Here is a 72,089-nt window from a genome sequence, read left to right as displayed (position 1 = left end):
ATATCTCAAGTTTGATTTCTCTCTCAATTCAATTCTTTTTATTTTATTTTCAATTTAACTCTTGCTTTGTGATTTCTCAATTATTTCTCAATTATGTTTTTCTCAATTTAGAACATGTGTAGATGGGAGGATGATAGGCTCTATTATGTTTTTGTTTACATATGGTGTGCTCTTAGCATTTGCTTTTGGACTAGATGATGGTGTACATATCTCATGAGGTAAGGTTAGCAGGTAAATACAGATTTTTACCGAATGTTGCAAATTATTCTGGTGCTTAATTTAAAATTGTTGAGGTAAGGGATATTCCTCAAGGTTTCATGGAAGGAAATGGGATGTCTCGTCTCTGATTAAATTGAAGGTTTTTTAGGTGTTTATTATGCTTTGTTCCTGCTTGCATTATCTCTTGAGGAGGTAAGGTTGGCAGGGCATGTGCGTATTTTTTGAGGTGAGGTTGGCAAGGCACGTGCGTATGATTGAGGTGTATTTATGTCTTATGTGATAAAACAAAACACTATTTAAATAATTATCTTTTCCTTTTCTTATAACTTTCTTCCCTCCATTTCTTTTTAGGAGCACTTGTGTGTTTTTGAAGCTTATATGTGTTTATGAGTTTTATAACCTAATGCTCTGAATTTGAGGTTCCTATAAGAAAAAAGTTACTAACTTATGACTTCCCATGCTTTGATTAGTATTGGTGTTGATCTTGAGTTGCATGTTGACTTGTTCTCATCATGAAACTCAAAACAAAAAAATCCATTAATCCAACACCCACCTTGCCTACTATACCTAAAACCAATTTACCTCATGATTCTCATGATGTGGATGTGTTAGTAATATGTGCAGTTTGGTGTTGTCATTAGTGTCACCTCAGTATGTGTTCTCATTGATGTCAACTTGAGGTCATTGGTGAAGTTGAAGATGCTAACAAATGACATGTGTGATGACACATTTAAGAGATATGGTTTGATTCATGTTTTGACTGATCACCATGATTGAAGATAGTTTGAAAGATCACCAATTGTATCCATGGTAGCATATTAGTTTGGAAGTATGGTAAGTATATGGTAATACATTGTTAAATATATTTTATGAATTAGTTATGGGATGCAGATGTACTTGTTGATGGCTACATGTTCAAGGAGTCAATGGATTAATATTTGAGATAGATTCATACTTGCTTGCTTAAGGAAATTTGTCTAAGGCATTAACAATGCACCTTTTCTATGTCTAAGAGTTGGTATTTTGGTCCATATCTTGGCACATTCCATATTTTGGTTATGTGGTTATGGACTAGAGAAATCATCTTCAATTTGCCCCACTTCACCATTCTTAATTATAGAAATATATTCCAAACCTTGATTTGGTTTTCTAGGTTTAACCATGTATTACGAGCCTATTAATGAGATATTTTATCAATTTATGGTTCATATAAAATATGAATGGTTTTGATAAAAGGGTTGTCTAAACAAGTATACAAGGTGAACACCACTGCTAAGGCTTCTCTATTTTTCATAGTTTTTCTTAAGTAGCATAATTTTCTTATTGGAAAAATCAACTAGATGATACTTGTTGGCTCTATATTGTGATATTATCAATCCTATTGTAGTGATAAAGAAGAGACATGAACATGGAATGAATATCTAGTCTAGGAATATTCTAGTATTAGTTTTTTCTATTCTATTTTTAATTATATAAAATAAATTCACTAACAATCCATCAATTCAAATTTATTGTTATTATTTTTCTTTAAAAGGTCTTTAATGTAACCAACGATAATTACATGATTTTCATCAATTAATGGTTGTACAACCTTTGTAACCCAAGAATGTTTTAATTTGTTGTTTTCTTTGGAGGTGACCTATTTAAAATGATATTTATCTTTAGAGGATCTATCTTCATTACTCCTTGCAAATAATGTGTCCTAATAAGGTGTCAAAGATGGTTACAAATATATATTTTGAAGATTAATGTAATTATAAGATTGCAACACCTTTCAAACATTAGTATTAATTCTTGAACATGATATATTAGCGTCACATACATTTTCCAACAATATCATGTATGAAATCCTTAAATGCATTCACAATGATTTTTCTAAATATTGAGGGTGCATTATTTACACCAATTGATATTATGTATTATCCATACTTTTGTTAGAAATTTAGTTTTTGTTTGATATTATTTTAATGCATACTAGTACATGTGTAAAATCATTTGTGGATGTGTAGAATTCTCTATTGGAAACACTTTTGAAGAGTAAACCATTCCATCTTTGCCTTTTTGTTAGCACTTCCTCCAGCCTTTTTAAAAATTGCATTAAAACTACACTATTTAAAATAGTGAAATACAATATGAATTTGTTTCATGAACACTGACTTAGGTTCTTGGGCGTTTTAGAATAGACATATTTGATTGCAACAACTCAATGGGTGCAATGCATCTCTTGTTCAACAGGCTGATGAAGTTATGCATTTGTATAAGTATTAAAATATCCAATTATCTAAAGCTCATCAGAGCAGAATACAGATAAGAAGGCTTCTCAGACAACTGACAAACTTGGTACCATTATTTATTGAAAATCTGAACATTGTGACAGAACTTTAACAAATAAAAGATATTGATCTACCATAGAATCTGCAGAATTTCATGTCTTCCTATCGAGAGGAGGAGTGAGTGAAGGTGATTTGCCATAGAATCTGCTGAAACTCCTGTAGATCGCATGGACTAGCCAAAACTCCAGTTTGGTGGAACCCATATTCTTCTCTCGATTTTTCAAGAAGATTGCTGGCCCAAATGCAGATCTCTTTTCCACATCCTCAGAGTGTCCAATTCAGGCTAACAAGTCTGTACTGAGATTTATTAGAGCGGTGTGCAATGCTTTCCCTCACCTTTTTGAATGTCTGGGTCATAGATTTGGTATAGTTTTTGACCTTCATGGCTCAAGTTCTTGTATACAACAAAATCTAGAGAGTTGTTAGGGCTGTTTTTAGTATCAAGAGTGATATTCCTGGGATACTTATAAACACACGTCTTCTTCTATTTTGCGATTTTTTTATTATTGGTAGCTACACGTTCATATTCTTAGACAAAATTTGATTTGTTTATAATAAGCTATTATGTGTTCTTTTGCATGTCTAAAACTTCTTTATTGATTTTCTTTTAATATTGCACATGTAAAATTTGTTTGTTTTTATAATTCTTAATTTATACTTTTATATTTTTAGTTCCGAGTTTTTAATATTGTATTCTTGAATAATATAGAATTTGGAATGTGTATTAAGTGTTAAATTGTATTGTAACAACAAGAGCATGAAGTTCCATCGAGGTGAGAGGTATCCATTTCGCACCTCTTTGACTAAGAGTAAGGATTGAGAGGTATTCATTTCGTCAAATTCACCTAGAGCACGATCTTAACCTCATCTCTTATGATGTCAGAGTCTTTGCACTTAGCAAGACTTGATTCCTTGTGGATTCATTTGGAGCCTTTCAATTTCACCAATAGACCAAAGACCCATTGATAAGAATATATATATATATAAAGAGACATTGTAAATGTGATTTTAATTATCATGCATAATATTGATTAAAGAGTGTGCAATTTTAAAAGGGGCTAACAAAAATCTAATATAATATAAATTGTTTGTTTATATTTAGTTTATTATTGAGAATAGAATTAATAATAATTTTATTTTAGATTTATAAATACAAGATGAAGTAAAGATAGACAAGAGGATGAAGTTGTCACTCAACTTCTCTAGTTCCACTTGTCATTCTTAAGGAATTCTTCTTTATTTAACCTTATAGTAATTATTGTTCTTAGGTTAGGCACTACAAGTTAGAAGTAGCATTATGTCCAGTCCATTGAATAATTGAAATTGGCAATATTTTATTAATTACTGATAGATTTTGGGAGATGTCCATAGTAATATAGGTATCTTTCTATCCTTATTCTCATTTAAAACCTTGGTTTTGTTTTTTTCCAATATCATTATAAAGGACTCACTCAACCAATTTTCTTAGGGTGACATGGTACGCTCTTGCTATGATTTATCATAAATATTTCTAAGAATCGTTAAGTAGTTTGATCAATAATTTTTTTTCCTCAATCATCAATAATGTTTAATGAATATTTAAATCTTGTGATAATATTTTCATTCATAAACTTAGCTGCTATCTTAAAATTATAATCCTTTGTTGGTTCTACTTCTCTGTCTAGTTCAATATTCAATACCAATTATAATGAAGTGTGCCTTAGTTTTTTTTTTCAATGAGATAAATGGATCTTATTAATTTAATTTCCTATTTTTTGAATGGTGTCATGACTAATGTTTGTTGTATCAAAATTCATCTCTTGTAACTAGCCTTCCAATTCTTTGACAAAAATTAGTTTGTTTATAAGTTACTAAGAGAAGGGTACTAAGAGAAGGGTACTAAGAGAAGGGTACCACTAGCAGCCCACCTTAACTTTGTGCACCCTAAACTTAAATTTATTATTTTAAAAATAAATTAATTTTATTTTACTTCATAAGATAAATCTACTTGCAAAATATGATAACTGGTAAGGGTGTTAGGCTCCCTTCGAGAGTCTCAAAACAAAAGCTTCTTTCAAAAAATCCATGACATTAATTTTGTACTAGTATATCAACACAATTTTTTGATCAATGAACATCATTTTTAATAGGTCTTAGTAAGTTAGCAGAGCCACAACTACCTCATGGCACAATGCAATGCACATGTAGGAAGGATGTTGGTTTGCATTGTAAAGCCTTTTCAACAAACACATTTTGGACATGTTTCTCAAACGTCTATTCTTTCAATTCAAATGCCTTGTCTATGCTTTCATTTTGCATGCATTTTTACAATATACGTTGATACAAAGAAAGAGGGAGAGTGGAGGGTCATGAGAACACATTTCGTTGAGGCATTTATTCAAACATTTGACATGCCTTGTCTTTGCTTCCACATTTTGCATACATGTCTACCATATAGCCAATAGAGAGGGAGAGGGGATGCATGAGACAACATTTATTTTAGGCATTTTGTCAAACAATTCATGCACATTTTATATGCTTCCACACAAAGGCCTATAATTTGATGGTCTATATTAGCATAAAAAATTATTTGAACATATAAATTGACATGCTATATTTTCATAAAGTTATTAATAAATAATAAATAATTATTATAAGTAACACACTATAATATTCTAATTTATAATATTAATATATATTATTTTATAATATTTATTATATACAAACTAATTTAGAATGTTTTAAAAAGATAAAATATAACAGTTTCTGATTTTTAAAATATTTTAATATGAATTTTAAGAATAGTTTTTATTTTTTATATGAATTTAGAAAATTAGTAAATTTAATTTTACAAATATTTTTTATTTTGAAACTTTTTATAATAGATAAAATTATAATTTTGACATTTATTATTAATAATTATTAATTGATTATCACTTAATTTTAATATATAATATATATGATTCTATATTGTTTATTATAAGTATAATTGTGCTCAAGGCGTATTACACTCACATAATGGATACACAAATATGTGTTAATAAAAACTAGAAGCATTAAATTTGACATGTTTGTTACACTTAAATGCATGAAAAGTAAAAAAATAAATTATTTATTTTCTCTTCTCAACTACTACTCACTCTGAGTTTAACTATTAATCAATTCTACCTATCTCCATCATACTAATAGTTAACTTCTAATTATATCAATCTAATATTATAATAATAATATAAAGATGTAGATTTTGTAAGCATTGGTGAAGAGTTTAATAGAAATATAAAAAAATAAAATAGTAATATCTTAATAATAATTTAATATTGATTACCATATCATAATATAATAATATTTTAATTTTTTTGTAAGTGGAATAATGAACATATATGATATCTTTTGACGTACTTTACCTATATTTCTCTAAAGATAGGTATACTAGTTTAATTACGTCGAGAGAGAAGTATTACACAATATGAAAATCTTCATAAATAAAAACAAAAGACATTTAAAAGGAAAAAAAAATATTTTTCTTTATTATTATTAGATTTTATAATTTTGTTCAAAGAAAAAAGCGTTTAAAATCTTATGAAATTATTGCATTCATTCAATTCTATTTTCCAATTAGTTCAACCAATCAACATTTGGAATTAAATTTTTTGAACAAAAAATCTATACTTCATATTTATTTTATATTTTATGAACTTATAAAAATATCATTTTTCTTAAAAAAAATGGAGCGGAGGAGGAAGCTAGGGTTTACAGGAGGCGGCGGTTTTCGCTCATGAGAATGGGAGAATGGTTCCAGGCGTCTCGAAAATAGGCGGCCTTGGCTACCACCATGTGCTAACCATTGGCAGTGGCACGATGTGGATCGCAGGAGGAGGGACGAAGGTAGTTTTGGTGAAGTCAGATTCTCTTTCGAGCAAGATAAAAATAAATGGGGTCATTCTCGGCTTCTGAACTTTTCGAAGTGGAGCAAAAAATAGACGAAGGAAAGGTTGGGGAAGAAGACTCCAACACCAACGAAGAACCCTATCTATGTTGAGGTACCGGTGACGTCTGTAAAAAGAACTATCAGCATCTGCATAGACTCAACGGCTTGGAAGGAATCGGTTCAAGTTTTGCGCGCTAGAGCATTTTTCATGAAGTGGGGAGGGGATTGGCCTGCCTTTTCCAAGGTTAGGAGATGGGTTGATGAGGAGTGGGGGAGCCACTTTGAGATTAAAACCCTAACAAATGGGTTTTTCTTAATCATCGCTGGGTCAGAAGAGGAAAAAAATAAGTTAATGAACAATGGGCCTTTCATGATGATGGGAATAGGGTTTTATATCAAAGATTGGATCCCCAATTTTGATCCCAAACAAGCCACCATTGAGGAGATCCCTGTTTGGATTAGACTTTACAACCTCCCGCATGAATATTGGAAGGAGGAAGTCTTCAAGGTGATTGGTGATAAGTTAGGGAGATTTATTAAATATGATGAAGCTATTGACAAACTGGACTCATGTATGTATGACCGTATTTGTATCATGTGGAAACCGCACTGGGGGCTCCCCAAGGCCGTTGAGATCCACTCTCCAAAGGGCCTATGGAGGCAAGAGATTGAAGTCGAGGAGATCATGGTGAAGTGCAAGTCCTGCAAAGAATGGGGGCATGAGGAGCCCGATTGCAAGGCAGGCCAGAAGGGCAAGGGCAGGGCAGATAGAGCGTTGGAGAACTAGTTGTTAGCAGCGACAGAGGGAGAAAAGGAGGTGGCAGATACCTTACCCGCAGAGTCGGTCCTTGTATTTGACCCGATAGAAAGACTGGATGGGATGCTTCGACATAGTGGTGAAGATAGGGGTGGGGTTGAAGCGTCCTTAGATTCTAAAAATATAGAGGAGGATAAGCGGGCTAAACAAGTCAAGGCCTCTATTCCTACTGTTGGTGAGGTTGTTGTGAATGGGTATGGCTCGTTGGGGGAGACCTCCTTGGATCATTTTCCACTTCTGGCTGGTAGTGTGGATGGGTCTCTTGTGATTTCAGCATCTCGAGAAGAGCTTTGGGGAGATCACAGTCCTATGGATGGCTCGATCTCCGAGGTAGGCCTTGTGATTATTCCTCGTGTTGGTGCAGTTGTAGGGGGGACTCCCTCCCGACAAATGTTGTTCTCCACTTATGGGCCTGGGTTTGAGGGACCGGTTGGTGGAATGAAGGGAATAACATCAGTGAACCTAAGTTTTGATGCTGGTGCAGGGGCTATAGAGGAAAAGGTAAACAGTTTCAAAGACATCCACATGTCGCCGGTTAAGGAGGATTTTGGGAACTCAGTGGAGTTGGAGTCCGATGATGAAGATGGGCTGAGTGATGATTCTTTGGGTTTGTCTACAGAGGTAGGGGAGGCAGATTTAAGGACCATTAAACAGTCTAAAGAAAATCCTGATAAGGTATCCATAGGGAATAAGAGAGGTAGGAAAAACAGACAAAAGTTGTTGCAGGAAGCAGGCAACATGAAGGGGCAGACCATACTTCTTAGATCCAGGAGAGACCTGTTCTCTCCTGGGTAGCAATGAAGTTCCTTACCTAGAATGTCAGGGGTTGCAATGCCCCTAACAAGAGACGTTTGATCAAAAGAGGTTTTGATCAGGCAAAGCCATAAGTTATTTGCATTCAGGAAACAAAGTTAGGTAGCGAAGAAGCGGTTAGAGTTCTTGGTGGTAGACAGAGGTGGTCTGGTTTTTTTGTGGATTCGGAAGGGGCTTCGGGTGGGTTAGGAATCTTATGGAATCCCCAGTTAGTGAAAGTAGATGATGTTTCAAGTTCTAGACATTGACAGATGGTTAAGGTGAATTCAAGGATTTTGAAATTTTCATTTTTCTTAATCAATGTTTATGGTCCCACTAAAACTGCGGAGAAGTGTCATCTTTGGGATGAAATTTCCAAGCTTTTAGAGAATGTAAGGTTGGCCTTAACAATTTTTGTTGGGGATTTCAATGCCACGCTCTCCTACTCAGATAAACGTGGAGGGGCGAGAAGGATGTGAAAGATTCAAACCGATTTCCAGACCTTTATGGATTCCAACGCCTTGTATGAAGTGGTTGCTAAAGGAGGGAATTTTACTTGGACCAATAGGCGAATGGGCTTCTCCAACATTGCTGAGAAATTTGATAGGTTCTTTTTGGCAGGGGATTGGAACTGGGCGCCCCTTGTCTTTGAGGCAGAAATTTTAGCTATTTCAGGTTCGGATCACTTCTCGGTTTCTCTGGTTGTGCAGAAGGATGGAGTTTCGATTAGATGTCCCTTCAATGTGGAAAATATGTGGCTAAGGGAGTCAGGATTTAGAGAATAGGTGATTTGTTGGTGGAAGGAGGCCCCTAAAGTGGAAGGCTTCTTGGCCTATCAATTCTTTAAAAAACTTAGTTATGTGAAACAGAAACTGAAAATTTAGAACAAGGTTGTTTTTGGTAATATCTTTGATGAAAAACGTAAGATTGAAGGAGAGTTGGGGGCTTTGAACTCGAAAGTCATGGCATAAGTTATGGATGAAGTGGATTATCTCATGGAGAAAGACCTGCTAAGTAGATATGGGGAAGTTCTGCAGAGGGGAGAGATTTTCTGGAAGCAAAAATCGAGAGAGAATTGGCTTAAAGCTGGAGATAGAAACACAAAAAAATTTCATAGTTCAGTGAAGGTTAAGAGATGTCTCAACTGAATTTTATCTCTAAGACTCATGGATGGGACCCTTACAGAGGATTCTGTTCGGAGTAACAAGGAGGCGGTAGCTTTTTTGGGGAATTTATGGAGGAAGAGCGGGTTAGGTCAGGGCAGTATGCAAGTAGAGTTTTTGGAGGTAATCCCTCCCTTAGTCTCTAGGGAGGATAATAGAATTCTTGAGGTACGTGTCTCTTTGAAGGAATTAAAAGCTGTTGTTTTTGGCTTGGGTGGGGAGAAAGCACCAGGTCCAGATGGTTTCCAGGCTTTCTTCTTCCAGTTCTTTTGGGATTTGCTTGGTGATGATCTGTTGAAAGTGGTTGCAAAGTCAATGTCTAGGGGTTTTATTCTGAAAGAATTCAATTGTACTCTGGTGGCGCTTATCCCTAAGAAAGATAAGATGGAGGGCTTTGAGGAGTTTCATCTGATCTCGTTGTGTAACACTATATACAAAATCATCTCAAAAGTTGCTGCGAATAGGCTTAAACAACTTTTAGACAAACTCATTTCTTGTGAACAGAGTTGTTTCACTCCGGGGAGGAATATATTGGATGGGGCTATTGTGGCTCATGAGGCAATCCACACGGCCATGAAGAACAGATAGAGAAGAACTATTCTAAAGTTAGATATCCGGAAAGCCTATGATAGAGTTGACAGGTCTTTTCTTTTGGTTGTGCTTGCCAAATTTGGGTTTAGTAAGTCTTGGATTAAGTGGATTTCCAGTATGGTTATGTAGCTTTCTGCTTCGGTTTTAGTTAACAGCAGCCCTCAAGGTTTCTTCCCTACCTCGTGGGGTATTCGGCAGGGGGATCCCATATCCCCCTTCCTTTTCATTTTATTGGCAGAAGTTCTTGGTCGTTTGATTGCTCGAAAGCATTCTCAGGGGTTGTGGAAAGGTATCGAGATAGCTCGTGGGGTGGATTCTACAACCCATTCATAGTTTGCATACGATACTTAGTCTTTTTGGAGAGGCCTCCATGCAAGAAGCATCGGTGATGAAAAGAGTGTTGGATAGATTTAGTTGGGCTACTGGTCAGGAGATAAATTGGCAAAAATCGGAGATATTTTTCTTCCACACTGAAGCTGGGTCTCAGAGGTCTATAGCCAAAATTTTTTGGGATTAGAATTGGTTAGCTACCTAGGAAATTCCTTGGTACGTTGCTCTTTGCTAGAGCAGGTAAGGCGGAGATTTGGAAAGGGCTTCTTGATGGTTGCAAAGCAAAAATGGAGGGCTGGAAAAGTAAGTGGCTCATGCTGGCTGGTCGCCTTTTGATGTTGAAGACAGTTATTTCGACAATGTCGATTTTCTCCATGGCTTGTTTTAAACTCCCAGGTATGATCATTAAGAATATTCAATAGATAATGAGGAAATTTCTGTGGAACGGTAATCAGGAACATGACAAAATCCCTTTGATGGCCTGGGACAGAGTGTGTAAACCCAAAGGGGGAGGAGGTGCGGGGCTTCGCAACTGGAAGCTAATTAATGAAGCTATGGGGGCAAAGTTAGTGTGGCAGATGTACAACAAGCCGAAGCAGAGATGGGATCGCATTCTTCAAGCTAAGTATTTGGATAGTGGTGACAGGGAGAGGATTCTCACGGTTGAAAATCCCTCGAGAGGATCAGCCCTGTGGAACTTTTTGGTGAATTGTAGGAGTTTGATTACTAATCACCTTACCTGGCAGATCAGAGATGGTCGTAAGGCGAGTTTTTGGTAGGATTCTTGGGACGGTTGCCCATCTCTGGATACCAGAGCCCCCCAACGGATTATTCTAAATACTACTGAACATTGGGGTACCAAGGTGCGTGATTTCTTGCTCAAGAATCATCTAAGTTGGGTCAGCAGATGAATTGGAAGGATCCCCGTGGTCTGGACCTGGAGGAGGAGGATGAAAGGTTGTTGAGGAAAATCCTAGACAATAGGGAGGTGACATGCTCTAGGGAGAAAGATGAAATTATATGGTGTGGTGCAAAGAGTGGCAGTTATTCAGTCAAGATGGGGTATACTTTGTTGGAGACAGAAGGCAGGAAGGTGGATTGGGAAGCTAAGGTTTGTTGGAATAAAGAGTGTTTACTGAAAGCGGGTGCCTTCTCTTGGCTGTCAGGTAACAAGCGGATACTGATTGGAGATAGACTTAAGAGAATGGGGTTTGCAGGCCCGTTCCAGTGTGTGCTCTATAAGAAGGAGGAGGAAGAGGTGGATCACCTTCTGCTAAATTGTGATTTTTCCCAGGAAGCTTGGTGTTTCGGGTTGCAGAGGCTGAGTTGGAAAGGACCGATGGCAGGGGATTTGCGAGATTGGTTAGAATCGTGGCCAGCTTTGAGTAAGTCTTCTATCTTTGCTGCTATCTGGAAGATTCTACCTTCTACTATATTGTGGGAAGTGTAGAAAGAACGAAACTGAAGACTGTTTGAGGATAAAGCGAAAACTCTAGAACGCTTTTTGATCAGACTAGAGAGGGCCATTTCGTAATGAGTCACTAATGTTGCTTCTCAGGTTAACTTGGCTAAGACTCCCTTCACTCGGTTTGATGCTGGTATTTTGGTGAGTTTTCCCTTGATTAAATTTAGGCATGTTAATGGGCTTTTGGGGGTTAATCCCCACAGGAAGGGTGACAAAAGTCAGGAATGGGTGCCGCCAAATAAGGGTTGGATCAAGGTCAACTTTGATGGGGCTTCTAGGGGGAATCCCAGGATCTCCGGGGTTGGGGTCATAGCTCGTGATGAGTATGGTAGTATTCTAGCCTTTGGAGCTAAGAGGTTGGCGGATGGTACGAACAATGAAGTCGAGTGTCAAGCGGCTTTAGAGGCTATTATTTTGGCAAAGAAATTGGACGTGAAGAAACTCCATCTCGAGGGGGATTCCCAGATTGTGTTGAATGAGATTGCTAAGGGTCAGATGGAGGCCTGGCATCTCGACAAACATATCAGAAGGATGAATCTCCTTCCGAGTGGGTTTGATGATTTTAAGATTTCGCATGTTCTCAGGGAAGTTGACATTGAGGCAGACAAGCTCTCGAATGTTGGAGCTAATGGTTCTTTGGAAAGCAACTTCAATTTATTTGAGGACCTACGGAATGTGTGTTCTGTTGAGTTTGGTTAATTGTGCTTTAGAAGTGAAAAGCGAACCCGAGTTGTGTTTTTGAGTTTGGTTTGATTTGTTATTGACACTGGACTTGAGGGAAGAGATGTGTCACGTGGTTTGGGACCTTCGATCTGGTTGCAAGTTGCAACGACGGCGTATGAATGATGATGGTAGTAATGGGCGGGCTGATCAGATGATGATGCATGGTTTGAGGTGTTACATGTGGAGTAATTATTTCTTGATGTAGCGCTAGCTATTTTAGGGCCTAGTCTCTTGGTTTTCTGGCACTCCGCAGTGGTTGGTTTTGGTTTTGCTTGTGAGTGCAGGTTTCAAACGAGAGAGTGGGGAAGGATGGAAGCCAATTTCTCTCTTTCTACAGATGGGAAAATGCCTGCATTGCATGGTTCAATTTCATGTAATTGACTATCAAATGTTTTCAGGGTTGATGGGGAAGTGTTTTGGAGGGCTGTGTGTTTGATGGTCAGGGAAGAATTTCTGGTTTTCGACTGTCGACTGTGTATTAATCTGGACATCTCATCCTTGTTTGTGGCATTGGCCCTGACGGTGGGTGGTTCGATAGAGGAGGTGATGCGGGTGACATCCTTGGTGCTGAGACCTAAATGGTCAGGAGGGCTAGAGGAGGTGGTGGCTTGTGCAAAGATTGGCAAAGGTCTGAGAGTGGTGCAAGGACCGTGGCGGCAGATTGGTGTGGAAACGGGAGATGTTCAGCCGTTGGTGGTTTGGTCGGCGTCCCAAACTGTGGATGCCCAGATGAAAGATGCAAGAAAGGGGTGGAGGGAAGTTGTGAATTTTGTGCGGGAGATGGGACTGACGGAAAGAGAAAATTGTGTCGCAAACAGACCCCAATTAAGTCGGAGGCTCCTTTGGATGAAGAGGGGCGGCCACTGATTTGTCATCAAGTCCCTCAGAAGCAAGCGAAGGTGGTGGAGCGCAGTTCGTTTCGAGATGGTAGGCTGGGCACCATGCCAGGTGGCGGGCGGGAGACACATGTGGTAGGTCCTAGTCAGGGCATTCCGAATTTTTCAAGGGAAGAGGACCTTGGTTGGTTTCGTTAGGCTGGCCCCATGGGGGTTGTCGGGTTTTGGGTGGGGAAGTTTTTTTGTATGGTTTGTTTTTGTGGTGGAAGACCTTGTAGATTCGATGTTTATCTCGAGTTCTGTTGGTTTTGTAGGGGCAAGACCCCATGTTGTGGTATGTTGATGATCAACTTTAAGAATGTAATCTTTCCTTTTTAAGCAATATAAATATATCCTAGTTATCGATCAAAAAAAATATATCATTTTTCTTTATTTCTATTGGTTAGAATTTTTTTGAAATAGAATGTAATTGTAAACAAGATTATTTTGAATATTTTTTTAAAATTTAATTTTTTTGTATAAATGATTAACTTACCATTATATGTATATGCATATGCATACATACATACATACATACATACATACATACATATATATGTATGCATATGTATGTATGTATGTATGTATATGTATGTATTTATGTATATATATACATACACATGTATATACATATGTATATATATGTGTGTGTGTGTGTGTGTGTGTGTGTGTGTGTGTGTGTGTGTGTGTGTGTATTGTCATGCCCAAAATTTAGGGCAAGAACGGAATAAATTTTTTTTTTAAATAATATCATAATAACATTATATTGACAAATATAAAAATGCTATAACATATTTTGTCTTAACTATGTTTAGATTAACTTAATCTACTAGCTCAACTAATCAAAAATAATTAAAATTAAATGCGGAATTCTAATTGAATAGTTAAAAATTAAAAATAGAATATTAAGTATTTAGTTTTATCGTCTCATCAAATTAAATCCATAAACTAACTTGGTCGATTAATTAACGCAGATAAAAATAAATCAACTAAGACCATTAATTGATTTAGTACTAATTAAAATAGTTCCAGCATATAACTAAGAGTGTCTATATTTTAATTGACATTAATTAAAAATATAGTTAAAAATAAAACAACTAAAGTAAGCGAAAGTTAAATTTAATTAAATGCGGAATAATGATTCTTCAAAGAAATTATTATTGTCTGAATGATTTTAATCACTAAATTGTCCTAATTATAGTTCTCACAAATAATTAACAATTCAATTTGTCCTAGCACTTTTACTTTTAATGACTAAAATTATATTCCAATCAATAATTGAAATGTGTTTAAAACTAAACCAACAAAGGGACAATTAAGTTTCATTGTGTCATAATTAGCACAAGATTTAAAGTCCTAATTTTTTTAATTCAATTTAGAACCTCTCAATCCATTTAGTTTACAATAAATATTAACTTCATAAATATTTTATTTGAAGCATCACAATCTAATTAATTTGAATCAAATACTAACTTCATAAAATATTTAACACATCTCCAATAAAGAATTAAACTTCCTAGTATTTAAAATTAAACAATTTAATTCTCTTCTTTAATAAATCCATACATTTATATATATATATATAAAAACATATAACTACCTTGTAATTCAAGATAAAATATTTAATCAAAAAAAACTTTTTCTTTCTACTCGTGTTTTCAAACTCTTATACATATTTATATATGTGTATATATATAAATTTATACATATAAATATTTAAATTCATACATATAAATTTATATATTTATTTAATATAATAACCCTCACATCTTTATTAAAAGAAAACACATGCAAACCCTAACTATGGGTGTTTATCATATAATACCCTATATTATATTAGAATCTCTTTGTTATTTCATTCTACCCTAGCCCTACCCGGGCTAGGGTTTTTATTTCTCTTTCTTTTTTTTTAATATTCTGCAGGGGTCGAATGGCATCAATGGCGGAGAAGGTTGAGGAGGCGGCGACGCACATGAATGGAAAAGGCGGAGGTTTCGGGAGGGCGGCGGCTGTGAGCCCCGGGCGCTGCTCACTGTGGACTTCCACAGTGGCGGCGACCACTGTGGTCGGCCTTAGGGTCGTCCACTGTGGGAGGCCACAGTGGCGCCGACCACTGTGGTCGCCCATAGTGGTGGCTGCTGGCTGCACCGTCCCACTGTGTTTAACACAGTGGGTTCGGCCATAACCTACACCCCCCCCCCCCCCCCCCCGTGATTTAAAAAAATAAAGTTTTTTTTTTTTTTTTTAAATGTAATTTTATTTTGTTTTAGTTACTTTCTCAATTTATATATATAGGTATGTTTTTGTATATATATATATATTTTGCAATGTATTTTAAATATAAGTATTTATTTATATTCATTTGATGCATAAAGAGAAATAACATTACTGTGCATTTAATCTCTGTATTTTTTTTGATCTTTTAAAACAGACTAGTTATATTCTACAGGATTAAATCGATGTGTTTATTTTCTTTTATTAAGATTCTAGTTGCAAAAAGATAATAGGTAGATTAGTTACTATAGATTTATTTTCTGCAAAATAAAGTGATAAGCAGGATTAAACAAACTTAACACAACAACTATCTAAAATAAAGAGATTTAAAATAATTCTTAAGAGGTGATTGCAATAAACTTTAGAGTTATTTTATTTTCTGCAAGTTAATAAAATGACAAAATTAAATAAATTCCAACAGCAACTTAATTTATCTAGAATCCTTAAATTTAAACCATGCAATTAGGATTTAAACCAATCCATTTACTTTCAAGCAACATGCATGCAATCCTTACATCATTTCTTTATTTCCTTGATTTATTTCACATGCGTTTAAGGAATAAAATAAATTTATTGCTTTTTCCAAAATATTATCTATTCAACAAATATTAAAGTTCAGAAAAACTTTATGACTAAATCCAGATTTATTCATTTCATTTTCTTGCAATATGGCAATAACATATTTCATTTCTTTAAATTACATTTCAAGACACTATCGTTATTTTACAAATGGGACTCTCATTATTAAAAATGGGGACTTTTAATACAAAATAATAAAATATTCCAAATCAGATTTCTGCAACACATAACTCCATCGAGTTTTCCACTTGTCCTAATCCTTTCCTTCCAACAACCTGCAAATAAAATCAAGAATATGACCATGGAGTGCTCACCTCCCAGCCAAGGCTAACTGGTAGCCACCCCCGAGCTCAGAGAACCAAACCCTAGACAGGTAACAAACATGCAAACACAGAAGACAGAATACACACAAACTCAAAACACACTCCCAAACCCGGGCTACACTGCACCACACATTGGTGATGTCTTTTCAAGGGTGGTAGTGGACCAAGTACCTTGAGGAGACTGCAAGTATGGTAAAACAAATAGCCACCTCATGGCAAACCAAAACATATAGCCACCTCATGGAAAACCAAATACATCAAGTATAACATAATCAACCCCTTATTCCTTATGCCCCCCAAGGCATTCATGCTTTATTTCCCTCCTTATGACCCCCAATGCATAAACAAGCCATGTAGCAAGGGTCACATAAATTCCCTTGTGATCGCTCTCATAACGAGAGTCTCTCACTCGAGGGTTGTCACTTCTACCACCCACAAGATCCTCCTCTCTCTCAATAGTAGAAGGTCTTGATTACTCCCAAAACATATACAATGTATAAACATAAAATACCAAATAAGGTTCCAAGAGAACATGCATGGAAACTAGTCTTTTACACAAACATTACTTTCAAAACACATGCAGTAAGAAAATCATTATAAAAATAATACAACCAACCTTAAACTGCCCAAAGGTATGCTAGTTTTGTTGAGGATGAGCAACCCAATTCCACGGTTCTTCTCTTTCAACCCTTAGCCAAAATTCTCAAACCAAATTCTATCTTTTTCTTTTCAAAATTCCTTTGTCTCCAAAAATGGAGAGTGGGTGATTACCCACTAATTTTCTAATTCTTGCTTAAGAAGCCCTTTGTGAGAGTTCTCACAAGTTTCCAAAAACTGAAAAGGAAGGAAAGGTAAAATGGGAAAGTGAATTCTCATTCGAAAGGGAAGGTTTACAACTCAGTTCGAGCCTTCTAATTTCCATTTTCGCACAACTTAGAAAAGTCACTTTTTAGGGTGTCTAAAAGGTCACATGGGAGTAGAAACTTGCCTAAAATTACCCCTAACCCTTAGGTATACCTTATGGGCTTTAGGAAACCCTATTAGACTACCCCTAGGTGTCCATTTAACCCTTTTTTAACCCCTCTGAAGTTTATTTTCGGGTCAAACCTATGTTGACCATCCCAAAGATTCTTTACCCAAGGTATTTATGGAATCTCATTACATTAAATGAAAAAGCTATAGTTAAACAATTCCCAACAAGAGACAAATTTAAAAATCCAAACATAAATCCACACATGTGTCAAGTGACACAAAGAAAATACTTTTATGAATTTATACATGAAATCGTCTCTTGTGGATTTTACATAAATCAATTAAATAACACCTAACACACATGCATCATTTACTGTTACGAATAAAATACAACACAAACGGGGTGTTGTCTCTCCAAATAGATAAACCCTGGCTTTACGAACATACATAGGTCTAGGTTTGGTTCTCCGTAATATTTCCATGGTCACATGAATATCTTTTCCTGCGCCACTCAAATACACATTAGTAATTTCCAATAACCTCGTATAATATTAAACACATGAATTAGAATACACACCAAACACTTCGCATACAATTTACATTTGAACAATTCAATATATCTCATATGCAATTAAATCCACATAAGCAATTATCATAATTCTCATAATTTGGTCCACACATAAAACATACATCTTAACTCTATCATCATAATTAAAGTCCCGCAAATCCAATAATGACATACCTCATCTCCAATTTATCCTATTCTAGAATCATATAGAGTTCTTTATCGTAAAGCATATAAATGAAGCATCAACATTCATCCATGTTATCCAATCACGAAATCATATAAGTTCAGCTGACATACATTAAATCAAGATTATCAAATCAATGGATCTTTTAGGATTTCAAATTCATAACACATCAAAATGTACACCACAAGGTGCGATAACTCTATAACTTGGTTCAATTACTTTTCTCTCTCTCTCTCTCTCTCACACACACACACACACACACACACACACATACATACATACATACATACATATACATATATATAACATACATACATACATACATACACACACATATGCATACACACACACACACACACACAATGTGTGTGTGAGATTTTTGGCTCCAATACTTTCCTCTAACATGGTGCCCAATCTTGCAAGGTAAACATTACATTGAGTGTAATAAATGATGAAATATCAAGAGACACGTGTTGCCTCTTCCACTTGTGCCCATTTGGAGAAGCCCAAAGGTCACTCATTTGTCCTCTTTCTATGTCATTAATTATCCCATTCTAGGTTTCCACATGTGGAATAACACAATATTAAATAATTGTGTTTGCGACCCACCTTTACCATTTCTAGTGGAACCCATCACCCCATATGAATTTATTACAAACAATAGTGAAAATTAATATTACAAAATATTTTCCCAATACACCCTAACCACCCTAGGATACTATCCAAGGATGTTGGAATTGTGCATAATATAAGAGAGGATTTACAATGTAGATGACACTTCAATCCTAACAAAAAAATTCCACTAAGAAGAGAGGCCAAGCATGCATTATCTTCAATAACAAGATTACAATACATCTACTTCTATCTTTCTTCAATATTTTTAATATAATAGCACTTCATTACTCCTTCGACCTGCAAAAAGTAGTTATATTCTACTAATCCAAGGCGCCAATTTGTAGAAGATCTAGTGTGAGATGACCATTGCAGTTTCCAAAAGCAAGAGGTGAATACCCCCTTTAAAACCCTACACCCCTTTGGACAACCTATAGAATTACTAGAAAAAAATAATAATCACATAGCTCCTTGACATGGGTGCCTAACCCATAGCTAGTCCTATCTAGTCAAACCTAAGTGCTCTATAACTCACCAACAGTTTCGATGGCTCTACAAATAGATCATGCAATAAAATGAACATTTGGGTGCCCCATTAAGGAATCCATGCAAACAACAATAGTCAACATGCATTGACATGCAATAAAAGATGCTCCCAATTCACAAAGTGGATGCCTAAGTAGAATATTTCTCCATTGTGCTTTGTAACTTCCATTGACACATGTTAACCTATTTGGAATGCTTTAAAAATTTTCTTTAGGAAAAAATATTAAATATTTTGATTCTCATGTCCCTTAAAACACTTCCTAAGGAACACAGAGACACATAAGAATAATATAGGAATGCAAGGCTAATGCCACCTGTCCTAACAATCTCTACCCTAGAAATCCCACATGTTGAGGTAATTCAAAATCTTGTTAAGGACAAAATTACAATAGAGTTTCCTCAAAAAGTATTGTCGGACCTCGTTATTATTGCATGAAGGATGGCAAAAAACCATCCACCACTTATCCCAATAATTATTCCTTATCCATTGTATGGATACATTAGTTTGTGGGCCAATGAAAAATGCACATAAGTTATATTTCAATATTTGTTTTGTTTTGTTTGGTCATGAGATAATTTGTCTACATAAAATTGTTTTTTTTTTCCCATCTTGTTTGACCAAGTGTTGGTTTGGCCATTCACATATACTATGTGAGAGACCATCAATTCTAGTGAATTGGCAAGGGTGGACCTATGAGGGTTTGTTTCTATGGGATCTCTCAACCTTCCATTTATTGCCTCAAGTTGTTTCTTGTTGTTGTTTGTTTGACCTAATGTATTTTCTTGCATTCTTAGAGGATGTCAAAGCATTTTTGGAGGGCTTTGTTGTTGTTGTTGTTCTTCTTCTTCTTCAACAAGGTTTGACTAATTGGTGAATGATGGTTTTGATCAACTTGTGCATTCACAACTCCTAGATATTAAATAAAATCAACTTAAAAATAAACCAAATCTATCTATTTAATCAAAATTTTACACTAAAAAGCTAAAAATACTTACCTCTTTGACCTCGATGATGTCATGGTGGCATTTAGGTGGACAAAAAGTAATGAAGGGGGCATTTGACAATGTGAACATGCTCTAAGAGAGTTGTAGATCGTGAGTTTCTTTAATAGACTACGTTATCAAAGTGTTTTTTGCTTTTAAGGTCGCCCATCTTTTTACACTTACCCCCTTATAATTTGATAAAAAAATGTAGTATATTGTTCCCACACTCCAAATTTAAAATTTGTGTCAATTGTGGCCAAATGAGCTATTAAGTATAACACATCCAAATTTTATCAAGAGGATTACAATTGTTCAATTATAGATATTGCAAAGTACTACACTAGGTCAACATCTCATCTTATAAGCGTGTGAAGGTTATTATTAGTAGATGACATGAATTGATACAAATAAGTCTTTGTAAATTGAGTTGCATGAAGAGTGACTCAATTTTCAAAGAAAGAGATGTAACTATTTATTGCCATTGTGCTTTATTGAACAACATATAAAAGTTTATATGTAAAATTTCTCAAACTTGTAATACAATAAATAAAAAATTGTGTATTATACATAAAATATTCGACAAGTGATCAATTAGTGTTGAATGTTATACATAACCATTCTATTGATCTATTGAGTTGTGTATCATAATCTCATAGTTGATCTATTATGTTGTGTAAAGTCACAATCCTCTAATTTTATATGATCCACTGGGTTGTGTTCAACCAAATCTTCTAATTTCAGTTGAACTACTATATAAATCGCTAAACTCATATTAGCATTAATCGAGGTGATAAAAGGGATGCAAGAAAACTAGTGTAGCATTGTAAAATGTTGTTGCTCATAATTTTCATGCTTGGTTTAACACCCATTTTGGCATATACAATTAATCATAAGAGAATGTATCTATTAACCAACTTTTGATTATTAAACTTGGTCATATCTTGTTGTGCCTAACCATTTAAACAACTAAATTTAGGGTAAGACACTAGTGCCCAACGGTAGTGTCTTGCCAATTTGGCTTTAAATTTGAAAGTTTGAATTTTGACTTTGAGCCCTTGACAATCATGACATTGTTGTCAGCCTAAACTCAATAGGTTATTTGGAAAGGTGAACTAGCTGCATATGAATGTGACTCCCATCTCTATTAAAAATCCCAACTAGCTAGAAGAACATTATCATGATCATTCATCATATCAAGCTATTAAGAGCCATTGTCAAGCATACTATGATGTGAAATCTGGTTTCAACTAAGCTATTATTTTTTATCTATTATTGTTATCATGTTATGTCCTAACATTTGCAGGACTTCATAATCATCTTGTTTGGATCCAAGCAAGGGCTTCACATCTAAGGTATCATTGTCGTTTCAAAATTTGTGTTATTTGTTTTGCCTTTGCTCCCCTGAGAGAACACAATTGCTATCTTCATCATAATTATTATTGTGGAGGTGGGAACACCAAGACATGGTTTGACTAAGGCATGCCCCTATAAAACACAAAATTTTCCCCTCTTTCATGTGTGTAGGTACAAATTTGAACAATTTAGACTATGACAATGACACATACAAATAGAGAAAACTATAACGATCATATCTAGACTTCAAACAACACAAAACGTTATGACATGCGCAACCAACATTTCTGTCCTCCTACTTTTTCTCTAGTTTTTGAGGATAACTACTGAGGTCCCTGCTCAAACTTTTCCCAACCTTGGCTCTCATCTACACAACTTCAAGACACTAGCACTCAACATTGGAGTCCTACCCAGTCAACCCTAATAAGTACACAATTAACCCTAATGTCATCTTTTATTTAAATAGGATATAAAAGTAAAGAATGAGAAGCTTGTTAACCCTATTAGACTCACAACCCTTTTAGCGCACCACAATCCTAAATTAGCTTTATAGATTTACACAATTAACCCTAATGCCATCTTTTATTTCAATAGGATATAAAAGTAAAGAATGAGAAGCTTGTTAACCCCATTAGACTCACAACCCTTTTAGCGCACCACAATCCTAAATTAGCTTTATAGATTTACAAAATTATCTACATACAATACCGAAAAGAAACCCTACCAAAAAACCTTCAAACCACATTAAAGCTTGGTTACAAACTAGAAAGAAACCCTCAAACCATATTATAACTCGGTTTCAAACCATAAAAACCCTCAAATCACATTAAATATTAGTTACAAACCCCCCAAAAACCCTAAAACCACAAAAAAATGCAAAACATTAATAACAAACATTTTCTCTACAAATTGTAAACTAGCGTCGAGAAATGGTTCATAGCCCTTTTAAGGTCAGAAAAGACCTTACCCACTTTGTAAGTTTAAAAGCCCATCAATTTTGTTGTGTCAACAAACACATTTGTAGATCCTTCATTGGAAGCCATCAAAAAGATAATTTGTAGAGAACTTGGGAAGAGGAGTTGCACCCTACAAAACCAACATAGTGTGAGAACAATGAAAAAAAAAATAATACAATAAAAAAATGAAATACATATAAGTTTTACTTGGTCGACAAACCCCCTTCCATGGTAGCAAATTTTGTGTCTCTCATGTTGGTGGACATGACATCGTTGTACCAATACCTTGGAGGGACAAAGGATGGATTGATAATAGTGTATCAAAAACTATGAGATAGACAAATTATGAGTTGAAATGTTGACAAGTGTTAGGAGTAAATAGATTAGGATTAAGCTTATAAATTTGTAGTCATAAGTAATTTTTTAATAATTTATAGATTTAATTTATGTAATAATAAGATATTTTGTATTATGCTTTACGATATTTACAAAATAAAAGTAGTATATGTTTAATTATTGTTCATAATAAGCTATATAATTTATTAACATTATGTTCAAGTATTGATGTTAAGTGCACTCAAAGATCAAATGTAGTAATTGACTACGATAGATAAAAAGTTAGAAAAGTGATATTTTAAACATTTTTAAAACTACACATAATAAACGAATCAAATTTGATGATGCTATTTTGAAACTTTACATTTAACAATCAATTAGGGGAAAGGACCCAGTAGTTGAGCATGTTCCAATTGTTGTGAGGGTTGTTGATACCTTTTGTTCCAAAAATTGAACAAATAAAACCTATTGTTTGAAACAAAAAATATCAATTTTTGTTAGGAAATGTACCAACAGTTGTTAGGAAATGTACCAATAGTTGTTAAGAAATGTACTAATATTGTAAAAAGTAACCAATCAGGTGATGCCACATCGGCTGCACAACTATTGGGGTCTCTTTTGCACGCCTATTGGTCTCACTTTTTTTTGGGGCTGTTTTGGACACCTTGGCAAAAAGCATGCTGATGTGGCATCATATTTGATGATGTGGCCCTGAAACCTTAGTTATAAGCAGGGGACTTGCCAAGTAAGCTGCTGTAAAAAAATCGGAGTGATTCGAAATTTTCAAGTAGGATTTTGAGAAGCGTGAAGTTAGGGTGCACCACTACTGGGTCCTTTCCCCTAACTGATAAAATGTTCTAAATTTTTAGAACGATTTAAAATTGAAAGCGCAAATTAAATACACCACTATGACCCTCTTCCCTACACCACTCGTAAATCTAACGACCTTCACTAAAGCACCAGTAATGGGCAACGGTCTTTTTGTTAACCTCATTTGCTGTGTCGTGACTTCTGTATTTGGGAGTAAATTTGAAATTTTGAACTGAATTTTTGGGGCCTTTTGGGAGGGAAACTGACTGATTTTGTATTATCTGTACTTCATGTCTTTTGTTTCATGTTTGACAGTTTGTTAATATTTTCTTTAATGAACTCCAGTATAACCATTTAGGCATTTCTTTGCTAAAACGCTTAATCCCATTACCTGTAGCAGCTTTGCTTGAATAATGCTCCAGTTTTCGTATGGTATTTTAGGAAGAGATACTGCTCTGGAAAACCCTAGCATGGGTTTATTGATTGATGGTTTAATTTTTTTTTCTGCAATCCCTTTAAATTATGGCCAATATTGCATTTTACTCCAGAATCCTAGTGGGCTCTCTCCTCCTAAGCAAATGTGGATCCGGTTTGTTTTGGCAATTGGGACCTTCTGGCTCCCTAACCACAGTCAAGATCACAGATGAGCACAATGCCAGATTATTTTTTGCCACCAAACATTCATCATCCTTGCCTGTTCAAGTTCCCGTGGGAGTATCCGACTTTCCTTCTAGGATAGTCTAGCTTGGTTGCGTTTGCCTTGTACATCTATATGCTGTACATAATTGGGTTCTGTATTGGTATTTCAGTGGTCAAAGATGTTGCAGTGGATTCTTTTGCCCTGATCGTTGCTACAGGTATGATAGTACTGGTTTTGATGCATGGTCTCCAATTTTGATTTTCATCAAGTTGCTTCATTGGGGTTACCTTAAATGGCTATTTATACTTGTACTTAGATCTTATGGTTTGGAAATGAACATTTTTGGTTCCCCGTCACTTGTTTGTCCTTCTTTCTCTAGCTTTTGTATTTAGTTAGTGTTTACTCACTTTAGAATTCTTTTACCCCAGTACTCTTCTTTTTGTAGTTAAATGTGCAATCAAGTTCCATTGATTCCATGGATATGAATATACTTTCTTTCTTCCTTCTATTTTTCATCTGGTATGAGTTTCAGCATTGTTCAATTCATTATGCATATATACAAAACTACAAACAATTGGGGTATAAAACAACAATGTTCGTCATTTCATGTATCAGTTTATAGACACTTTTTATAGGTCCCAATGTAGTCCAATCTAATTTGCAAGAAAATTTCCATCATTAGATTATTGATTGGGTTTCTGTCTGCAATTTGTGTTGGGAAAAAATTGAAATTTCATCATTCCATGTATTAGCTTATATACAATTTTTATAGGTCCTACTTTAGACCAATGTAAGTTTCAAGTGTATTTTGATCATCAGACTGTTTATTGGGTTTATGTATGTAATTTGTATTTATTTTAGAAAGATATAGACAGAAAAAATTCTGAAAAATAGGTCATTACAGAAAATAGGTCTCATCAAATATAGTTCAAGCAATAGGACATCAAACAAAAGGAGCAGGATATTCAATCAACAAACAGTTCTTTAAAAGACATCAGAATTTCAGAGTTCATAATATTATATATGAGTGTTTGAGAATTTGATTTGTGTAAGAATTTTTGTCATCAATGTCTTAAATCACACTCTTTCATTTTTTCTTCTTGCTCTCAACATCCTAACGGTGGATTACAAGATGTAATCTGAAATATTGATAAAAAAATTCCAACATATTTAAATCCAAAAACATTCATATACAATCAACATTATGCTATAATATAAATTTGCTCTGCGCTATCAATATAGTAAATTGTAAATTTCTTCAGGGAATCTGTAAACAAAATGGTGATTATTGAATGGTTCAAGCAAGCAGCTGCAAGTTCGATCTTTTATCCTTGGCCATGATATAAATTTTTTATTTAAAAACAAATTATATCCCATAAAAATCAAGTGAAGAATTTTTTTTGAGAAGTGGAGATAATAGTTACGTCCTCTCTGCTTTGCAGTAATAATTTTTCTTTGGATATTCATAATGTTAAAGTTAGAACAAATTATTACATCGAAATTAATTGGCTTCTCAGCTTGTCATAATTTTTTATATATTATATATTTGTTCACTGACATGGAAATGGGTGACTGGTCCATAATATATTTAGACCACCATATAGGTAGAGCACTTCAATTATGAAGTTGAACATAATTTGACATCAAGGTGAGTATGGTTCATAAGTTTGAAGGTTCTTTCATGCCTTCATTATTATTGTTGCTATTTCAAGATACAACGACGAATTCACCATGCATGTAACTTATTAGCTAGTTAACTACTTGATTTCTCAGAATGAAAGGGTTTTTACTCTGTTTCATCACCTCTCGTCAAAGATTATTCAATTTTGTAGTGGATGAACAATTATCTGAGCTCCATATTGAGGCTGCAGAGTGGCGACGGTGGCAGGTGCATGAACATAAGATGGGGACACAGAAAATGAGAACTGCTGCAAAATTATTGCCAGAACTACCTTAGCTTCAATCATAGCAAAATTCTGGCCTACACAAGCTCTAGGTCCGAGTCCAAATGGCATAAATGCCAACGGATGTTTAGAAGCCTTAGCAGCACCCTCAGCAAATCGTTGAGGCTTGAACTCGTCTGCATCGTTTCCCCATAGCTCTGGGTCATGGTGGATTGCAATAATTGGAACTGAAAGTTCTATGCCAGCTGGAATATTGAAGTCTCCCAGCTTCATTTCCTTGTAAGTGTGTCGACTCGTCTGTGTCGCGGGGGCATACAATCTCAGAGCTTCATTCAGAATCATTGTCACCTACATAATCAATGAAAAGGATTCATTTCTATGGTACACGAACCAAAAAAATATTTCAAAAGGTGGGAACCATTTAGAAACCATAATGATGTCGCAAGCATCTATGAATTTCACAGTTCCAATCAAAGAGAGACCTTTCTTTCAAAGTTGGCTTTCCCAATATCCATTATTTAAGTTGAATTCCCACAATTATTTTGAAAACTTTCAAAGAAAGGTATATCTCCGAATTAGAATATTGAAAACCATAGCTACTTGCAGAGTTGGGCAATTTCATTTCAGATTAGAAATGGAAAGGTGCAGTAATCTTACAATTTTCAACCGGTTGATGGTGTCAGTGTGGGGAACATCTTTTCCACAGACTTCCAAGACTTCTTTTCTAGCTGCTTCTTGCCACTCTTGATGCATCCCGAGCAAAACCATGGTCCATGTCAAAAGTGCAGATGATGTTTCATGACCAGCGAAGAAGAAAAATTTGCACTCCTCAATGATCTCTTCAACTGTCATGCACGCATTTTGGGGGCTTCCTGGCTCTTTCTTAATTTTAGCTACCATAAGACCCAGCAGATCATTTCTATATCTTTCAGAGTCATCCATGCTCAATGTTCGCTGACGCCCTTCAATCAACACTTTCGACGACCTGTTAATTTCTCTTCCTAGTTTCCAAAGTCGCCTGTTTTTCTTTGTGGGCAACAATCTGAATCAATGTACGACCAACTGCCACTTAGATAAATGCATGCACATGTAGTTTAAAGCTTAATTGAAGAACAAAATTAAAAATACACTCACTAGGAACCGCTGGGTGAAAGAAAAACATAAGGATCCACAACAGGAGATTATAGCGGTTGGCAATGGTTTGGCTGCTACTATAAGCAAGGTGGAATTTTGATTTTTCTATTTTTCAAATGCAACAGGCTTCATAACATAGCCTTTTTTTAAGGTAGTAAATAACTCAAGTGGAAAACCCTGTGGTAAAATGCAATATTTTCTACTAATAAAATATTCAACTAATTTCAGCTGGCACAAACTTATATTGGGGGCACAGTTGTAGGAAACAGGAGAGGTCATGGCCATTGTGCATTGACTATTTTTGCTAAAGCATAAATCATAGGTTGTATCATGATATGTGATGGCCAGGCTGGGCATACATGATCCTTGGCTTAGTCATTTGTTAGTTTTTAAAATTAATACGTGTAATGTTAGTCGGCTTCATTAGGATTAGGGAGCCATTATTGCCAAATGATTCTATATATAGAAATTAGTGAGTAGTTGCTGATGATCAATTTATAAATTTTGTTTTTAAGATTTCTGAAGGTTATCCTTTGAATTGGCTTCGTCTAGTAATCTAAGGTTTCCATTCCACTTATTGTGTTGATTTGCTATACTAATGTTTAAGCATTTATTCTGCAATTCTGCTATTGCTATCTGTAGATCTTTTATGATCATTGATGCTATTTAGCTCTTGCTCTAATTAATTTCGTTACAAGAGATGAGAGTAACAATTCTCCTCTTATGCTAGTTAATTGTAGTGGAGTAATTGATTTATTCGGTTAGCCAAGCTTAGATAGGTACTGTTGCAAATTACATACAAGTTCTTCTGGCATTGAGCCTGTGAGCAGAGAATTTTTCAAAATGGGCATAAGATTGACTTATTTCTAGAAGGTCCCATGGATACCATTTAACATGATGCAAGGTTATTTGATCTCTACAGTAAATGATGTTATGTTAGAGCCCGCAGGTCAAAGGAGAAACAGCTAGCAAGAAACAAATTTTCTTTACTTTAACACCAACTCAATTGACACCCTAATAATTGAAGATTAAAAGACCAAAGGATAATGCTTTAACTGTGACTACATATACAGTAAATGGCATAAATGTGCAAAAAAAGTTATTCTACATTGAAGGAGCACTGTATACAGAGGACGACCAGGAATTAGAACATGAAGCTTAGAAAGAGGAGACATCCATCGAGCAACCATCTCTTGTCATGCTTTATTGATTAAGCAACTCTCAAGGTAAGAGAATTTGTGTTGATTGATTCAAGTAACATCGATGATTGAATGGGCAACAAATTGGCATCTGGTCTTAAGTGCTTCATTTATGTATCTCCTAAGTTTTAAGTTTTGATAGTAGACAATGACACAGTTGTTCAAGGAAGTGTCATAAAATCAAGGTAAATATAGTTCAGAAAGCACCATGTTCGCCATTATGACAGGGAGGAGTAAATGTGGTTTAGAAGTACAATGGTCACCGCTCTTGGGGCTACATAGAGATGAGTTCAAAGGGCCTTTCATCAAGTTTCGGTCAGAAGGTTGAAAAGTAGAGCTAAGTAGATTGCAAGCAAGATCACCATAAATGATTAGTTCCCATCAGATGACAATTTTTTTGAAAAAGGGGTCATCAAGATTTGTGGCCTAATTGTCTTCATGGGAAGGAAAACAACAACAAACAGAGATTATGATCAAGTTATCTAGCTCAATCTAACGAGACCACCACCAAACATTTTGTAAACAAATAATGAGATTGATTATATGGTTCAAGAAATCAAGACAGAAAATTGATCTCGGAATCTACATTACCAACAATAGTGACAATGATAATGAGATTCTTCACCAATCGAAGCAAATATTTCCATGACTTTGAAACCAAACAAGAAGGATCCATATTAACTGGATTTATGCAACAAAACAAAGATGACATGATTATAACCTCAAAAACCTTAATAACCGTCTTGAATTAACGTTTGACAGAGACCACGAACCCTCTAACAAAACTTAGGACAACACCAACAATCACTTAGACCAAAACCAGGAATAGAAACTGTACAATATCCAAAGTACTTGCCAATGAAAAGGAAACTGAAAGGGAGATTAAGGTGCTAGCTTACCCGAAACCAGGAATATAAATTGTACGAATAGATTCAATAATCAGATTAAGTTGTTCCACCTGCATGTCAAATATATGCTTTCCTTCAACATAGCTGCTTCCAAAGGCTGTTCGGGAAATAATATCTGCTGTTAAATCGCGAAACTCTTTTGACACTTCTATCTCTCTCTGTGAATCATGACCGATTCTTTCCTTCCACCGTTTTATCATATCGGAAGCGCTGTCCGCTACTGTGGGAACCATCCCCTGCAACCACCACCACCACCACGTCTTTAATTTTTTACTCTAAAGAAAAGCATTCGTGGTTATATTGTAAATTTAAGGCTGAATCACCTTTAACTGTTCTATGTAGAAAGCTGGGTTGATTATTCTTCTGTGCTTTGCCCATTCCTCGCCGTCCAAAGAACCGAGCCCACCTCCGAGCAGCTGCCTCGTTATACGGTTTTGAGGCGGCTTTTCATAGTGTCCGAACTTGGTGGAAAGAATTTCTTTAAGGAGCTCCACGTCTGGTATATTCACCTTCGCTTTCGTACCAAACCAGTATACGAAGAACCGCCCTGTGTTCAAAATTGACCAACTTCAACACAGGGCTTAAATTTTTTAGCTTTGCATACTTTTTAAAATAGAAAATCTTAAGCAGCCATTTTATCAAATGCTGACTACATTTTAACATTAGAAAAATGATCAGTAGTTGATCGAACAGACAGTCTTAATTTATAAAATTACAAATATGCCTGATTGTTAAGTATGACTAACTTCAACTAATTATTCCATGAACTGAAAATGAAGAAGAGACAGTCACACCATATTTGTTAATACTGGCGTAATAATGGGGCAGAACTCGGGGTACTATTCGATGAGAAAATTCCATTGGCTTCGATTTGGCTTCATCTATCATCTTCATCATCTCTGGTAGATTGCCACTCAGTAGTTTGTATGAAGGGCCCCTTATACCCTGAGCTTCAAAACACCTTGTATGTTGTCGAGGCCTCCACCATATGGCTCTCGCTATTTTCACCATCACATGTGCCAAGCTTAACACTACACCCCATATCAAAAGGCCTCTCCATCCACCCATTTCCATTGCCATAATTCAGAATGCACCTTCTGCCTCCTTGTTCCGAATGTAACTTCTGTTTCCTTGTTCTGTGTGGATGGACTGAGGAAATTTGTTGTGAGCTTTCTTTCCACATCAACAAATGTGCAGATATCCATCTATATATTGGAGGGAGAGGAGCGATCCTCACGCTACCATGGTTATAGTGAGTGGAGTGGAGTGGAGTGGAGTGTTCCCCACTCTAACTCAGCACTGTAATGACGTCCAATGCGATGTACAAGTTTTGACCTCAACATCGCACGTATTCAACTTGGAATTACATACCATAGGTAATTGGATAAGATTTTTGGACTATTCATATTTCAATATGCTGGAGAGATTGTGACACATTTATTTTTAGTTCCTCCCGACACAGGGCACCATAGCAACGTTTGGGTTCAATTTTTAAAAAAAGTCGACTTAAAAGTTTTCTAGTTTATAATCAATTTTCTTATTTAATAATTAGATATTTGATATTAATATTTTAAAAGATTCCAAGAAACATTTTCCAATTTTTTAATATTGCATCCTCAATATAATATTTTTTTTTTACATATTATCTATTTTGTTTGACAATGAAATTTGATTATTTGATTGTTGTGGAATTAATTTAATAATATTTTTTTAACATTTTATCTATTTTATTTGACAACAAAATCTGATTATTTTATTGTTGTGGAATTATTTTATTTAGTTGCAAGGTATGATGGTGTTTTAGTGCTGAAATTGCTATTAAAGTTTTTGTTGTTACTATAGTTGATATTTTCAGATCCACTTTTGGTTTATTGTGAGTAAAATGAAACAACAGTAATACGGAAATAAGGTTTCAGTTGCATTATTTTAGAAAAAATGTTTTTTTTTTTTTTTTTTGATAAAAGTGGATGAACCATTGAAATTATATTAAATTTTTGTATTTTTTACATGGTGTCTGGTTCAATGAGCACTGAAGGGAAAGAACCAGTAAGAAAACCCTTCAGTATAGCTCAAAAGAATAGAAGCCAATCTACCCATTACAATAGCCCATAGGCAATCCGCAAAAAAACCCTAGGTTACATCACCAATGGCATTAGATATAAAGGAAGCTTGAGAGAAGCTTATAGGAACCAGTGAAGAAGATAACATCCCAAACAAGAAGCCACCTTATCCTGGACAAAATCAGTGCCAACACCCCCAAAAACCAATCTGTCTATGCCCCACATGTATCCAAGGCCCTGCAGAGAACAAAACACAAAGCCAAAAGGGAACCAAGTAAAAGCAATCCTGTCAGCATAAGAATGGTTAGCAAACAAATGCCCATCCATATAAGGAGCAGAGAAGGATGAAGAAAACCCTCAGGAATCACAATGAGGCCGATCCACAAAATAGTCCATAGTAAAAGCCATAATAGCAGCAACAGGATAAGGAGCCATCTACACCACCATATTAATTGTACTTTCCAGTTCCTCAGAAGAAGCCAACAACCACCAATTTTGCCAAGAACTCTCCAAATAAAGCAGAGCATTATGTATTTAGAAATAAAAAACACAAAACAAGACATCTTTCTATTTTTATCCCTTTGATCTAGGTAATGATAAATTTGTTTAGAAATGCGAGAGCACGAGGTATTTTTGAACTAAATACAGAATTAGATAAAATAGGTATTGGATTGGAGACCTTGGTAGATATGTCAATATGAAAAGGGTGGGATTTTTTTGTCATTTTGTGGATATATATATATATTTTTTTGCTAGGATTGTTATTGAAACAAGGATTTGTGTTTTAACCCTTTCATCTGGATAGTCCAAATTTTGATTGAAATGCAAGCGCAGGAGGTATTTCTGAAGTGGTTTCTAAATTTTAGGGCTTGATAGATACCTTGATGTTCATAAATGAGTTTTTAAACATACGGGTTTTAGTTTCGTGTTCTAGATTGATACTGGTACTAAATACCCAGCTGATAATTAAGAAAACAATGAGCTTACTTTACTCCATTAGGGTGAAGATTGAATTGCATGAAGATGCAGATATATCAAGTCCCTTCATTATTTGTATGGCTTTGGGGGTGTTCTAACTACTTTTAGGGAGCCAGAGAGTAGACATTGTATGGTTGGTGTTGATTGTATGAAAAATTGGAAAAATTGCCAATAGAAGGGAGTCAAATTTTAGGCAAAATGGAAAGATTTCATGGTCTAGATACAGATTACATCATGTTTAAGAGCATGTGTGTAAGATTAATGACAGGAGCAAGCGCAGTAGATATTGAAAAGTAATATATAGTTTTTAATTTCTGTGGTTGTCTACACTCTACACAATTAAAGATGGATAATGTTCAATATTTGCAGATGATTGGACTCAAATTATTTTATCTCTGTTCCATTGCTTTTATGAGTTGTAAGTCTATTTCATGGATTTTTATAAAAAATCTACGAGCTCTGCTCCGTATTTGTCTAATCTGGTAAAGTTGAGTTGATTAGGGCAGAGCGGTTAGATACTACTAGTAGGTAAAATTTCAATTTTTTAAAATCTGACTTTAGCAAATAATTGTAGATTGATAATTGTTTTAGGGAGATCAACGTCATTGCGGATTTTTTAGCAAATAAGGCTGTTGTGGAGGATGTCGATTTCCTGGAGGTCTCTCCCTCAGAGATTCCTGCATCTTGCATGAAGATGCTTTCTTTATAGGTGGTCCTCCTATTGATTGGGGATATTATGCTATTCGCTGGCTTTATCATTGTGTGATCATCCTCATATTAGTAGGTTTCTTTCATGATGTGATAATTATGACATGGTGATCCCGTTCTCAATTATATCGATTGTTGGTGGGCACTTATGGCTATCATTCGATCTTTGTCTTGCTTTTCACTCTAACAGCATGTTCTGTTTTCTATGGAGAATTCTTGCCAAATTCGGCGGATGGTGGCTTTTTCTGAGGAATTGGAAAGAGTAGTTAATATGGTATTGTAGAGGATTTCTTATTTTGATACTATTCCTTTGGTTACTACTTTGGATTATTCTTTGGTTTGGTCTCATCCTCCTCCCTGAGGGTCTTCAATATCTTTCCCTGCTTCTTATTTGGATCTGTCTATGTTTGCTCACCATATTTGTGATGGCAAGATCTCTTATTCTTGGTTCTCTCATGGCTCTGAGTTTTGTTTTCTTCAGATCTTTGGATTCTTTTGGTGTTTAGACAGGCTGGATTTTGGGGTGATGGCTCTAATTTTTGGTGGACATTCTTGACTCCATCTTTAGATGCTCCCTGTTAGACTGATTCTTACAGCTTCCTTTATATCTAATGCGGATGGCAATGCATTGCAATGTATCTGGGGGGTTTTGGTATGCCTATGGGCTTTTTGTAATGGGTAGATAGGCTTATGTTTTTTTGAGCAAAACTGAAGGGTTTTCTTACTGGTTCTTTCCCTTCAGTGCTCTTTGAACTAGACACATGTAAAAATATATATAATCAATATAATTTTAGTGTTCTCATCCACTTTTATAAAAAAAAAATAAAAAATTGTAGATTGATAACATAATGAAACCAATTTCTTATGTCTTTGATGATTTTTTCATAGAATTGAAAAATCTACCGAGTATTGCTGGCCTTATTCATTCTGCTTCATATATTATTCCGATTGTGAATTAATTTTCGTTGGCTTCGAAGTAAAGAGGTTTGAGAGTCTACCTGGTCTGCTGGAGGTTTATGCATTCTACATTAATAGAGCATGAGCTATGCATTCCTGTCATTTCATGTAATTTGCTTACTGGGTATATGTGATGACTATTTTTCTTTTGGTTTTAGAGTGATCAATACTCACTATGGTATGCATGATGCCTTTTCCTATCGTCAAGTACAAGAAGAAAAGTTTAAACACCTTTTATTGAAATGCTGTAGTGTATTAGTGTATGATGATGCCCTTTTGAAAGTTTTTTTTTTAAAGCTTGCCTTGGGAAAAACTATATTACTTCTTCAATCTGTATTATGGCAGCTATGCATTTGCAAGCTAGTTGATCCTTTTAGCTATTGTCTTACCATGTGTATCCTTTTCAATATGAGTAGAAAATCTAAGGAGTTTTATGGAGTGAAGGATAATCCTGTGCAGCCGATTTCTTCTCAGGACTAACATTTCTCACTTTCCATTACCGAGATATAAATAGAATGATTGCTACGAGCTTAAAAGTTGGTGTGGAAAATATTACTCCTCAGTTGCATTTGCAAAAATGCGAAACAAAATGGTAGTGAAAAATGCCAAAAAAAAAGAAGGTACATGCATTGAGTTCTCAGTTAGGAAGGGTAGGATTTGCTTCATTAATTTTACCTAGGCCGATTTGCTTTCATAAGGTAAAGTAACTCGCAAAATATGATAATTGATAAGGGTGTTAGGCTTGCTTCGACTGTCTCCAAACAAAAGCTTCTTTCGAGAAAGCCTTGACTTTAAGTTTGTATCAGTACTTCAACACAATATTTATCAATTAACATCAATCTGAATAGCAGAGCCTCAGCTACCTCATGACAAGATACAGTAGATAGATACTACAGAGAACTTCAAATCTCATATATAAGCTATACAGAAAATTAGTCAGAATTTGAAATCATTCAAGAGAATTTGTGCGCGGTCTTCTTTATTGAATTTTGTTTATAAGTTTTTGTGAGGCTGTGGTGATTGGGAGTGGCACTTATTATTACAACATCTGAAAAAAAATCCATTTTCAATGGGTGTCCATACCCTGTTCCGAAGCTCCAAATTGAGCACAGGTATGTGGGATGCTGGTTTGCGTTCTAAAAGCCTTGTCTATATTCATATTTAGATTTACAAATAGACCTGTTTTCAGATTTTCTATTTATTATTAAATTATATTAAAAAAAATGTCTCCAAACACCCGTCTCTTATCATGAAAAATAGCCGTACCAGTGTCCCGAATCTGCAAATACCCCTGTCTCGACGCAACCTTGCGTCTCTCAAACAGCTATTCTTTCAGTTTAAATGCCTTGTCTATGCTTCCATTTTTTATACATTTCTACAATATATGTGGATACAGAAAGAGGGAGAGTGGGGGATCGGGGGATCATGAGATAACATTTGGTTGAGGCATTTATTCAATCATTTCACATGCCTTGTCTCTGCCTCCACATTTTGCATACATGTCTACCATATAGCAGATAGAGAGGGGGAGAGGGATGCATCAGACCACATTTATGTGAGGCATTTTGTCAAACAGTTCATGTACATCGTCTATGCTTCCATATTTTACACACGTCTACCCTATATGTGTGAAACCCTCTGTCTTTATACACGCATATATTTATATGCGTATATGAATATATGCGTATATGCATGCATGAATGCATATTCACACACCTGTATTGTATATATGTATGCATATATGTGTACATATCTACCATATAGGTGTGACTGTACAGATAGAGCAAGAGGAGTGGTGGTGTATGGAAATGGATCTAAGAAACCTACATAAAGCTGGAAAAAATGAATGCCTTATCCAGCTGAGGAAATTCCTTAACACTAGTGGCAAATAGTTATCTGTATCGCATTCAAAATTGAAACAAAATAAAAATTATTGAGATAAAACTAAATCTATATTCAGCTGACAAAATGAATGCCTTATGAAAAACAAGACCAGAATTGAAACAAGAATTATACATTCATTCAATTAAAGCTCTTGGGAAAAAAATTCCCAAAATTGAAATAAAACAAATATTAATGAGAAAAAAATAAATAAAAATGTCTCGGACACAAGTATTATACTTAAAATCATATAGAGCGGCCTTATTCGAAAATACTCTGGAAAGCAACATCAACATGAGATGAATAAAAATTTCAACATTGCTGGTAAAAGCAATTGATTGTTAACAAGCATTGCCATCCTGAAACAACACATAACAAATAAAAATAAAAATGAGTAATAGAAAAGGGTGTTATCTAAACTATGCCTCACAATGAAGATTTAGTATCTGCGGATGCAATATTTGTCACAATGATTTCTTGAAATCTCTACAAACCAAATATAATTGCATTAACTTCTTGAGCCAAGACATCTGATTTGGCTTTCAGCCACCCATTTCTTGCTTGAAAGGAAAAAAAAAGCATAGTTACATAGGCTATGGGCCATTAGAGGGCGATGTGTTGGTGGTTACACATGCCAACGATCCAAGTGTAAAGTCCAAGCTCCAAACCAACTAATTACATAGGCTATGAGAGTCCCTGTACAATCTAAATTTAAAACTGAACGTTACGTTGCTTTCTTTGCGTCAAACGTCTCACAAGTTTAAAAAACAAAAAAACAGGGCAAAAAGTCTCACCAGTGAAAAAACAAAACCAGCTTTTATTTTGTTTTAAAGCGTGTCATTTGGCTTTTTTTCTGGGTATATATTCATGTCCTCTGTTTTACATTATCATTATTTATTTTCACATCTGGGAAGAATTGTTTGGACAATCAGCAGCGGCAGGAATTTAACATATTAACAGAGGTGTTTAGAATCAGCATTATATGTTAAATTGGTTCTCTGGAGGGCTAAAATCAATATTTGTAAATTGAATTTGAAGCGTCCACAGTAGATGGCAACAGGAAAGTGGTCTTCTGGCCTGTGCGCCTGCTACAAAGACCCTTCCAACTGTATACCCATCTCTTTATTATTCTCCTTCATCTTCCCATCTCTCTTACATGATGATCATATTGGATTATAATAATAATGGAAATGTTGTGTGACTGCACTTGCAGGTTGCCTCACATGCTGCTGCCCCTGCGTCACTTTTGGGCAAATAGCAGAGATAGTGGATGAGGGTTCTGAAGGTAAGATTCGCATAAATAAATTCTAAGCAAGCAATTTATATTTATTGGATGGAAAGGCTGAATGGTTGAACTTGCCGCAGAATGCATATTGAGCGGAGGGATTTATGGTGCTCTGTGCTTTTATACGGGGTGTTGTGCGTGGTGCTTTTCATGGTTGTACCGAAACAAGATGCGGGAAATGTATAACTTGTCGGAGAGCCCCTGTAACGATTGTCTGGTTCATTGTTGTTGCGAATCATGCGCGCTGTGCCGGGAATACAGAGAACTTAAACACAGAGGATATGATCCTGCTCTCGGTAATATGCATTTCTCTTGCTGCCTCTTTACTTTTACAATCCTTCAATTGGTTTTGGCGTTGATTTGGGTTTTTCTTTGGTTTTGGCCTTGTTGCAGGTTGGACAGGTAATCTGGATAAGCAACTGGACGAGATGAGTACCTCCACGACAGCTCCTGGGCATCCAAACATGGCAAAATAATTCCCGGCTCATGACATTTCTGTTTCATCAGGGATTTGGGAATTCCGATGGCTGTTCTGAATATTTATCTCTGGATTGGCTATTGTAGTGGTTGTTAATACTATTGATGAGTTGTGAAATTTTAGTTCTACTTTTTTTAATTCAAAATGAATGACAATATCTGGATAATGATGTTTCTTTAATTTTTTTTTTAATAGATTATTATTGAGATATATATTTTGATTTATAATAATTTTTTGGGTTATTATTCACCTGTCTTTTAACAAAACTTATTTGTTTTTATAATTGTTAATTTATAATTGAATTTTTCCTACCCACTTTCAATCAATTTTTTTTAAATTCGCAATGATACATGTTTGAAATGGTATTAAAGGTATTCTACTAATTGTAACATGTTTTTTTTAATAAAATATTAATAACTTTTGATTTTTTTTTAATAATTATGTATCACATTTTTTAAATAGAACAATAATTTATGAAGGGTCAATAAAATCTAGTATAATATCAATGGTTTCTTTATGTTTATTTTATTTTTGGATAAATCATTAATAATACATTTATTTTGGATTTATGTATATAAGATGAGGTAAATGCATATGATATTAAATGAATAAATTATAAGAGATAAATTGGTTTATTTCAATGTGAGAATCTTTGATTTTAGTTATTATGTATCACATTATTAAAGACAATTGTAATTTGAAAAGTATGAACACGAATCTAATAAAGTATAATTAGTTTCTTTATTTTCATTTTTAATGTTAGGTATATAATAAACAATTAAATTTACATTAGCTTTATACATGTAAGAGTAGGTAAAGGTATTTGAAAGGGGGAAGAATGAATAATTGGAGAGTTTATATCTCATATCACCTATTGATGAGGATTGAGCACTATTGAAAGTTGTGTGAGTTAGACATATCGTTAATTTTACAACATTAACTTCTATGAATCACGAATGCTTATTGTCCTTGTAGGGCATTAGGATTCAAATAATAACACATTTCATCTTCCTACTAGTGAGATTAGCATCTCACTTGAAGACATGACATATTACAGGGCTCCCTATAAGAAATATATAAATAGAAACACATCATACCACATTATAACAAGACCATTATTTATATTGGTGTATTCATGTAGGTAACGGGAGAGGTGGTGTTCTATGCATGCATTACCCTTATAGAGGCAATATTATGGATGTAAGTGGTTTCTTGTCATTATTGATATGTTGGTCTTTCTAGATGACAAGTGATCTAACATTTTTTATGGATTTTCTTAGTTTTTTGTGATAGGTTCAAGCAACAATGATTATTTGGTCTCAATTGGTGTATGTTGGCCCATCTTTAGGATGATTTACGAATTAATGTAGTCTAGGTAAGGGGTCCAATGAAAAACTACAAATAAGGGTCGTTTAAATGGCCAGGTCATTCTTTGGTCCTACTAATAGAAATGATTGTGAGGATGTCCATGGTGACTACTATAGTAACTTGGGAAGTCAAGTTCAAGTGGTAGGGTTTCCTAGGTAAAAAGGGTGACCCAAAGCCTACCCAAGTAGACCAAAATAAGCTCAATAGAAAAAATTAATGGTAAAAAAAAGTAAGAAAATAAAAAAACCTAAAATCTAGCTATTTCAAGAAAAATTAACTTTAGCTATTGTTTTCAACCAAATAATCTAGAGTTAAAACTAGGCTTGGATGGTTATTTTCTTGTTTTCATACCTAGAGATTCACAAAAGGCTAAGAAGAACCTATAGTCTCAATTTCCTTATCATAATTTCATCTTATTTTTTGCAATGATTCATTCACATAATTTCATCATTGTTTTCTTGATTTCTCTCATTTTCTTCTATTTTCTCTCATCTTTTCTCTTTAAATGACCTTCGAGTAATTGCACTAAGATAGTGTGCAAAAAAGTGGACACACCAAAAAAAAACTTCAAAACACTAATAATGCGCATGGGTTATTTTAAATTTTAAATAGCGCATACATGTTTAGTCTCGTTTTATCTAGCCTAAACAAAGAAAAACAATGTACGAGGTTTTTGTAATATTTAAACGTGTATGTGGTTTAGTTTTTAAAACCCCGTACATGTTTTGTTGTGAATAATATTTTTTACTGCGGCTGACTAGGTAATTTTCACTTGCGGCCACACAATATACTGTTTGAGAGGGTTTTGGAGCACAAGTTACGCGAATGGGGTTTTGAAGACCAAAGCCATCTACCATGCCAAGGCAACCAAGATGTGTAGGAAACTCTATTTTTTTCATCCTTTTTGTCTATTTGATAATTTCTATCCCGAATTTGAATGTGAATTCATTGTTTTTGATTATTTTTTTATTTTTTGTTATAAATGCATTTAGATTTTGAAATTACTGCCCCCTTGCAAGACATGTACCTCCTGAGAACTTAGGGAAAAACCCACAGCTAGACCCTCAAGATACAAACCCTCCATCTCCTCCAATAGACCATTCACAAGCTACATAGAAGGATTTGATAAATCAATTAACACAAAACACTGCCAAAATAACTAGATTGGTGAATAGATTGAAGGCATCCGAGCATGAGCATCATGCATCCCTTGCCACAACCCTAGAATTATTGGCTAGTAGTGCTAATGAAGTTTCCAAACAAGTTACAAAATGCAGAAGCTATAGGGATTGATGTCGTGCTTTTTATGCTAGTGGGTTGTCCTATAATGAAGTGAAAAAAAATAAAAAATTAAAGCACAAATATGTGCTTTTTTACTGACCCCAAAACCACTGAGACCTTACCTCTTAATTCAAAGAGGTTTCCTATACATTGGTGTGACCATTTGTCGATGAAAAATGCTTTTTAGAATAGGTGGTGGATGGTCTTTGACCAACCACCTTGTAATAATTTTGAGGTTCCATTTTATTTTTCGAGGAAACTATATTGCCAGTTTATCCTCAATGAGAAGCAGAACTATTTTGATATGAGAGAGTTCTAGGGTAGAGGTGGAGGCTCTGCCCAAGATAGACCTGGAGCCCGAAGGGTACTAAACCCCAAAGTCGCATCCCCTAGCACAAAAACCTGTGATCCATGTCACAATCCCAGTAGCCCTGAAAGAGTCAATGGAGGAACATACTCTTCAGGCGGCCACTGCATTGGCTGATGTCATCATCCAACATGGCACACATTTATCATACCCTCTTGGCCCAAATGACGATGCAGTAGTTGATCCATCTGGACATGGTCAACCCATTCAGCATCTGTATCCCAGTTATTCGGGTATATGCTCTGGGGTGGATATCGAAGCCAATGCAAATGGTTCTACGTCCTATTTGTGTACATGTTGCGGGGGTAGATGTCAGACTCGCACTGTAGAGGATGTGGCGCTAACTAATGATTTTGTGGATATAGTGTTTGGTGGTCAGACACAGACACAGGTGTGTTGATTTGAATTGATAACATTTTATTTATCAATCACTAAAACTTGTAAATGTAAATAAATTTTCATTTATAGATTGATTTAAATTGATACAAACAATATGCATTTCAGTATGCAGCAGCTGGTGTTAATACACCGTCTCGTATTCCTCCCACTATTGTTGCAGCTGTAGCTTCGACGCCTGAGGTATAAATTTTGTAAAATGTTAAAATGTTAAAATAGAATAGTACCTTGAATTCAGATAAATATTTTATAAGATATACTAACTCTCTTTAATGTATATTTATTTTGCGTTTTGTAGGTGTTGTTAGGGGATCAAATGTCCCAGATTGATAATGTCACGCTTCTGGCCATTGATTTTGGCCCAGAAAGCTATGTCGTATCATATTTTGCACACCTCTTATTTATGTATTCTTTTGAATATGCAAGTCATTTAAATTTAGATTTGTTAAATTATATTTAATATTATCTACTGATATCTCTTGTATTAATTTTATTTCTTTTAGAGTTCCCCACACGTTTCTAGGACACCTCAAGTAGGCAAAATAAATCCTTGAGGAGTGAGGATATCATAAACAATATGGCTACTAAACTGGACACACTTTCAGCTAAGAAGAAGCACGAGGAAGCTGATGCAGTTCTTGCAGAATTCTGCCCCCATTATAGACAAAGGAAAAGAGACTGCAGATATAAAATGGTTGCAAACCTTGAAGCTCCTGATTTCAAGACAATACAAGGTGATGATGAACAAGTTTTCTATGTTGCTCAGAGAAGGCCACATTTTCCAAGACGAGGTATGCCTCCCGATCCACTTTCATTTTCTAGTTATAGTGGAAATCCCTATGCATCAAATAATCAATGGCAATCTCCATATGCTCAAAATTTTGATAGTTATCCAAATTGGTATGGTCCTCAAGGCCAAGGGAAGCATTTTTCCAATCAGACTCCATAGTGGCAACATCCATAAGGAAATTGGTCTCCACCTCAGGGACCATGGCAACAATTTGAAGGAAATTGGCAACCTGCTTCCTAATGGAGGGGGGTTAGCCATGGACAAATCAGTTGTCTGGATATCAACAACCTATGCAACAACCACAACTACCTGCAATAATGCCTCCTCCTGCAGCCACTACTGTCCCACCTAAACCCACACAGTTACCCACTCAACCGATGCCGAATCCTAATAGCAAATCTCAGCAGCAAGAACAAGTTTATTCAACAGATCCTAATCAATACCCAACCTATTCTTTATCTATAAGTGATATTCACCTTAGATTTGGGACAAATTTGCCTAACCCGTCCCCACCAGTTATAGCTAAGATACCAAAAGAACAAGAAATCTCTAGTCCAACAATTCCAATTCCTCAAAATCAACAAATACCTCCATTTCCTCAGAGGTTGCAAGCAAAAGAGATTCTTCTAGAACATGAACAAAGTTTTGATATTATAGATCAGTTGAAGCACGTATGTGTTAAAATTCCATTGTTGCAAGCTATTAAGGATGTCCTTGTGTACAATAAGGTACTTAGGGAAGCATGTCTAAAGAAGCCTGGTAGAAAGAAAAAAGATTCGCAAACAGTGCATGTAATGGGTCAATTGGCTGATATCATGTTAGGAAAAGTTTCAATTCCTAAGTATGTTGATCCTGGTAGCCCTGTTGTGAATATAATCATCAAAGGCACTCAGATAAAGAATGCTTTGATAGATATTGGAGCAACCATTAATGTCATGACAAGGGATATTATGTAGCGACTTGAAATAACTAGTCTCAGACCTACACCTACAGTCCTACAGCTTGCTGACAGTTCCATAGTTTGACCTGATGGTATGATTGAAGATATAGTTGTTGCTTTAGATTCTTGGGAATACCCTGCAGACTTTATGATCCTATCTCCTAAAGCCACATTGGGAGGATATCTAGTGATTTTGGGAAGACCTTGGCTTGCTATAGCTGATGCCGGTCAGGGGATATGACTATCTCAGATGGAAATACTACCAAAAGTCTGTTAGGAACCGGGAAGGACAACTGAGGAGGGGGGGGGGGGGTGAATCAGTTGTGAACCAGTTGTCAATAAATTATAACCCAAATGCAAATTATTCCAACTTAAACTTAGTGCCGGTAAACCAAACTTAAATGCCGGTAAAATAGATTAACTGTTATAGCAGTACCGATGTAACTTAATGCATGAAACAGAAAGAGAAACAACATCCACAACACATGACACATATATTTTGACGTGGAAACCCAGTAAGGGGAAAAACCACGGTGGGAAACCTTACCCATAATCAGATGATACTACTGCAGATAGTAAGTGTATACAAATGGGGTCTACACATGCAGAAAGGCCAACCGCCTAGAGCTCACTGCTCAATCACAAAATAGGAGTCACACTGACTACAATTGGATGGTTAAATCCAATAACAATATATTTCTCAAAATAGCATCTGCAATGCTGGATTCAATACCGGTTTAAGCTCTGAACATGAGTGTCAAATACCTTCATAACCTTTCCTTCAACCTTCAAATAATGTCTGCGTGATTCACACAAGGATCTTCTTATTTTCTCTCTTCAATATTCACACACTCTCATCATGATCCTTATCTTAAATAAGATCTTACAATCATATATACAAAACCTAAGACCTATACATGAGGTCGGCTCACTAAAGATATTACAATTAAATTAATTACAAATAAGTCTTGATGCGATACAATGTGTCAGCTCAATACATTTACCACATTATTCAATCAATAAACCATTTTCAAAACATGTCGTGCTGATCTAGAATAGATATCATGTACCGGTCCATAACCTAGACCTATCTGTCGGTAAAGGCAAATCTGTCAACCCGATTAGACCAATACGCAAAACACCAAATCCAAACTTCCAATCCATGTCTTCGACATAACCAAAGGATCTTCAAGTTATCATCGTTGTCGGTGAACAATGTAACCTGCTAGTGAACATATACCAGTGACTATGTATAAGCCAATATCCATGCTGGTGAACACAATGCGTCAGTTCAACAATAAACCAATATAACCATAGTGCCAAATCAACAATTTAGACCTCCAAGAAGATAAGTGTTGACATCAATGACAAAACCAATGCAACACATGACGAACATCCATAATACCAACAATCTCCCCCTTTGGCATTGATGGCAACACTAGATGGAAAAACATCTAAGTGCCAAGAATAGAATGCCAAAAACCAATAAACCAACAATCTCCCAAAATAGATCAATATAAAGTTTGATACAGAACCAAAACCAAAATACATCTCTCCAAAGAGTATATCTCTCCCTCAAGGTATAATGTTTTTCCATAGTTATCTCTCCCCCTTTGACATCAAATGCCAAAGCAATTAAGAACTCAAAACAACATTCAACTAACTACTCCCCCTGAGAAGTAGCTCTCCTCCATCAAAGCCGGAAAAATATTTTTTCTCTTAGTTCCTGCCGGTTTGATGCCAATCTTCATCATTCAAGTCTCTGCCGGTGGGGAAATTACCCCAAGCTGCTCTCTGAGATATTCAAATGTTTCCTTAGGAAAAGGCTTTGTAAAGATATCTACAATTTTCTCTTTAGTATTCACATAAACCAATTTCACTTCATTTGCTTCAACATTCTCTTTCAGAAAATTGTACTTAATAGAAACATGCTTTGTCTTAGAGTGAAATACCAGATTCTTTGATATATCAATTGTTGCTGAATTATCACAATAAATGATTATTGGTTCTTTGTATTTTACCTTTATATCCTTCAACATTTGCTTGATCCATAATACCTGAGTACAATTAGTTGCTGCTGCAACATATTTTGATTCTTCTGTAGATAATGATGTACAAGTCTGCTTCTTACTGATCCATGAAATCAATCTTCTGCCAAGAAAGAATACATCACAAGTGGTACTCTTTCTGTCATCTACATCTCCTGCCTAATTTGCATCTGTATATGCACATAAATCAATATTTTTATCCTTAGGATACCATAAACCAAGATCTGTTGTGCCTTGTAGGTACCGGAAAATACTTTTTATTGCTGATTCATGATTTTCTTTAGGATTGCTTTGAAATCTAGATACAATACACACGTCATTCATTATATCAGGTCTGGTTTGTGTTAAATACAGTAATCCTCCAATCATAGATTTGTACCTTCTTGGATTAATAGGAGTTGAATCATCCTTCAATTTCAATTTATCAGTTGTAGTCATAGGAGTGCTTACCGGTTTGGAATTTTCCATACCAAATTTCTTCAAAATTTCCTTCAAGTACTTTGTTTGACATATGAATATACATTTATCTGTTTGCGAAATCTACAAGCCTAGAATTTTTTTTATCTCTCCAATCATAGACATTTCAAATTCTTCCTGCATCTTGTTAGCAAAATCTTTACATAATCCATCTTCACCTCCAAAAATGATATCATCCACAAATACTTCAATAACCAAAATATCATCATTGGTAACTTTGTAATACAAATTGCTGTCAGCATTACCTTTTGTGTAACCAAGCTTCAAAAGATATTTATCCAATCTAGCATACCAAGCTCTGGGAGCTTACTTCAACCCATATAAAGCTTTCCTTAACCTGCAAACCATATCCTTATTATCTGTCAATGAAAATTCAAGCTGTTCAATGTAAACTTCTTCCTCATTTTACATCCATCTGATAAACTTTATAGTTCTTATAAGTTGAAAATGCAAGAAATAGCCTAACTGCCTCAATTGTGGCTACCAGTGCAAAGGTTTCATTATAATCTATTCCTTCTTTCTATGAATAAACTTTACAAACTAATCTTGCTTTGTTCTTGATTACTTCACCATCTTCATTAAGTTTTTTTCTATATACCCATTTAGTTCCAATTACATTTTTGTCTTTAGGCCGGGGAACTAAAGTCCAAGTATTATTCTTTTCAATTTGTTCTAATTCATCTTCCATTGCTTTTATCCAATGTTCATCCTGACATGCCTCAATAACAGATGCTGGTTCAACTTGAGAAATTAAACATACCTCTTCATTTGCCAATCTTCCTCTATTCATAACACCTTGATTCTTGTTTTCAATTATCTGATTCTCTAAATGATTCAATCTTACATACTTGGGTTTGTTCTGATTTACATTCATAGGCTGCAATTCTTCAGTCATAGTTGAGTTTTCTGATGATGCCGGTGTGATTGGATCTTCACTATGTACCGGTGCAATCTGTGCCGGTTCATTTATAATCATTTCAAATGTCGTTTCTACAAATCTTGAATCTCCTCTAAATTGTTCATCTATCTTCACATTAGTACTCTCAATGATTTTTTGTAACCTTTTATTAAAACATTTATATGCCTTGCTTCTAGAAGAATAACCAGGAAATATTCCTTCATCACTTCTAGGATCAAATTTACCAATATACTCATCTCTTCTAATATAACATTTTCTTCCAAATATTCTGAAGTACTTAAGAGTAGGAGTATGAGCAAACAATAGTTCATAAGGGGTCTTACCGATTTCACTTTTGATGTGAACTCTGTTGAAAGTATAAACTACTGTATTCACTGCTTCTCTCTAGTACATATGAGGTAGATTTGCTTCCATTAACATGGTTCTTGCTACATTCAAAATAGTTCTGTCTTCCTTTCCACAACTCCATTCTGTTGGGGTGTCCAAGGTGCTGATAGTTGTCTTTTGATTCCATTCACTTCATAGAATGCATTAAATTGTCTAGATGTAAATTCTCCTCCTTGATCTGATCTTAAGCATTTGATTTTCTTGCCGGTTTCATTCTCTACCATTGCCTTATATATCTTGAATCTTCCAAAAGCTTTTGATTTATCCCTGAGAAAAGTAACCCAACACATTCTAGAATAATCATCAATTATTAGCATAAAGTATCTATCTCCTTGAAGACTTCTTGTTCTTGCTGGACCACATAAATCAGTATGAATTAAATCAAGAATATTGTTGGATTTCTCAGTAATGCTCTTAAATGTTGTTCTAACTTGCTTTCCCATTTGACATTCCTTACATATTGGATTATGAGGTTTCACAATCTTAGGTAAATCCCTTACTGCCTTAGTTGAACTGATCTTTACAATGCAATCAAAATTCACATGACAAAGTCTCTTATGTCATAACCAACTTTCATCAATGTGTGCAATCAAACACGTCTTATCACTGGTATTCAAATGAAAGATATTACCTTTAGTCTGATTACTGGTTGCAATCTCCAATCTAGTTCTATTCATGATTTTGCATTTTCCATTCTTGAATTGTAACTGAAATCTTTTTTCCACTAACTGACCAACACTCAAAAGATTATGCTTTAAACCTTCTACATAATAAACATTATCAGTATTATGCTTACCATCCAAAGATATAGTGGCTCTTCCTTTGATTAAACAAGCTTTATCATCTCCAAATCTTACTTGACCTCCATGAATTTCTTGAAAAGATAAGAATTTTCTTTTATCACCAGTCATATGATGCGAGCATCCACTATCTATAATCCATTCATCCTTTTCTTCATTTTTTTGCTGCCAGTGCCTGCTCTACCGATTTGACAATAGGTGCCAATTGATCTTCTTTTATTGCAACAAAAGCCCATCCACTATCTGCTGGATCTTCATCTAAATCATCTATAACACCTTCATCTGCATAGTAACATGACTTATCTCTATTTTTCTTAAATCTGTATCTCTGATATTCAGGGTTAGGCTTATATGACCTTTTTGCTTCCTCCCTTAGTCTTGCATGTCTATCAGGACACCTAGAAGCCATATGATTAACTTTATTGCAATTAAAACATTTGAAAGGTGCTTTACCTTCATACTTACTTCCTACTGGACCTTTAGGCATCTTTCTTGCAAATAGTGCTTCAAGTTCTTCAAGTTCTTCATTTTCTCTTCTCATATCTTCAAGTTCTTTTCCATAAAGTGCTTTCCAATCAGTTTTGTTAGATGATGATGATGCTTTGAAAGCTAAATTAGTCTTTACTGTAGCAACATGACCAAATTCCTCAAGCTCAAATGCTGAAAGTTTTCCAACCAAAGTATCTCTAGATACTGATGTATTAGGCATTGTTCTCAACTCATTAATAGCAGTCACTTTCATTTTGTAAGCTGGTGGCAAATCTCTTAAAACTTTAGACACAAATTCATCTTCACTTAAGGGTCCTCCACAACATTGTATTCCTAAAACAATTTCATTAACACTTTCCATATATGCAAAAATTCTTTCATCTTCTTCCATTTTTAAATTTTCATACTTGACTCGGTAACATTCCAGTTTTGCAATCTTGATAGTGGTATTTCCCTCATTCAATGTTTCCAGTTTATCCCAAATAGCTTTAACAGTAGATCAGTTTGGTAATCCCATGATTTGTTGATCTGATATTGCGCTCAAAAGTGCTTCTCTTGCTTTGCAATCACTCCAAGTCCTTAGCCAATGTCGGTGGATGAGGTTGATTTAGAGTAGGACCAACATAACCATTCTTAGTAACATCCCATATATCTCTTCCAATCCAGTTCAGATGTGTTTCCATTCTGATCTTCCATATACCATAGTTAGTTCCATCAAGTTTTAGACTATCCTTCCTGAAAATATTTTGTTGCCATAGGATCTACTCAAGCTATTAAGCTTCTGCAAAAAGAGGACTTAGCTCTGATACCAATTGTTAGGAACCAGGAAGGACAACTGAGAGGGGGGGGGGGGTAAAATTAGTTGTGAACCAGTTGTCAATAAATTATAACCCAAATGCAAATTATCCTACTTAAACTTAGTACCGGTAAACCAAACTTAAATGCCGATAAAATAGATTAACTGTTATAGCAGTGCCGGTGTAACTTAATGCATGAAATAGAAAGAGAAACAACATCCACAACACATGACACATAGATTTTGACTTGGAAACCCAGTAAGGGGAAAAAACACGGTGGGAAATCTTACGCACAATCAGATGATACAGTTGCAGATAGTAAGTGTATACAAATGGGGTCTGCACATGCAGAAAGGCCAACCGCCCAGAGCTCATTTCTCAATCAAAAAATAGGAGTCACACTGACTATAATTGGATAGTTAAATCCAATAACAATGTACTGCTCAAAATAGCATCTGCAATGCTGGATTCAGTATCGGTTTAAGCTTTGAACATGAGTGTCAAATACCTTCATAACCTTTCCTTCAACCTTCAAATAATGTCTGCGTGATTCACACAAGGATCTGCTTATTTTCTCTCTTCAATATTTGCACACTCTCATCATGATCCTTATCTTCAGTAAGATCTTACAATCGTATATACAAAACCTAAGACCTATACATGAGGTTGGCTCACTAAAGATATTATAATTAAATTAATTACAAATAAGTCTTGATGTGATACAATATGTCAGCTCAATACATTTACCACATTATCCAATCAATAAACCATTTTCAAAATGTGTCGTGCTGATCTGGAATAGATATCATGTACCGGTCCATAACCTAGACCTATCTGTCGGTAAAGGCAAATTTGTCAACCTGATTAGACCAATAAGAAAAACACCAAATCCAAACTTCCAATCCATGTCTTCGACATAACCAAATGATCTCCAAGTTATCATCGCCGCCGGTGAACAATGTAACCTGCTGGTGAACATATACCGGTGATTGTGGCGCATAAGCCAATATCCATACTAGTGAACACAATGTGTCGGTTCAACAATAAACCAATATAACCGTAGTTCTAAATAAACAATGTAGACCTCCAAGAAGATATTAGTTGCACCATTTGATAAATGGGGATTAGATTTTGTTGGACCAGTTGATCCTTCTTCCAATGGAAAATCTTATATTCTAGTATGTATTGATTATGTCACCAAATGGGTGGAAGCACAAGCTATGACACATGTAAGAGATAATAAAGTGGCTGAATTTCTCTATGAAGAAATATTTACCAGGTGTGGAGTTCAAAGAGAGATTGTTTCAGACCAAGGACCACAATTTACTTCCACATTGATTGCAACATTGTTTAATGAATACAATATCAGTCACATAAAGTCTACGCCATATCATCCACAAGTAAATGGTCAAGGAGAAGTCACAAATAAGGATCTAGAAGCCATTCTTACTAAAACAGTAGTTGTTCATAAAAAAGATTGGTCTCAAAGAATTCCTGGAGCCATTTGGGCATACAAAACAAGATGGAAAACACCAATTGGTTTTACACCTTTTAAAATGGTATATGGAAAAACACCAATGATGCCTATTGAGTTTGAACACAAAACTATGAGAACAGTTCTACAATTGAATATGACTTTCTGAAGCACAAAGAGACCGCATTCATCAATTAAATGCTTTGGATGAGTTGAGAAAGATGGTTGTCTAGCAAACAAAACTTATTCAAAATCAGAGAACTAAGTGACATGATAAGTACATAAAGGAGAAGAAATTTCAAGAAGGTGACTGGGCACTACTGTATGATTCTAGATATAAGGATACTATGAGAAAGCTGCACACAAGATGGTTAGGCCCATATGAGATAGAATAAGTTTTAAAAAATGGAGCAGCTCGCTTGACCACTATTGATCTAGTCCGATTCAAGCTTTTAGTAAATGGTCATCGACTATGCCTGTATCATAAGCCTGCAACCAAAGAACAGTTCCTGCATCAATTCACCAATCAAGATCAAATATCAGTTCCTGCAGCAACTAGTGAAGTTCCTGGAGCAAATGGAGAAGTTCCTTCAACAACCGAAGAAGTTCCTACAACAACTGAAGGAAACATTAAGGGCACAGTTCCTGCAGCTTCTGCAGGGAATGTTCCTAACACTCAATAAATTCTTCAAGCATCATTTCATAATGATATTTCCATGTCTTATGAAAATATAATTCTCCATCAATAATTTTTCCATCCACGTCATCCCACTTCATTTCTTTGTCTATCATTTTATTTTGGTCACATTATTTCATTTCACCCTTCTTTTTAGCTAACCGTTTCATGCAGAATTTATTGGCACGACTGCAGGTATGTACATAACTTATTTTTTATTAATTATGCATTTATTATTTTACTATGATTATTGCCTATTTCAAATCTACGTACACTTCTCTTTTTCCTTTCTGCATGTGTGGACACCTATCATAATTGTTTATGGTAAAAATAGAAACAACAATATTAAAAGACTAAAATAGATTCAACCACGAAACCCTAGCTTAACAACAACAAAGATCCACCATAACATATGAAGATTACCTAAGACAATGCAAATCAAATGAAATCACAAAGATTATACCATCACATGTCCAATAGGGTTTGAATCTCCATTCTTCCTATCTCCATTGATCTTGCTTGATATATTTGCTCTCAGATTTTATGTGTGCACAAGAGCTCAACAAAGAACGAAAATGTGGTTGCAAGTAGGCTTGATGGCATGTGAAAATTTGAAAGCGTAGTTGGGGGTTGATAATGAAGGAAGCATCTCCTTATATAGAAGACACTATAAGAAATTGAGGGATAAGATTGAAAGGTGTAAAAGATAAATGGTCGGCTATGATTAGAGGGTAGGTAGAGGAAATAAGAAAATAATGAGAAGGTAGGTAGTGTAGGAATTAAGAGATGAATGACATGTGTCATGGGTAGAAAAGGCTAATGAATTAATTAAATAAATAAAGATTCATTTAATTAATAGAGGAAGTGGGATCAATTAAATAAATAAGATATTTATTTAATTTAGGAAAAGGATAAAATTTAAATAAATAAAAGTATTTATTTAAATGAGAAATAATGCCAGAAAAGGATAAATGAATTAATTAAATAAATAAAGATTTATTTAATTAATAGAAGAATTAGGCTTAAATAATTAAATAAATAAAGATATTTATTTAATTAGACAAGACAATTTTAGGTGTCTACATTTTCCCCCTCTTTGAGACAATGCAACTTGTCACGTTGTTTCAAAGAAGATAAGATAAACTGATACAAAGTTGCCCCAATATGGGAATGATATGCCCCTCAAGAGATTGGATGAAAAAGATCGCAGACAATCTCTCGATAAGAAAGAAAGGCAAGAAAGGACTAACCGGATAGGATAGAGTGATAGAGTCACGGGATAAAGAAGACTGACATGGAAGACTAGGGCTAGGGTAGTCTATAAGATAGACTACGAGGGAAAACATCCTCATTGTCATCCACACACCTAAGAGATCAGAGTGCAGAGAGAGAGAGTAGTTAGCAGTCAGCAACGTTGACATTGGTGCACATATTTGATTGCGTTCGTGGATATTAGAGGCCAACAGATGCAGGAGAGTTGGTGAATACCACAAAACCTCCTTGTACCTTGTTGCATTAATTGTTGTCATAAATGCATGTTAGGTAGTGTAATAAATGCGCTTTAGGTATGTTGAAAACAAAAATGTCAAGCGGGGGGAAAAATGCTAAGGCGTGTCTGCGTTGGTGCCAAGCATGTTTGGGTAGGCTAGGCGCATATGTGTTGGTGCCAGGTACGTATGTGTTGGTGCCAGGCGCATCTACGATTCCAGTAGCGTCTATGTCAGATGCGAGCGCGTCTGTGTATTTCAGGCGCGTTTATGCAGGACAGGCACATTTGTGAAGTATGTAAGCATGTTTGTGTCATGAATGCACGTGTATGTCTTCAAGGTCAAATCGACAGTTCTGTGATAAACATACGCTGTCGATTGGATAAGTTGCTGAGAGGATACACTCAATCAAGACCTCTAGGGAAGACTAGGATAACAGATAGGGCTAGGATTGACAATTTTGTGATAGAACATACGTTGCCAATCAGGAAACTACTCAAGAGGATACACTCAAGAAGAGGCCCTAGGATAGGATAGAGCAAGGCACTTTGTGATGAACAGGGAGTACCATAGAAATTGACAATTCTGTGATAGAACATACATTGTCAATTGAATCAGGCTGAAATTGACAATTCTATGATAGAACATACATTGTCAATTGGATAAGCTACTCAAGAGGATACACTCAAGTAGGTGCCCTAAAATATAGGATCAAAGCATCACTTTGTGATGAACAAGGAGTACCACTAGGATAAAAGAGCAACACTTTGTGATGAACAAGGAGTACCACTAGGATAGTGCCACATGATAGATATAAGCACTAGGATAAAAAGCAACACTTTGTGATGAATAGGGAGTACCACTAGGATAGAGTGTCATATGATAGATATAAGCACTAAGATAAAAAGCAACACTTTGTGATGAATAGGGAGTACCATTAGGATAGAGTGCCATATGATAGATATAAGCACTAGGATAAAAAGCAACACTTTGTGATGAACAGGGAATGCCACTAGGATTCACATAGTTTATTTGCTTGACTGTAGGAGAACCTACCGATGCTAAAGTCATGGGAGAGATTCCCTTCGACTCAGAGTTTACGAGCAGAGCTGACATACAAGGATAGAGTAGTAGTTCAGGCTATGGGCTTGCGATATATTCTGTATGTGCCTGAGTTTTGGGTGAACATGGGATTGCTGACTGCATTAGCTAAGAGATGGCACTCAGAGACTTGCATGTTTCATTTACCAATGGGTGAGATGACAATCACCTTGGAGAATGTGTATAGGATACTGCAGATACCGATCGATGGGGAGTTAGTTCCTTATGATCTAGATGGAGATCGAGATGCACTGAGATGAGTGTTTTGGGATCCAAGACTGGAGATGAGGGTTGGACATGTGACCTGGGATACTATGATAATGACAGGATTGGCGCTATCGATGGTGCTCGCAGGAGTGATCAGTGGATTCCTTTGTCCGAATAGGGTGACACGAGGGTTGGCTATGGGATGGGGGAGGACTCTGGAGACATTGGTGACATAGCACACCATGTTTGCATGGGGGCTGTGTCTGCTGGCACACTTGTATTATGAGTTGCATTAGTTTGTGTATCATGAATCAACAAGATTGGGATGCAGAGTGACACTGTTGTAGGTATGGGCATATGAGCATCTGACGGTTACACGTTCGATACACTTTAGAGGCAGAGGACATGGGCGCAGTTATGTACATCTGTAAGATATGCTTATGTCACAACCACGAATTGGGAGGTTGGAGTATTGGCACAGGGTTATCGATGAGATAGACAGTGTGGTATGGAGGCCGTACTTAGACTGTGAGGATTGGGAGGATGATGCAGTGGAGCTGCCATATGTGTTCAGAAATAGATATCTGATAGGGAGGAGACCATATGTCATTGAGCAGCAGTTGATAGACAGAGTATGTAGGCAATTCGACAGGATACAACAGATGCCACGGGGGTCAACGATGTATGCATGAACTGTGAGGGATCAGGTGCATTTAGGGTCATTATTATCTTATAATTAGGCAGTGACACAACTTCTAGAGATGTTTCCCATGCCTTGGGACATTTGGGTAGATGTGGAGGATGCAGGGATGGATGCAGAGTATACTGCATATTTGGCTGAGCATCCATTTCCACGGCTGACGGATCTAGGGGAGCTGATAGAGGGAGATAGTTGAGGTGATGGAGATGATAGTGGAGATGGTGGAGGCAGAGGCTGATGATGGAGGCGAGGTGCAGTGGCAGAGAGGAGAGTGGCTCAGAAGAGAGATGGAGGAGAGGAGAGACAGGTGCATGTAGTCAGAGAGGTAGAGGTAGATTACCATTACAGGTGCCAGCAGCACAGGTTCCCAGATAGGTACACGGATGGGGACAGGGATAGGAGTAGCCACAAGGACAGGGTGAGGGGAGAGAGATTAGGCTATTCAGTGCTATATAGAGGCTGAGACAACACTGAGGGCAGGGAGGCAGGCAACAGAGGACACAAGGGCCAGATACGCCTATGTTTTGCAGGCAGGGGAGGATATAGGCTACTGGAGAGACCTATACTATGAAGAGGTGCCACCAGATCAGCAAGCTAGGAGCTTCCGGAGACCATCACAGACGATGACAACCTCTGGAGGGAGAGACAAGAGACATGCATCTAGCGGTGGGGTCATGGGTCCTCCACCACCACTAGATAGAGGGGGCAGGAGAGATGATTCTGGGGTGGGTCCTTCTAGGGCTCAGACTCCATCGAGGCAAGCATGCTCCGAGGGAGGGAGTTCATCATAGCCTTAGAGGGCTCCCTATGTATCAGTGTTGTACCATTTTATATGGTGACACCTTCAAGTGATTTTGTAGCCATATGTATTTTGACATCATTGTATCATGACACTTATGATTTTAAGATATATTTATATATATGAGATGATTCATCCTTGCGACAACTATATGCATGTCTACCTATGTGGTGTTGCTTCTATGTGATGCATGTTTCTATGTGATGCTTATGATATGGATGCAAATATGTACATGCGGAAATGCAATATTTTTGTTCTTTTATGTTTTATATGTTATGCATGATGCAAATGTGAATGTATGAAATGCAACTAGATATGATGATGCAATTAACTATTTACATGATGAGAATGTAAAATGTGCTAACATGTGTTGTGTGCAGGATATGGTGCAATTGTGATACCTATATGTATGTAGGAAATGAGATATGCTAACATGTGATAATGCAGGTGAAAACTACATGAAATACAAATATTTTTGGCGTGTCATTATACTCGGTCATGTGATAGCAGGTTACACGGACTCAGGAAGGACTATGGAGGTAAATTAAGAAAGGGGGATGAAAGATAGAAGATATGGAAGTGAAAGAGCTTCTTGTGCGTTATCATCATTGAGCTTTATTATGGCAAATAGGTTATGGAAATCTAGACATAGGTTCGATCCAGAAAGTCATTGTACCCGTTTGCATGGAGATAAGATAGTTGCAAACAAGGAATGCCCCAGTTCATACTAGACTCACAGTGTTCTCATATCCTTTTACAAGTCATAGCATTATTAAGAGACAATCCATAGACAACAAAGAAAAATAGGTGACGATACCCCATCCTCGCCTTTCTAGTCAAAGACATCCTGGAGATAGAATCTCTAGTCGGAGACATCCTGGAAAAGCTAAAAGACATGTCACCCAAAGATAAAATCAAAAGAAAACTAAGACTCGACACCAACATTCATTGTAGTCCTCAAGTTTAGTGTCTCTTGTCACTTGTATAAGTCTATTTGATTGTGGTCAAAATGTTTTCATTCACAAAAGGATAGATAGCATTAAAAAATAATGTTGTCTGAGTCTGTTGAAAGATTTGATTTGTTGAAGCCCATTGTTGCTGTGTCTCATCTGAAACTGACTGAATCCATGAAACTGATACTTTATTACGGAGAAGATGGAACTTTATTGTGGATTGACGATGCAAGTGTTGCTTTATTGTGGATTGTGCGCAGACAGACTGAAGAAAGCTGGAAGAAACTATACTCCTCGAAACATGTGATGAGCTCAGTTCCACACCCATCACTAGACTTATGATTTGCCTTAGCCACAAATAGGAGCTGATTTATTATGGATGGAAAGGTTGTGAGTGTGTGTAAAGTGAAAGATGAAATGGAATCCTGAAGGATGGAGGAGCAATGTCTCTACACATGGCGTCGGTGACCCTATTTTCACCATGGTACTTGCCTAGGGCGCCACCGAAGTGGTTTTCACTGTTGGACGAAATGCTTTTTTTGTTTACTTTTTTTGATTTTTTTTTTCAATTTTTTTGTGTCACAAGGCGCCTGTTTGCCAGGTTTTCACCAAGTAACAATTTTTTATTTTTATGATTTTTTTGTGTTTTTTGAATTTTTGAATTTTTTTATATTTTTGAATTAGGATTCTCTGAAGAGCTATGTGTAAGACCTGTGAAGGTGCATGCTGTTGATAGGATCCTCCAAAGGTTTTCCATCTAGAGTTGAGAGTTGATATGCACCAGATCCATAGGTTGCTGTAATGATGTAAGGACCAAGCCAATTTGGTTCGAACTTGCCCTTCTTCTCATTGTCGTGCTGATTTTTGGGATTTTCTTTGGGAACTAAGTCACCTACCTCAAATGTGCGAGGCTTCACCTTGTGATTGTAACCGTGACACATTCATTGTTGATAAGCCTTGAGATGATTAAAAGCAGTTTGTCTTCGTTCATCCAATAGTTCTAGTTCTTGCAAGCGAGAGACCCTGTAATCTTCATCACTGATAATGTTTTGCAATGAGACTCGTAAAGATGGTAACTCGACCTCAATAGGCAAGATAGCTTCAACGCCATAGACAAGCGAATAAGGTGTGGCTCCTGTAGATGTGTGAACACTTGTGCGATAAGCCCAAAGTGCGAGATTAAGTGGATATGCCAATTGCAGCCAGTGTCATCGACTGTCTTTTTTAGGATTTTAAGAATGGTTTTATTAGATGCCTTAGCTTGACCGTTACCTTGGGGTAATAGGGCATGGAGAAACGATGGGTAATATGGAAGCGATCACAAAGTTCATGAACATCTTGATTTTTGAAGGGACGTTCGTTATCGGTGTTGATGGAAATAGGAATACTGTACCGACAAATGATGTAGTTGAGAATGAATGTAGCAATCTGTTTTCTAGTGACTTGTGTAAGAGGCACGACTTCAATCCATTTTGTGAAATACTTTGTGGCAGTGATGATGAATTTGTAGCCATTGGAAGAAGGAGGGTGAATCTTGCCTATGATATCGAGTCCCCACTGACAAAAGGGCCAAGGAGTTGTAATTGGTTGAAGTTCTTGTGCTGGCGCATGAATAAGGTCTCCATGAATTTGACATTGCTTACATTTCTTGACAAACTGATATGAGTCTTTTTCCATATTGGGGCAGTAGTATCCAGTCCTGATGAGTTTCTTGGCTAAGGTAGGACCACTAGAATGTGAACCACATATCCCTTCATGAACTTCACGTAATGCAATCTGAGATTCATCCCTTTCTAAACATCTACGAAGAGTGCCATCTAGACCTCGATGGTATATGATATCAACTAAAATGACGTATTGAGAAGATTGGCGAATGAAAGTGCGATGTTGGTTGTTGGATAAGTCAGGAGGAAGGGTATTATTACGAAGGTATGTGAAAATGGAACTGTATAACTGGGAATCAAGACCAACGACACATATCATCTCAGTAGGAGTGATCTCATATGAGGGAACCAAAAGGCTATCCACCAAGAACTCATAGCGGGTTTCATTCTGCGGTAGATCGATCAACGAGGCAATAGTAGCCATGACATCTGCAACTCGATTCTGTTCTCTTGGTATCTGCTCAAAAGTTAACTTCATGAAATGTTGCTTTAGGTCATCCACCATTTTTTTGTAAGGCATTAATTTTTCATCCTTTGTTTGTTAGTCATCAGTTGCTTGATGAATTACAAGTTGAGAGTCCCCAAAAACATGAAGTTCCTGGATCTTCCACTGAACTGCAATCCGTAATCCAGTTGTTAATGCCTCGTATTCTACTATGTTATTAGTGCAAGGAAATGATAATCGATATGATTTTGGAATGGAATCCCCTTGAGGCGTGATGAAGAGGATGCTAACGCCTGCACCATGCTGTGTGTATGAGCCGTCAAAGTACAGTTACCAAGGCTTTATGTGTGATACCGTCAAGATGGATTCATCTGGAAATTATGAAGTTAGAGGAGCATTATCTATCATCGGAGCATCTGCTAACTGATCTGCAATAGCTTGTCCTTTTATTGCTTTTCTGTCCACATATTCAATGTCGAATTCACTCAAGAGAATCACCCATTTGGCTAGTCGACCTGTAAGCGTCGCTTTATTGAGAAGGTACTTCAATGGATCGATCCTTGCGACCAACTTAGTTTTATGAGTTAGCATGTAGTGTCATAATTTCTGTGAAGCAAAGACCACAATGAGACACTCACATTCAATTGGTGTGTAGTTTAGCTCATAGCCTACCAAAGTACGACTGATGTATTAGACTGCCTTTTCTTTGCCCTCAACATCTTGTTGTGCTAAGAGTGCCCCCAGTGCTGTTGATGCAGCTGATATGTAGAGTAATAGGGGTTGTTCTAGAACTGGTGGCATCAAGACTCGTGGATTCAGAAGATAATCTTTGAGTATCTGAAAAGCCTGTTGACAGTTATCATCCCATTTGAATTTGATGTTTTTGTGTAGCAAGTGCTGAAAAGGATGACATTTATCTGCAAGTTGTTGAATCTTTGTATGGACTGGAGTCTTCCTTGTAAAGATCGAAGTTGACTGATATTTATCGGTGGTGGCATCTCTAGGATCGCCTTGAATTTTGCTGAATCAGCTTCAATTCCTCTTTTTGAGACAATGAATCCCAGGGGCTTCCCAGAGGTTACTCCAAAGACACATTTCTTGGGGTTTAATCTTACTTTGTATTTTTCTAACTGATAATAAATGACTGAAAGTATGTCCAAATGTGTATCTCTGTCTATTGATTTTTCCAAGAGGTCATCAACATAGTCTTCTACAGTTACGTGCATGAGATCATGAAAGATAGTAGTCATGGCTCTTTGATATGTAGCGCCTACATTCTTTAGCCCGAAGGGCATGACATTCCAGTAGAAAGTTCCCCAGGGACAAGTAAATGTTGTTTTGTGCTGATCCTCAGATGCAATTTTTATTTGATTGTATCCAGAGAATCCATCCATCAAAGATAACATCGCATGACTTGCTATTAGATCTACGATCAGGTCAATATTTGGCAATGGAAAATCATCCTTAGGACAAGCTTTGTTGATGTCTCTGAAATCTGTTCATATTCTGATGTTAGGATCTGGCTTACTGACTGGTACTAAGTTGGAGATCCATTCAGGATAATCAATTGGGCATATGAATCCAACATCCAATAATTTTTCAAGCTCCTTCTTGACTAATAATTCCACTTGTGGATGCATCTTTCTTAATTTCCATTTCACTGGTTTTGCCCCCGGTTTAACTGTCAAATGATGCATTACTAAATCCGGATCCAGTCCAGGCATATCAGCATATGACCATGCAAAATTGATTTGTCACTCTATGAAGAAACTTATGAACTTCGGTCTTTTTGTTTCTGTCAAAGATTGTGCCAGGAATATGTTATGTGGAATTTCTTCTGTACCAATGTTTGTTTTGATGGTCTCCTCTACTAACATAGATGATTTTTCTTCATATGATGCCAGGAGAATGTCGAGCCTTCCATCTTCAGGTTCCTCATAGAGGTTTTCACCCTTAGATACGTCCTTTCTTTTTACTTTTTGCGGTCAGACAGTGCCACAATGTGGTTTTCACCATAAGACCCATTATTTATTTTTATTTTTACATTTTTGTGACTGAAAGGCCCAACACCCTCACCAAAATATGCCACGCTATTGAGTTCTATAGTGTATCTCGCCTTATGGTCCCCAAGCAGAAGATCATCTCGTATGCCTAGATAGTCAATAAAGGCTTCATCATTTTAGAATGTGTCGAACTGTATAGGTCCTTCATGGTCCCAGTCAATAAGTTGGTGGTGAAAAAGGGGAAGGCCTTCAATGTTTTCAAAGTCAGTGGGACTAAGGGTGAAGATGTAGTTATATTCAGGCATGTCGAGGTAGTTGTTGAGGTCATCATTGGCACTCTCCTCATCTGTCTCGATCGTGAACGAGTCCAAATTGTCATCACTAAAAATGCATTCGGGGATGGGTGTCCTCATCCTTCGTGATTTTGACCTAGAACCTAGAGGAAAAGACTGTGTGGGATCCTTAGGGGTCATTTCTTGACAACTTTGAATTTTCTATAAAACTCCTCTTCTTCTGTGGGTTCACCTGGTTCTCTGAATGTCTTGGTGAGTTCATAGTCACTGGAGGACTTGTCCGAACCCCATTCCTATTCATTAGAGTCAATGGAATAGCGGTTCTCTTGTTGTCCATTGGACCTCATGATCTATAATGCTTCTTTTGATTTGTGAGTGTTTACCTTGGAAGAGATGAAACCAAGCCCTTTCGAGTGCTGATTTTTAAATGTTAATTCTGGATGCAAAGGTTGAGTGATACCTTCTTTTCTTAAGCCGAGAGGAATTTTACCATCATATCCAAACTTTTGTAGGATCTTGAGTCCTTTGCCATATTTTTCACATGGTATGCTGATGTGATCTTGTGTACCATCTTCAGGTTCTTTGTAAAGAATTTTGTATAAGTCTTCTTCTTCCATTTCACCCCACTTTTGGAAGATAGTAGGATCCCATTTGAGTGTAATGATAGATACCTATTTAGAAGGATGTGGTCATCCATATTCTTTTGGTGAACTCATAACTTGTAGTAAGCACATGGTTTGATTCAAAGTGTATTCACCCATGCCTTTGTCCTGATATTTACCTTTAAGCTCACCTTGCTTTGATGTTGAAGGTTTTAATGATTCAGGGTCAATGTATGCAGAAGAAGGGATAGCTTCTCTATTAATTGGAATGATTGTCTTAGATTTTGGTCTCAAGTTATTGTAGTATATAAATGGATTAGGATCACCATTAACTGTTACTTCAACTCCATTGTAAGGAAATTAATGCATTGGTGGTATGTAGATGGGATTGCCCTCATCTCATGAATCCATGGGCATCCTAGCAATATGTTGTATGTGAGATCGAGGTCTAGGACTTGACAAATCACATCCTTTGTAATTGGCCCAACTCTGAGAGGCAAGGTGACTGTGCCTTTGGATGAATGCTCTTCATCATCATATGCCTTGATGGTAATTTTGTTTGTAGCATTCACAACTTTGTCTAAATATCCCAATTGCATTATTGTGTTCAAAGTACATATATTGAGACCATCTCCTCCATCTATCAGCACTCATTTTATTCGATGTTTGTGTAGGAAGGCTTCAATGTGTAAAGGTGTATTATGTGGTTGGCTCACGAAGGCATCGTCAACTTCTGTGAATGTAAGGGAGTGTGGAATGGAAAGGTATCCCACCATGGCTTGAAATTGGTCCATGTTCAGATCACTGGGGATGGAAGTGTCTCTTTAAGTTTTGTCAAGAATTGTTTCATGTGCAGGGGATATGCGTAAAAGTTCAAGGATGGAGATAAGCGCGAGTGTCTTCCCTAACTGTTCTACAAGGTCATACCCACGTTTGGTTGATGAGGAAGTGGTGTTTTTAGCTGGAGCACCTTGCAAAGTGAATTTACCTTGACGAGTTGTAACATTACATTCAAAGGTAGGTTCAGAAGAAGATCCGATGCCTTTTAGGACAACCTTGGGTCTTTGGATAGAATTTTCAGGTGTTTTATCTTTGATGATAAAGGTAGAGACATAATTGTCCATTGAAATATGATTGACAGTTGAATCATAGTTATAGGATGCTTTGGTATAGTTGGTCTTCTCATCTGTGGCTTTGAATTTTCCCTTGTCATGTTTTGGGAATGGTTCTTTAAACATTTCATGATCTTGATTGGATGAGTGTCCTTTGATCTCAATGTCTCCTCTATCAATAAGATCTTGTATAATGTTCTTCAGTTGATGACAATTTCTTGTTTTATGACCCTTTCTTTTGTGATATTCACAGTATTCATCGTCATTCCACCAATTTGGTTTGACCTTTGGCTCATATGGACGCATATATGGAATTGTTATTATTTTATTTTCCACTATCTTATTGAGAGATGACTCAAGTGGTTCTCCCAATGGGGTGTATTTCCTTCGTGGTTTTGAAGTTGTTTGAGTATTCACTTGATTGTTTGTAGAACTTGATCTAGAAAAAAATGATTTTGGGTTGTATTGTATTGGCATCAACAACACCATCATTGACTGTTTTTTTGTTTTTATTCCAAAATCTTGGCTTGTCTTTTCCTTTAAAGTCCTCTTTGTTTTCTTTGAATATTTTGATGATGCCTTGCTCAATTAGGACCTTCTCTGTTGCTAAGCCTTTTTCAATGACATCCTTGAAAGTGGACAAGCAAGCTTGCCTTAGATTATAACCAATTTCTCTGTGGACATTCTGGGTGAACATCTTTACCATTTGTTTTTGTGGAATTTCAAAAGAGCATCTGCTGGCTAGATTTCTCCATCTTTGTAAAAATGATGAAAAAGATTCTCCATCCTTTTGTTTGGTGTTGCACAAAGTGGTGACTGATATGTTTGTCTCTATGTTGTATGAGAAATGTTGGATGAAAGCCTTTGCTAAATCACCCCATGACTTAACTCCAAGTGGAAGTTGAGAGAACCATTCCATAGCTTGATCACCTAAGATTTGTGGGAATAATCCTATCAAATATATCTCTTCTACTGCTACCTCAATGCAAGCTGTGAAAAACTGTCTTATATGTGCCTTAGGATCCCCTTTTCCTCCGTACTTATCAAACTTAGGTGTCACAAAGTGTGTAGGAAATGGAGGCATTGGAATGCTTTTGTCAAATGGATAGGGACATATGTCTCTCATTGTGTAAGTTGACTTCGGTGTATTTATGTCCTCCTTTTTCTTTTGTAAGTCCTTAATTTGCTGTTCCAAATTGTTCTTAGGTGGAGACCGACTTCTTGGATCATATCCCATGCCCGAGGCACCAAGTGGAGGAGGAGCATGTTGCATATATGGATGATACTGATCATACACATGTTCATATGGAGGAGGTCTATAATGATGCTACGTATATGGACCACTTGGCATAGAGTCATGATGAGGAATGAAATATTTGTTTTGTCCATGTATACCATACTCTATAAGCATGTCATGAGTTTGTTCTAATGTGTTGCCCCCAAATTTGACACGAGGTTTCCTTGTGTCCAATTTTTGAACATGCCTTTGGATATCCAATTGCTTTGGTGGTCGGTCCTTAGCATTGGCATGTGATTGAGTATATTTTTCTGCATAAGACTTCCATAATGGTCTGCAAAGGTGAGCATCATATGCTTGACCATGTGTATGTGGGACCTTAGGTTTTTGAAAAAAAGATGATGGTGATTCAAGAATAGGATATGGTCCTCTATTGCCTCCACCATTAGGCCTCCTTTGATCCATGTTGAGTTGAGGTTCTTGCAAAGGTCGATTTTCCATTATTCGAGACATGTCAAAATCATGAGGGATCTTGGCTCCACTTTGTGCCATCACTTGTAAGAAATATTATCTATCTCTCCTCATTATTTCCTCAACCAATCGATTGAAATGGGGATCCATAATGGAGTCTTCCAATTCTGCTGAATGTACGGAAAAGTTGTCCATATTGTCATTGTGTGTATGATTGTTGTTTGTAGTGTCCATGTTCTCAACATTTAGAATGTTTCTATAGGAATCCATGTTAGGTAATTTAGTATGATCAGAATTGAAAAAGACATCATTATCATACTCATAGGCACTCATGTTTGCGGAATCTTGAGCCTCTTTATCTTCTCTCCTAGATTTTTGGGAACGGGTTTCAACCATGAACTAGGTCTTGACCAAGATGTGTGAGACTAGATGAAAATGGAAAGAGTATAGAAGACCAAGAGTTGGATGGAATGTAAATGAATTTGAGGTGTACTTGCAATGTCCAAAGTGTAAGACCAAGTATGTATGTAGTAGAGTAGGTGTGGCTTCCAAAGAGATTATAGTTTCTCTTGATGAGGTAAGTTGACCTTGACTCTAAGTAAGACCAAATGAGACCCAAAGGTGATAGAACTTGATGAGGGACCACTTAGAAAAATATTGTTGTATGTATTGTGTTGACAAAGTAAGATGAGGACACAAACGCGTTTCTGGAAACTGAGTGTAATTTTTCCAATTTGTGAAGTTGCTGTTGTGATCAAATCTGAATTTTTGACTATTTTTCCATGACAAAAGGACATAATGTTGATGAAGACTCAATGTTTGTAAGTGTTTAGACTCAAAATGACTCAAAGAAAGTGTGTTGTTTGATGTAAAAATCTTTTGCATACACTTGAAGACACAAAAGACACAATGTTTTGATGTTTGATCTTGAGTGTTTGAATGTTTAAAATAAGACACACACAATTCTTATGGTTGGCTAGGACAATAGTTGTTGATCCCACATGGGGTTTCCCCCGAGGCTACGCTATTCAGAGCGGATACTTAGATGCTTGACCCCAGTGGCTTCACCCTCAACACTCACTTCTCCGGGGCAGCCAAGCATTAGTCCCCATGAAAACTCTCGGTGGTGAACTTTGTTTCTCTACTAGGAACGGTATGTGTGTGGGCCGCTCCAGAGGTCCGACCTCCTGCCCCAACAACTAGAAGGATTTTGGATTTCTAAAACAAAAAGGTGCTAGTAAGGGCATCCGCTCATGTGGCCATACATGCAACACTTTTAGCTCTGTAAATACAAAAGGCTCCCAACCGGTAGGGGTTAAGCCCTACAACTGATCAAATAAATTTGATCAAACGGGTTTATGGGGAGACATAGTGTCGGTATGAACTAATCAACACACGTTACCCATGGCTTTCACCATGGATATAGTTATTTATAGTGGTTTGGAAGAGGTGGGTTTCCTCGCTACCACATGGTTCGTTCTCTCCTCACTATTAGTCCTAATGACCACACGGGGAGACAGACCCTCTAGAGATTAAACAAAAAGAGCCTATTGCTCAAGACACAAAAGACACTGGTTCAATTTTAGTGCATTAATTGAAGTGTTTGGTAATCTATGAAAACAAGGAACACAATAAAGATCAAAAGAAAACCCTTGTTAAAATCCTACCATAAAGATTTGTTAGTAGTTTGGGTTGTTTCAAATGATTACCCCTTCCTACAAGCAAACAAGTTAGGTAAATTTTAGATCCAAAAGACTGTGAAATAGGGGCCTTCAACAAGACAATTCACTTCCAAGACAAGCTGCACCAATTTTGTTAGCTATATCACAAGGTGTTAGCCCTAAATAAACCAGATCTAAAATCCAAATGATGAAATAAAGCCTCAAAACTGGATCAAAAACTGAAAAAATGCAAGATCTGAAACATAGACGTGATTAAACATAACGCAGATGCGGCAGAAAATCACAAACGCGCCTAAATAACATAGACACGACTCCCGAATACAGACGCGTCTGAAAGGTGCACAACCTCGGTTTGAAAACAAAGACGCAACCCTATAATCTGCAAAATAAGATAAAATAATGTTGAACATAGACACGATTACGAAGGTCACAGATGTGTTAGAAAAGCAAAAAACGCGGTTCTAGGATGTGCAGACGCAGAAATGTCAAAAGTTTGTTGAAAATGTCAGATCTGCAACTTCAAAAACACAAAATCTGCAACAAAAGATGTTAAATGCAAAAGGGACAAGAGTCCCACCGGGCATGCCAAAATGTTTATGGTAAAAATGGAAACAACAATATTGAAAGACTAAAATAGATTCAACCACAAAACCCTAGCCTAACAAAGCAAAGATCCACCATAACATATGAAGATTACCTAAGACAATTCAAATCAAATGAAATCACAAAGATTATACCATCACATGTCTAATAGGGTTTGAATCTCCATTCTTCCTATCTCCATTGATCTTGCTTGATATATTTGCTCTCAGATTTTATGTGTGCACAAGAGCTCAACAAAGAACGAAAATATGGTTGCAAGTAGGCTTGATCGCATGTGAAAATTCAAAAGCGTAGTTGGGGGTTGATAATGAAGGAAGCATCTCCTTATATAGAAGACACTATAAGAAATGGAGGGATAAGATTGAAAGGTGTAAAAGATAAATGGTCGGCTATGATTAGAGGGTAGGTAGAGGAAATAAGAAAATAATGAGAGGGTAGGTAGTGTAGGAATTAAGAGATGAATGACATGTGTCATGGGTAGAAAAAGCTAATGAATTAATCAAATAAATAAAGATTCATTTAATTAATAGAGGAAGTGGGATCAATTAAATAAATAAGATATTTATTTAATTTAGGAAAATGGTAATTTAAATAATTATTTAAATGAGAAATAAGGCCAAAAAAGGATAAATGAATTAATTAAATAAATAAAGATTTATTTAATTAATAGAAGAATTAGGCTTAAATAATTAAATAAATAAAGATATTTATTTAATTAGATAGGATAATTTTAGGTGTCTACACTAATAAGTTGGGGGGGGGTGTTTTATGGCCCGGTTTCCAAGTTAAGTAATTATCCGTCCTTGTCAGTAACTTGATTTGATTTGCCTATCATCATTATTTTTAATGAGACATTCTTTGGTACAAGTGAGCAATGCATTTTGTCGCCGAAACTAGAAGTAAGTAAGAAATTTTCAAGAAAATATTTTTAGTTTTGTAGATTACTTCAGGCCCTCATTCTCTGTTGCGGAAATTATTTTGTGAGTTGAAATAGTCATGGGTGGAGATCCTATCCACCATGAACCTGTAATCCATGTCACGTTGCTGCAGGATGCCCTGTGTGAATATTATTTCCATATGCATGGATGGATTGATTATTTTATGAAAATAATGGATTTCAATGAAGAAATTTCTTCTGAGTTCATGCATACATTCAATGAAGGAGAAGCCTCTATCAAAGGATTGAGAGTTATTGCTACAAAACAATAGATAGCTGAAGTTATAGGGTTTCTACTGGAAGGAGAGCTGTTTCCTGAATCTAAGGATACAAGAAGTGCTAGGAAAAAATTTACACACCTCGCAGGTGGACCTCTGACGATGGACAAATAGGGAACCGGACGGGTATCCCTTCTAGCAGAATGGCCCCAGGTGGCATTATATACAATGAAATACATTACCTGCGATGGAAGGCATTCAAATTTACATTCAGTCCATTTCAAATTGCTTAATCATTTACGACATGGCCGAAGGGTAAATGTTCCAAATTTTCTATACCACCTTATTTCCATAAGTGCCAAAGAAACAGGAAAGGGTGGAAATAGTTCTGTCAGTCATCATGGTTTGATAAAATTTTTAGTAGAACGTTCTCTTAGGGATGTTTCTCAAATGGCATAGGGGGTATTTGAAGATATACTGCAATTTAGGGTTGAAGATGCTCCTGTTGCAGAGGAATTAGTAGCGCAAGATGAAGACATAGGAGAGCCCTCGTCTCCTAGAATTTCTGCGGGAAATGAACCTCTTATTTCCAAAGAAGCTTTGACTGTTGCAGAAGATGCGGTGGATGAAACAAACATTGAGAGGCCCTCCACTCATTTCAAAAAAGGAGCAACATCTTGTAAAAGGAAATGGAAAGTAGAGACAATTGATGCAGAAGGAGAAACTATGGTGCAACCTCAAGCAACATAGGTTTCTTCTGTAGCCAAAAGGTGGTAGCTGAAGAGAAATTCTCTTGCAACAACTCCTTTAGTAGAAACCGTTCCTGCAGCTACTCCAAAAGTGTATGTAAGAAGGACTCAGCGGAGTACACAGAAAGTTTGACCAACAAGGGATGCAGTGGAGGTCATTTTGGTAGAAACATCAGAAGAAGAACATGGGAGTCCAACACAGGTTAAATTCCAAGAAGAACATGGCGCCGACAGACTTTCAAGTCTGACATATGTCTTAGAACAATTTGAAGAACCCGTTGAAGAAATTCCATGCCTAAGGTAACAACTAATAGACCTCCATCACCTCTCATTATTTTGTCTATTGCATTAACATTTTATAGGCAGTGAGAGATAGAGAGGGCTAGGTTACATGGAATTATTGATAAGCAACAGAGGGAAATTGAAAAGAGGGATAATCTGATTACAGAACTGGAAGCTAAAGTTGGCACAATTACCGGTACGGACCCTGAATTAATACAATGTAGGGCTCCTCCAAGGGTTTATGCTTTTCATCTAAAAGAGCGGTATTTAAGTTTTAAGCTTAACCACATTATTAGAGACCTTAGTCCTTCTTTAGACACCCCAGAAGAATTTTATGATGCTTATCAGACCTCTCCAACAACTATTAAAAATTTATTGTGTGAATTCTATTTGCATAACTATGCTGTGACTTCTGATAATGAGTGGAATCCCTTGTTATGCATTGGTGACATCCATATAAAAGCATCAATGTCGTGGGTGCAAAATGAAATTAGCATGGGGGCTCAGACCAAAGCATATAGAAATCTGGATTTTGATTGTCCATTGCCACTCAGGGCTGAAGCCAAGGACCCACAACGTCTTTACTATGATTGGCAGAAATTATTAACAAGGCCTAATGTAAGGAGCCAAGTGTTACCAATGAGGGAGGAAATATTCAAGACATATGAACACTTGATTGAAAATGAAAGTGCAACTGTAGTTGACTGTTTGATTCAACGTTGGAATAATTTGCAGAGGACTTAAAACAGGGTGAACCTCATTCACTGCCGAATATTCATGCATCTATACAAAGAGACCCTAAATACATCCATTTGGGTAGGATGAAAAGCAATGACTAGCTACCCTTGATATTCCATCCCCGTATCCTTATGTGGCCATTGATGGGATGCAGGGTTACAGAAAAACCCTATGAGGCAGCCACAGAAGAAGCTAGATGGGCCAAGCTAGAAAAGATGAAGGGATTTTATTGGAATTTGGCTATAGGAGGGACAAGACAGGGAACTATTGGTGACTTGTGAATTAGTGCTGGAATCAGAAACTTTCCTCTTGCTGGAGGATTAACAAGACACTAAGTTGGGGGGCATGATGACCTGAGATATTAGCTCCTTTTATTCCTAGAATTCATAAGTTTTTGTCATGTTTTAATTTGTATAATGGGATGGAAATGAAGTATTAAATTTTGAATATATGCATTTTAGATGTTAACTGAACCCATTAAATCATATTTTGTCTTTGCCAGTTATTCCTGTTGCCATGTCAGTTATTCCTGTAGCCATGTGATTTGTTCCTGTTGCCATACAGATTGTCATAGGCGATAACATATGTGAAATGAATAAGTGTTTTGATTAATTAAAATAGATATGTATATGTTTGTATGTTCTCTCTTTTCAATTGCAGGAATAAATAAGATGCTGCGGAGAGGGTTGTCCTGTCACGTTGAGAAGGCAGTTTGATATATTCAAGCGGCGACTAAAAGTCCAAATTAGTGAAGAGGATAATGGGCGTGAAGAACCACAAAGAAGTAGCAGGGCACGCAAGACTCATTTATGTCTAACTTTAGGGTAAGTGCACCAAGATGGTGAACAAAAAGGGGGGTATAAGTGGCTACCTTTTTTAAAAAAAAAAAAAAAGGTAAACTTGAACCTCAAAGAGATATTTGAAGGTCATGCACTCAAAACTAGGAGTTGAGGAAAGAATAAGAATTGTATTACTCTAAATCTAGTTTCTAAAATACTATTTTTTTAAAAAATTGGATGAGATTAAGAGGGTCAAACCTTTTACACACAAAAAACTGTTTCTGATTTTTTCAGAAAAATATAACATAGCTGTTTTCATGCGCTGCACAAAATATATAGTTAGATTTAGTATTTTGCAAAACCCTTTAGTAGGATGATAGGTAAGAGTGAGATCTAGAAGTTGTGTATTTTTTTTGTAATTTTCTATTGAGTATTTTTTTAATGATTTTTTGAAGTGACCGCATCCTGAAAAATTTGGTACCTGTTCGTGCACTGGGCATAACTTGGATCAAAATAATAAAAAATGCAAACTTTTTTTTAAAAAGTGTATAGAATCTAGTGTAGAACAATAATATGTAATTTATTTTAAATTTGGTCAAGTATATCAAAAGTTATTAAAAAAATGGTAGACATATGTCTGTGAGGACTATCAAGGCACTGATAAAGAAAATTAAAGTTTACTATGCTAACATTGTCCAAAAAAGGAAAAAATTATATGGTCAAAAAACTAAGAAGATATGTGAGATTATGGTGGTAATTTTAGAGATACCCACTTGATCATTTGTAAACCTGACGACGATGAAGTCGAGAAATCATGTTGGAGGATTAAAAATGTGTAAAGGGATAAAAAAGGGGGGAAAATGGGCTTGCAAGCCTTAGGGTCATTTTCCAACCCTCATACCAAGCCCAAACCCACAAGGGTTTTGAAAAACAAAAAGTACTATTCACAGTTCTAAATAACCCGTATGGGTTATGTAGAACTAAAACCATTATTTTTAGTTTTACAAAACCCGTACGGGTTATGTAAAACTAAAAACATTTTTTTTTGTTTCACAAAACCCATACAAGTTATGTAAAACTAAAAACATTTTTTTTTGTTTCACAAAACCCATACAGGTTATGTTAAACTAAAAACATTTTTTTTTGTTTCACAAAACCCATACGGGTTATGAAGACATAATAATGTATGCTTGTAAGCTTAGCATTTACTACACATATTTTAGACATACCTATATAATATGTGTTTATGTATGTATATATGCATATATATAGTTATATATAAATATATTTATATAGATATATGCATATATGTTTGTATACATGCATGCATCTCTTCTTTTCCTCTCTCTCTCGTCTTCCTTCCTCCTCTCCTTATCCTATTCTATTCCTCTCTTCTTATCTCCTATTCTCTCTCTTACCCCTCTCCCTCCTTCTCTCTCTCTCTCTCTCTCTCCTATTCTCTCTCTCTCTCTATATATATATATATATATATATCTCCCTCTCTCCCTCTCCTTTTCCCAATCTCTGTCTGTCTCTGTCTTTGTCTGTCTATCTGTCTGTCTGTCTATCTTTCTCTCTCTCTCTCTCTCTCTCTCTCTCTCTCTCTCATTTTTCCAATATCTCTCTCTCTCCCTCCCCCCCCTCTCTCTCTCTCATTTTTCCAATCTCCCTCTCCCTCCCTCCCTCCCCCCCCCTCTCTCTCTCTCTCTCTCTCTCTCCCCCTCTCTCCCTCTCTTTTTTCCAATCTCTCTCCCTCCCCCTCTCCTTCTCTCCCTCTCTCCCTCTCCTTTTCCCAATCTCCCTCTCTTCCTATCCCCTACTCTCTCTCTCTCTCTCTCTCTCTCTCTCTCTCTCTCTCTCTCTCTCTCTCCTTCTCTCCTTTTTCTAATCTCCCTCTCTCCCTTTCTCCCTCTCCTTTTCCCAATCTCCCTCTCTCCCTCTTCCCCTCCCCTTTTCCCAATCTCTCTCTCTCTC

At 36.2% G+C, this 72,089-nt stretch overlaps 2 protein-coding genes across 2 annotated transcripts; one reads left to right on the top strand and one right to left on the bottom strand.

Annotated features, from left to right (window-relative positions):
• Positions 1-23,853: 23,853 nt before the first annotated feature.
• On the top strand, positions 23,854-38,009 carry LOC131859794 (cell number regulator 2-like). Its single transcript, XM_059213866.1, has 4 exons — positions 23,854-24,569; positions 37,295-37,366; positions 37,447-37,662; positions 37,760-38,009. Exons 1-4 carry the CDS (start codon positions 24,485-24,487, stop codon positions 37,840-37,842), a joined length of 456 nt encoding a protein of 151 aa, XP_059069849.1. The 5' UTR covers positions 23,854-24,484; the 3' UTR covers positions 37,843-38,009.
• LOC131068679 (cytochrome P450 CYP72A616-like) lies at positions 26,008-30,795 on the bottom strand. The gene is made up of 5 exons (XM_058003922.2): positions 30,292-30,795; positions 29,821-30,044; positions 29,489-29,733; positions 26,914-27,298; positions 26,008-26,604 (listed from the first exon to the last, which is right to left on the bottom strand). Exons 1-5 carry the CDS (start codon positions 30,575-30,577, stop codon positions 26,173-26,175), a joined length of 1,572 nt encoding a protein of 523 aa, XP_057859905.2. The 5' UTR covers positions 30,578-30,795; the 3' UTR covers positions 26,008-26,172.
• Positions 38,010-72,089: the final 34,080 nt, after the last annotated feature.

Source organism: Cryptomeria japonica, chromosome 11 (genome assembly GCF_030272615.1).
Source record: "Cryptomeria japonica chromosome 11, Sugi_1.0, whole genome shotgun sequence".
Lineage (NCBI taxonomy): Eukaryota > Viridiplantae > Streptophyta > Pinopsida > Cupressales > Cupressaceae > Cryptomeria > Cryptomeria japonica.
The sequence above is the reverse complement of the archived record's forward strand: the minus strand, read 5'-3'. Positions and strand labels throughout refer to the sequence as shown.

Bases quoted from the DNA above. Each gene is read 5' to 3' on its own strand.
- LOC131068679 (XM_058003922.2), bottom strand. From the start codon at position 30,577: ATGGCAATGGAAATGGGTGGATGGAGAGGCCTTTTGATATGGGGTGTA. The intron at 30,045-30,291 runs GTGTGACTGTCT...TTTTGAACACAG, and splicing joins CGCCAGTATTAACAAATATG to GGCGGTTCTTCGTATACTGG. The intron at 29,734-29,820 runs GTGATTCAGCCT...TGGTGGTTGCAG, and splicing joins TCTACATAGAACAGTTAAAG to GGGATGGTTCCCACAGTAGC.
- LOC131859794 (XM_059213866.1), top strand. From the start codon at position 24,485: ATGCTGTACATAATTGGGTTCTGTATTGGTATTTCAGTGGTCAAAGAT. The intron at 24,570-37,294 runs GTATGATAGTAC...CTGCACTTGCAG, and splicing joins TGCCCTGATCGTTGCTACAG to GTTGCCTCACATGCTGCTGC. The intron at 37,663-37,759 runs GTAATATGCATT...GCCTTGTTGCAG, and splicing joins AGGATATGATCCTGCTCTCG to GTTGGACAGGTAATCTGGAT.